The sequence below is a fragment of the Chelonia mydas genome, chromosome 23, assembly GCF_015237465.2.
Source record: "Chelonia mydas isolate rCheMyd1 chromosome 23, rCheMyd1.pri.v2, whole genome shotgun sequence".
NCBI lineage: Eukaryota > Metazoa > Chordata > Testudines > Cheloniidae > Chelonia > Chelonia mydas.
In genome coordinates this window covers 5033622-5103197 of record NC_051263.2, presented here as the reverse complement: position 1 = coordinate 5103197, position 69576 = coordinate 5033622, and the positions used below count along the sequence as shown (strand labels likewise).

General features: G+C 58.5%; 2 protein-coding genes across 2 annotated transcripts; both read right to left on the bottom strand.

Annotated features, from left to right (window-relative positions):
• Window positions 1-25604: 25604 nt before the first annotated feature.
• On the bottom strand, window positions 25605-30896 carry GNG8 (G protein subunit gamma 8). The gene is made up of 3 exons (XM_007069053.4): window positions 30822-30896; window positions 26660-26766; window positions 25605-25966 (listed from the first exon to the last, which is right to left on the bottom strand). The coding sequence occupies exons 2-3, from the start codon at window positions 26741-26743 to the stop codon at window positions 25838-25840; spliced, it is 213 nt and encodes a 70-aa protein (XP_007069115.1). The 5' UTR covers window positions 26744-26766; window positions 30822-30896; the 3' UTR covers window positions 25605-25837.
• An 8992-nt stretch (window positions 30897-39888) lies between these two features.
• DACT3 (dishevelled binding antagonist of beta catenin 3) lies at window positions 39889-67263 on the bottom strand. Its single transcript, XM_037884664.2, has 4 exons — window positions 66863-67263; window positions 45403-45514; window positions 44839-44994; window positions 39889-44333 (listed from the first exon to the last, which is right to left on the bottom strand). The coding sequence occupies exons 1-4, from the start codon at window positions 67082-67084 to the stop codon at window positions 42655-42657; spliced, it is 2169 nt and encodes a 722-aa protein (XP_037740592.1). The 5' UTR covers window positions 67085-67263; the 3' UTR covers window positions 39889-42654.
• Window positions 67264-69576: the final 2313 nt, after the last annotated feature.

Here is a 69576-nt window from a genome sequence, read left to right as displayed (position 1 = left end):
AGCTGGCGTAGATCAATCCGGCTCCCTTGGAACCCGCGGGGCCAGATCTCCAGCTGGTGCCAAGGGGTGGCACCCCCGTTGCAATCAACGAGCCAGATCCCCAGCCCCTCTGCAGTCCCTTGAATAGACTAACCCTATTTACACCAGCTGAGGATTTGGCCCAGGACCCCCTTCTGCGCTCGCGTCCTGCCAATATTCCAGAGCCTGGTTTTTATCAGCAGATTACAGAAACATCAAATGCGCCAGATCCAATTCTCCACCCTTTCCCCACAACCGACAGAGCCAGCCGGTTCTCTCCTCACAGCCCTCGCCCCACCACCCAGGGGCTGGATCAGAGCCAGCACCCTCTAGAGGGCCCATTCTCCAGAGCCCGCCCCGGGCAACTTTCCATCATGCCCTACGAAGTCACAGAGCAGGCACCCAGCACCCCGCTCTTTGATGGGGGGGTGGGGGGAGGAAGGTGCTTGGACATCCAGACCAAGCACTCTTTGTGCCAGGCTCAGCTGTGTCTAATCACAGGTAGGGGGGGTTCTGTGGGACCCAGGGACCCAGAGAGCATCTCCCCGCTCAGCCACGGGGGAGGAGGGTGAGTCAGCAAACACCTGCCCTGGTCTGGAGACAGATTCCCAGTCTCAGCAGCACCAGCAGCTGTGGGGCAGAGCTTCCATGCGCTCTGGACAATGTTTAGAGTCAGATTGTTTGGGCCATCTGACATATCCAGCAACGTAGACAGATCCAGAGATACGAGTCTTATTTATTAAGTGGATTACGGTAACATCAAAAGCCCCCACCTAAGATTGGGGCACCATCCTGCTGGGTGCTGCCCAGACACACAGTGACCGAGATCGGGGGCCCGTCACGCCAGGCGCTGCCCAGACACACAGTGACCGAGACCGGGGGCCCGTCACGCCGGGTGCTGCCCAGACACACAGTGACCGAGATCGGGGCCCCGTCGGGCCGGGCGCTGCCCAGACACACAGTGACCGAGATCGGGGCCCTGTCAGGCCGGGCGCTGCCCAGACACACAGTGACCGAGATCGGGGGCCCATCGGGCCGGGCGCTGCCCAGACACACAGTGACTGAGATCGTGGCCCCGTCGTGCCGGGCGCTGCCCAGACACACAGTGACTGAGATCAGGGTCCCATCGCGCCGGGCGCTGCCCAGACACACCGTGACCGAGATCGGGGTCCCATCGCGCCGGGCGCTGCCCAGACACACCATGACCGAGATCAGGGCCCCATCGCGCCGGGCGCTGCCCAGACACACAGTGACCGAGATCGGGGACCCGTCACGCCAGGCGCTGCCCAGACACACAGTGACCGAGATCGTGGGCCCGTCACGCCGGGCGCTGCCCAGACACACAGTGACCGAGATCGGGGACCCATCACGCCGGGCGCTGCCCAGACACACACAGTGACCGAGATTGGGGGCCCGTCACGCCGGGCGCTGCCCAGACACACAGTGACCGAGATCGGGGCCCCATCAGGCCGGGCGCTGCCCAGACACACAATGACCAAGATTGGGGCCCCGTTGTGCTGGGCGCTGCACACACGGGTGTGTACACACACGCGTACACACTCTCAGATCTGGGGCCCTACTTCTCCAGGTGCTGCACACACATAGTGAGACAGCTCCAAAGATCTCACAATCAACATCGCCAAAGGGTGGGAGTGTAAACAGGCCCGGAGTCAGGGCAGACTTGCCAAGGTCAGTGTCAGAGCCAGCCAGCGGGGAAAACCGAGGCACTAACTTTGGTTGGATGAATGAAAAATTTCAAGAAACGTTAATGAGTTTCCTCTTAGTAAATTACAGTCAAAGGGAGAATAGTCTTAGACATAGCCTGCTCTGTGGGAGGGGACATCCCCCAGGAGCACTGGCCCAGAAAAAGCCCCAGTGCGGGGAGTGGGCGGCCGTTTGGACGCGATACAGTGACAGAAAACGTTGATGCCGTTTTGGGAGCTGCCTAGAGCCCTCCCAGGCTGGAGCAGAGAGCAGCGTCCCTCCTGCCCTATCTGGCGTTGAGCAGACCCTCCCGTTGGGGTCTGGTGCCCAGCTCTGAGCCCCTTCGATCCCAGAGTCCCTCACTCTACAGCGCTGACGGCTGTCATGTACTCTGGGGCATTTTGTGACCAGAAGGGAGCGAGCCGATGGGCAGTCAAAGTGCTCCATGGGCTGGATTGACAGATGGGGAGACATGAAAAGAATTTGGGGTCTGATTCTCATTCAGTCTCAGGCCTCCTGGGCTGCATGATGAGGCCTTAAATTGAGCATAATTTACAACCCCTTTACAGGGCCAGAGCCTGGTCTACACACCACTTTTGTCCTGGTCTGGAGACTTCGGGCGTGATCAGGTCCTAGATCCATCACTTTGCTATTCAGGGTGCACCCACACCTGGGATACTGTGTACCATTCGGGTCACCCCCATCTCAGCAAAGTACAGAGAAAAGTACAGAGATGGGCAACAAAAATGATTTAAGGCTCTGGAGCAACTTCCATGTGAGGAGAGATTAAAAAACAGGAACTGTTTAGCTTGGAAAAGCGACAATCGATGGGGGATATGAGCAAGGTCTGTAAAACTATGACTGGTGTGAGAAAATGAAGTGGGAAGAGTTATTTACCTTTTCATATTACACAAACAAGGGGTCACCCCCGCAAAATAATAGGCAGCAGATTTAAAACAAACAGAAGGAACTGCTTCTTCACCCAAAGCACTGTCAACCTGCGGAACTCCTTGCCAGGGGATGTTGTGAAGGAAGTATCACTGGGCTCAAAACAAGAATGAGCTAGGCTCCTGGAGGACAGGTCCATCAGCAGCTATTAGCCAAGAGGGTCAGGGACGCAACCCCATGCTCTGGGTGTCCCTAAACCTCTGACTGCCAGAAGCTGGGACTGGACAACAGGGGATGGATCACTCAATAATTGCCCTCTTCTGGTCATTCCCTCTGAAGCCCGGGGAAAGTTCTGGCTGAGCAGCAGAAAAAACATCCTGATGGCAAGAGGGGGGATCAGGGCCCGCAGGGATGGGGTGGAAATTACCAGCTCAGCAGAGCCAACCCCAGTAGTGAAGCAGAAGTGCGCTGACCCAGCTCAGCAGAAAGGGAGCGCCACATACAGGTTGTCCAGCTGATTTATGGGTCCAGTGCGTGCCTGCTTGCAGCGCTGGAATATAGCACCCCAGAGCCAGACCCTCAGCCAGTGTGAACCCTACACCAGCTGAAGACCTGCTCCCCACGAGTATGCCGAAGATTATCCATACACCTGGGGACACTGAGGCCCAAATCGGGGGGAATGACACACGAGAGGTCACTGGCAGAGTCAGGAAAAGAACCCAGGAGTCCTGACTCCCAGTCGGTGTGTTCTCACCGCTGCACCCCACTCTCCTCCCAGGGCTGGATATAGATCCCAGGACTCCTGACTCCCAGTTCCCCCACCCACTTGAATAGGGTGATCAGATGTCCCGATTTTATAGGGACAGTTCCGATTTTGGGGTCTTTTTCTTAGATAGGCTCATATTACCCCCCACCCTCTGTCCCGATTTTTCACACTTGCTGTCAGGTCACCCTACACTCAAACCACTAGACCCCACACCCCTCCCCGAGCTGGGGATAGATCCCAGAAAGCCTGCCTCCCAGCCCCTCCCTAAACTGATGGGGGACAAGCAGGCACTCACCACCTGATCGGTGCTGAGGTGCAGAGGGGGAAGCCCTGGATGCAGCAGACCGAGATGGGGCTCTACTGTGGTGGGGGGGCAGAAACTCCCTCTGCCTGTAGCGGGTGGGGGCCATCAGCACACCACTCTTCCCCTCCCGCTCCCCGCAAAAGCCCGGATAAAAACCAAAGCCTCCTTCTGCCCATGGCGTGGGCGGCTGAGCCCGGCACACGAGCCCCCAGGGCCTATCTCCTGGAGCCAGTCGCTGCCGGAAGAACCGCCGAGCTGGACTGCAGCCACCCAGCCACTCTCGCTGCCAGCGAGGGAGCCAAATCCCACCCTGGCGCAAACCCACCCAGCTCCACGGGGCAGCACGATTTACACCCCCGGGAGCTGGGCGGGGGGGAGGTGGAATCTGGCCCCACGTCATGTGGCTTGAAGCGAGATGTTTATGGGCACTAAATAATTAAGCAGCAAGTTCCTCCCCCCCCTCCCCCCGGAGATATAACAATAATTTCATTTACAGTGGGAGAAACAGGCTAGCCCATGATCTCACGGCAGAGCCGAGGTGCGAACCTGGGAGTCCTGGCTTTCAGCTCTAACCACTAGACCCCACTCCTCTCCCAGCGTGGGGGAAGAGAATCCAGGAGTCCTGGCTCCCAGCCCCCCTGCTCTAACCACTAGACTCACCTCCCAGAGCAGGGAGCACAACCCAGGAGTCCTGGATCTCAGTCGCCCGCTCATACTCAGTGTGTCCAAAGGAAGGACGCCCTTTCACACCAGCCGGGGATCCGACCCCTTTGGCCCCAATGGAGCAATGGCCGATTTAATCCAGCTGGGGATCTGGCCCCAATGCAGCCCCACAGAGCTTCACTCACTACTGAGCTACAGCTCCTCTGGGGTGGAGCCCAGCAGCTGTTTAACGGCAATAGCCCAATTGCTGGGGGAGGGGGGAAACTCACCCCAGTGTGAACCAGGAGTAGCTTCATGGAAACTCAAACCCAGTGTCAACGAGGAGTCACTTCATGGAAACTCAGCCCCAGTGTAAACCGGGCATGACTTCATGGCAACTCCACCTATCTTTAACAATGAGAGCTTTTCTCCCGATGGCTCTTTGAGCATTTGAGTGAAATCAGCATTAACAAAAAGGAACCAATTTGAACAGTGGGGAGGAAAATCCCCTGCTGCTCTGATTTCACTTCTCTGGTATTTCCTACCTGGTCTTTATCTGCCCAGAGCAACAGCCGAGGCCTGAATCTGTAATGTTTTAAAAAACAAAGAGCAAAAAAAGCCCCTTTCTTTTCCCCTCCTGGCTTCCCACATGCAACACCCTGGAGCTGTCACGGCAGCTGACAATCCCCCAGGGTGCAGAGCTGCACCCTCCATCCCTCCCCCATCCCCCCACATTAGCTGGCGGGCACAGGATCCTTCCAGTGGTTGAATCTGCCTGCTGCAGGCTGGCACAATGTACCAGAATAGGGCCGTTCAGGGCCATGTAAACAGCCCCCTTACCTCTCCTGACTTCTTTCCCACCGCACCCTCCCAGCGATGAGATCCCGACACCTCCCCCTTCTGCACCCTCCCTCCTCCCGCCCTGTCTCCTGCCCCCACTGGCCTTAACGTCTCTTTATTTGCCTAAAAATGATCACCTCCGTTGCACTGTAGCCCAACCCCGTGGCAGCACTCCTTTCGGGCTACAGCCCGGGGCGAGCCAGCCTTCAGCCAACACGCATGGCCCCAGCACATCACTGCCCTCTACCACCTGGGATCAGATACACTCATCCTTGGGTCAGAGACCCTATACTGCCATCAGCTAATGGGGATTCTTCTCAAGCTCCGGGTCTTTGAATCAGGTGGCGGTTTATCTTAGCCCCTGAGTGTGCATGGCATAGCGGCATTGCAGGAAGCCCTAGGTCCCTGTGGATCGCTTAGAAGTGCTGAATTGGGCAGACAACGAGGCTCCCGGAGGACAGGGGAGGGCGCTGCCGGGTTTAGAGCAGCCAGAGCGTGAGGGGCAGAGCTGGGATTCTGTGGGGAGGGCTCTCAATAGTGGGGTGGGAGGTGGGGCAGAGAGCCAAATGGCAATTAGAGATAACGAGTGGGAATCTAGGGGGGAGGGAGAACTATGCGGGGAGGGGGGGCATCTGGAGCAGAGAAAGTGGCCTGGGAAGGCTTGGGGCTGGGGTGGGATCTGGAGCAGAGAGGCCCAAGCCTGGAGAACAAAGCGGTCCTGGATCAGAGGCCTTGGGGGTGGGGGGACACCCTGTTTCCAGTTGCTGATGACCCAGGCCAGCTCCCGGCTGCAAGCTGCTGATCCAGCAAAGCCGTTAGCTTCTCCAGAGCGGTAGCCAGGGCTCTGACCCAGGGTGCTGGGGCCGGGTGAGTCCATATGGAATAACAAGGCAAATAGGCCTGAGACAGGGAGCGAATAAACCCGGAGCTGCCCTGCCCCAGTTAACAGAGGGGCTGGATTCCACCCGTTCCGGAGTTCTGCGGATCCACCCGGCCCTGGCCATCCGCGCTCCGGGTCCCGCCATCGGACGCATCCCCCAGTGGGGCTGGGTTCTCCCCCCACACACTGGGCACCTCAGCCAGAGGATGCCAGGGCTGAGCTCTAGATCTGAGCCCCCCAGGCCCTGCCGTCACTGCTAGATGCCTCCACTGCCCGCTCTGAGCCCCCACCTCCCACAGTCAATGGGGAGCCTGTCCCTTGTATTCCTTAGCTAGTGACTGTCACCACTTCCCTGACGGCCCAGTCGTGTTCAGCCCTCCATGCACAGACACACGCACAGACACACACGCACACACTGACAGAAACGCACAGACACACAGACGCACACACAGACACGCACACACTTACAGATACATGCACACACGCAGACACGCACACAGACACGCACACACACAGACGCACGCACAGACACACAGATGCACGCACACACACAGACGCACACAGACACAGACACACCCACTTACAGATACATGCACACACACAGACACACGCACAGACACACAGACACACACGCACACACTTACAGATACGTGCACAGACATACACACAGGCACAGACACACCCACTTACAGATACATGCACACACACAGACACACACTCACAGACACACATGCACACACTTACAGATACATGCACAGACACACACACAGACACGCACACACACACTTACAGATGCACGCACAGACAGACATGCATACCCACAGATACGCACATGCACAGACACACCCACACATGCACACGTCCAGACACACACATGCACACGTACACACACAGACATGCGCACACACAGACGTACGTGCACAAGCACCCGCTCCACACACCATTGTACTTTCACTCCCAGCTCTGCCGCCTCACCATCCTGCCCTGCCCTGCAGGGAGCCTCTCCCTCCCCTCCCCCCCGCCCTCCCCGGCCCCAGCCAGCAGTGGAGTCATTTCCGAGGCCTCAGGACGTGAGCTAAACAGCAGTGTACTTGGCACCGCTTGCCCTTTAAAGGTATTAGCTCCCGCCGCCCACAGGAGTGTCTCAGCACAGCTGGGAAATGGGCACGTGTTATTAAGCAGCTGCCCTGGCTCGATCTGGGGGGGCCTTCCCAGAGAGCTGGGCTGAGCATCCAGCCGCTAGCCCCGTGTCATCTGCCCTTCAGTGGGACGATCCCCGTACGCCCCCCTCTATCTATTCTCATACGTACCCTGTTACCCATCCCTCCATCAATCGCCCAACCCTATACACCCCCCGATCTATCTATCTATCTATCTATCTATTCCCACACACCCCCTCTATCTATCTATCTATTCCCATACACTCCCCACCCCTCTATCTATCTATCTATCTGTCTGTCTGTCTGTCTGTCTATCTATCTATCCCCATACACCCCCTCTGGCTATCTATACGGGCCTACCAAATTCATGGCCATGAAAAGCATATCACGGACCATGAAATCTGGTCTCCCCCCATGAAATCTGTTTTTGGGTGTGTTTTCACCCAATACTATACAGATGTCATGGGTGTTTCTCAAATTGAGGGTCCTGACCCAAAAGGGAGTTGCAGGGGGGGTCACAAGGTTACTTTAGGGAGGGGGTCATGGTATTGCCACCCTGCCTTCTGCGCTGCCTTCAGAGCTGAGTGGCCGGAGAGCGGCGGCTGTTGGCCAGAGGCCCAGCTCTGAAGGCAGCGCCCCACCAGCGGAAGCCCAGAGGGAAGGGTGGCAATACCAGACCAGGCCACCCTTATCTCTGCACGGCTGCTGGCGATGGCTCTGCCTTCAGAGCTGGGCGCTCCCAGCCAGCAGCCGCCGCTCTCCAGGTGCCCAGCTCTGAAGGCGGGGAGCCACCAGCCGCAGCGCAGAAGTAAGGGGAGCAGCACCGCACCCCCCCTCACAACTCCTTTGTGGGTCAGGGCCCCCACAGTTCCAGCACCCTGACATTTCAGATTGAAACAGCTGAAATAATGAAATTTACGACTTTAAAACTCCTGTGGCCGTGAAATTGACCCAAATGGACGTGAATTTAGTAGGTCCCTACTTATTAGGAAACGGCTGCCCGGGGCGGCTGACGGGCATCTCGTTCCCTGCTCTGGAGGTGACGGCTGGGCCCCTGCACTTCCTCCACGTTACAATGCTTAGACAGGTCTCCATGGAGCCCACTCCAAACACACATGGCCTGGCATTCCGATGGCAAGGTCTGGGGAAGGCAGGCACCCGGACGGAGACAGATGGCTTCAGGCTATGGGGGTGGGAGGGGAGACCATCCTTTGCTAGCCCTTGTGCTGGGCCACCATTGTCCCTGCTGCGCTGGTGCTGGTGAGCATCCTGGATGCTCTCCCAAGAGGCTGGCGGGGTCTCACCGGCACCATTGCCTGCAACAAGAGAGCCAGGAGGGCTCTCACTGGAGCTGGAAGACAGAACATGCAAAACTGGCATGTGGGCAATCTGTGGAACTCCCTGCTGCAGGAAGGCTAGAGATTCAAATGCTGCCTTGTATCGAAGCAGCAGGTATTGGCTTGGCTGAATGGGTGGATGCTCCAGTCCAAGACACTGCATGCTAAGGGCTTATATTAGTGCGCATACATGTGTTTACACGTGCTACGTATGCATGTAACTATGTGTGTGAATGCGCACGTTCTCCAAACACATACATCCATGCATAGGATGGCATACGTTTACACAGAGCTGCCTATATGCCTGCCTGCATTTTGGTAGGCATTTTGCATGTTTGCATGTCATGTACACAGGCTGGCACACGGGCGTGCTTGTATCACGGATACGCCCATGCTGGTACGTTTGTTTGCGTGCTCGCCTTGCATTAAGGCATGTTTGTATTGCATGCATGCATGGCTGTGTATGTGTGTGCACGGTTGTGGGAATGCTTGCACTATACGTGTCCGCACTGCATGTGCGTGTGTCTGTGCACACGTGTTGATGGATGTGCGCATGTTTGTATTGCATCCATGTCCGCATTGCAGGCACGCGTGGCTGTGTACCTCTATGCCTGGTTGTATGCCTGCCTGCATCACGTGTATGCATATCTGTAGTGCATGACGCATGGCTGTGTGCCTGCACACATGCCCGTGTATCCCATGCGTGCACGCTCGTATGGCGTGTGTGCTTGTATTGCACACTCCTGTGTGTGTGCAAATAACTCTGAATAGGTTTCTGCATCGGCAGTACAGAACCAGCAGGGCCCTGCACCACGGACAGGAACGTGATCCCCTTCTATGACAGCCAGGCAAGTGACTGCACTGGTATCTGGGAGGAGGCGGGGGGGGGTCCAAACACCCCAGGGGCAGAACAGAGGGGCTGAACCCCCCAAAATAAGAAACTGAGTCTACTGATTGTCCACAGCATTATTACACTACCAAAGCATGTGCAGTCCAGTCCTTTCTGAAAGCCGGTGGCACTGATGAATATCCTGGTGAAACGTCTGTATTAACACAACACGAGGAATGACGGGTACTCGTGGCTACTGTGTTTTAAATCAGGGGTGAGCAAACTTTCTGGCCTGAAGGCCCCATCGGGGAATAGAAATTGTATGGCGGGCCATGAGTGCTCACAAAATTGGGGTTGGGGTACGGGAGGGGGTGAGGGCTCTGGTTGGGGGTGCAGGCTCCAGGGTGGAGCTGGGGATGCGGAGTTTGGGGTGGAGGAGGGTGCTCCAGGCTGGGATCGAGGAGGTTTGGAGAGAGGGAGGGGGTTCAGGGCTGGGGCAGGGGTGCAGGAAGGGGTGCAGGTTTGAGCTGGGGGTGCAGGCTCTGGGGTGGGGCTGGGGATGAGAGGTTTGGGATGCAGGAGGGTGCTCCAGGCTGGGATCGAGGGGTTTGGAGAGCAGATGGGGGATCAGGGCTGGGGCAGGGGATTAGGGCATGGGGAGAGGCTCAGGGATGCAAGCTCCAAGCAGCACTTACCTCAAGCGGCCCCCAGAAGCAGTGGCATGTCCCTTCTCTGGCTCCTATACGGAGGCGTGGCCAGGTGGCTCTGCACGTTGCACCAACCACAGGCACTGCCCCTGCAACTCCCATTGGAGTACCAGAGGGGGTCATTGGAGTGCGTAGGAGCTGGAGCGGGGCCATGCTGTGGCTTCCCGGAGCTGCATGGTGCAGCCCGCAACCCTGTGCCCCAGCTGGAGCGGGGCTGAGCTGCGTGGTGCAGCTCCCGACCCAGCGCCCGGGGTGGAGAGACGGAGCGGGGAAGCCCCAGACCCTGCTCCCCAGCGGGAGCTCGTGGGCCTGCTTAAAATGGCTTACAGACCGAATCCGGCCTGCGGGCCGTAGTTTGCCCACCCCTGCTTTAAAGTCTGTGACCAAAGAAAGGGAGAACCAGGTTGTCTCCCAGAAGGGGGAAGGCAGCTACCTGCCTCTCGCCCATGAAATTACGCATGATGGAACCGAACCAAGAGAAGCCCCATTTACACAGGCATCAGCAGGGAGCTGGGAAATTGTCTTCCTGAAAAACAAGGAGTTTGGGGAAACACAAGCAGAAGCAAAAGGCCATTTTGGCACCCTCAGAGCCTGAGAAAGGCGGATCCCCTTGCATGGAGATGCTACAATGCAATGGAAGTAAAAAACTGCTCCGGCAAAGGCTGTAACTTGCTAAAATGAAGTTTTTGTCGCTAGAAAGCAGGTTGGGTTTGATTTGGTTTTGCTCATAGCCAGATCCTGCCTATTGCTCAGCGTCACGTAAATCTCTGTTCTTTGTGAACCAAGGTATTCCAGCTTTACCACAAGCCATCTCAGGGCTGTGTGGCGAGGCCGGACCCAGAAGCTCGCCGGAGCTCGCAAGCCATTGTCTGCACTGGCTTTGTGGAGGCAGCCAGCTTTGGGTTACCCCTGGGAGTGTCCAGCAAGAGGGATTGGTTTTGGGGAGACTGGAAGGGTTATTGGGGTCACCTGCATGACGTCACTGGGCTGGTGGAAGGCAGGATACGACCCTTACGCCATGAGCAGGCTGCTGGTGTCCAGGCTCTGAGCCTGAGCTGCCCAGCACAGAAGCAGCTGAGGTTACAGGGCAGGGGGGTGACAGAACCCCTCACGGTCTGGGTGAACCCCCAAAGCGCCCCAGTGGGCACAGGTCTGGGTGAACCCCCAAAGCGTCCCAGCTTGGCTGACTGCTCCCCTGTATGCTAAGCAATGGCAAAGCTCCCCTGCACCCTCACCCGCTTCAGCCTTGGCATCATCCCAGCCCCTGGCAGGATCCATCAACACTGAGCAATGCTGCCTAGAGCAATGCCCCCGACCCAGCCTGGCTGCAGCAGCTGTGGGGTGGAAAACAAGCTTTGCCTCCCCGCCCCAACTCTGGCCTCACATTCCCTGCCCCCCAGGGGGCAGCAGCTGTGGGGTGCCTGGGTTCAATGCCTCTAGGGTCAGGAGCATTTTACCTTCTAGCGACCCCTTCTGGCCAAAGGGAGGACTGCACCCCTCCCCACCTGGCCCATCCCAGCAGTGAGGGTGTGGGTCACCCCCTGCAGGTCACCTGTCTCAGTGTCGCCCCTGGGGCAGACAATTCAGCACTCTTCCCCACCCCCGGTCCACCTGCAAGTTCCCAGGAGAGTTGTGGGAAGTGTGGGGGGTGGAGCTGTGAAGTTGGAGGGAGCTGAAAATGCAGGATTCCTGCCCCCCCCCCCGGCGAACTGCCTCCATGCCAGGCACCAGGGGGAACCCAGGCAAAGGGGTTAATGGGACTTTGGGTGTGGAAGGGTTAATAGCCCACAAAGCCAGCCCCAGAGGCCCGTGGGCTGAGCCAGCCTGGCTTTAGATGGGACCTTGAGACGCTATTATCCCAAGCCTGGGTGGGTCCTCCCTTCAGGTGCCCCCACCACCGCCTGGTGATGGAGAGCCCTCCAAAGGTACCCCAGAAGGCTGGACCAGAGCTGCCCCAGAACTGCAGGGGGCTGGAGTCACCCATGCAGTGTCACTGCAGAGCCCGTAGGTGGTCCCTGTCAGCCCCTCCTCATCTGCCCCCCGGCAGCTGAGGTGATCTAGGCCAGAGGATGCTTCGCTGCTGTCTAGCCCCTTCCATCAATGAACCCGCTCAGCTTCCCTGAGTCATGTTCGTTATGCCCATTGTACAGCTGGAGAAACTGAGGCACAGGGCAGGCAAGCAGCTCGCACAGCAAGTCTTCAGGAGAGCCAGGAACTGAATCCAGGCGTCCTGATTTACACTCCTTTACCCACTCCTCCCCGGCTGTCCTCCTGGAGCTGGGACTAGAACCCCAGAGTCCTGGCTTCCTCTCCAAGCCAGATCACCAAAGGGTCTCCTTTCCAGCCCACTGAGAGCTCACAAGACATCTGCCCCCATTGCTCACTCACAATTTCTGGAGATCCACCCCATGCCCCCAAGAGGTATCCCAAGAGATCCGTCCCCATTCCTTATGCAAGATCACTAGGAAGTCCCCAGAACCTAGGCTAAATCAGCTGGCACCCCAGCCCCCTCCTCCAGCTCAGACTCCAGTTCTTGAGCCCAGCCCCAACCCCCAGTTGAAGGCAAACACACACAAACATGAACCCTGCCCCATGGACCAGCCGGGGCTCTGCTAGGCTGGGCAGCTACTTCCCAGACCCAGCCTCCCTAACAGTGGCAGGGAAGGGGTTAGCCTGGAGGCCTGCTGTATGCTCCAAAAGCAGGTTCACTTGCAATTCATTTAGCCAATGTGCTCAATTAATTAGGGAGGAAATGAGGGGAAGGAACCAGAGCCAGAGGCTGCATGTGGCTGGGCGTGATCGGCGCCAGTGTGGCCAGGGTACTGGCTGGTGCACAAGTGCCCCTGACAGGGACCTGCTCCCCTCAGCCTGTGTAGCCACCGGCCCATCTGGCTGCATAGTGAATTTGCAGCTTTTGAGGGGGTCAGGCGCACCCACTGGGTGGAATGGGGTTGGGGGGCACCGGTGAACTCACCCACCAAACTGGGCTACTCTGCACTGTCACTAATAAACTGTCATGGGAAAGCACCAGGAGGAGATTAGCCCTGATAACCTGACACAGGACAGCAGCGTGAGGGGATTAGCCCTGATAACCTGACACAGGACAGCAGCGTGAGGGGATTAGCCCTGATAAACTGGCACAGGACAGCAGCGTGAGGGGATTAGCCCTGATAAACTGGCACGGGACAGCAGCGTGAGCGGATTAGCCCTGATAACCTGACACAGGACAGCAGCGTGAGGGGATTAGCCCTGATAAACTGGCCTGGGACAGCAGCGTGAGGGGATTAGCCCTAATAACCTGACACAGGACAGCAGCGTGAGGGGATTAGCCCTGATAAACTGGCACAGGACAGCAGTGTGGGGGGATTAGCCCTGATAAACTGGCACGGGACAGCAGCATGAGGGGATTAGCCCTAATAACCTGATGCAGGACAGCAGCGTGAGGGGATTAGCCCTGATAACCTGACACAGGACAGCAGCGTGAGGGGATTAGCCCTGATAAACTGGCACGGGACAGCAGCGTGAGGGGATTAGCCCTGATAACCTGACACAGGACAGCAGCGTGAGGGGATTAGCCCTGATAACCTGACACAGGACAGCAGCGTGAGGGGATTAGCCCTGTTAAACTGGCCTGGGACAGCAGCGTGAGGGGATTAGCCTTGATAAACTGGCACAGGACAGCAGTGTGGGGGGATTAGCCCTCATAAACTGGCACAGGACAGCAGTGTGAGGGGATTATACCCTCAGTCTCAGATCATCTGGAGCCAGGACAACACGGCTGGAGGGGGATTAACCCTCTCTCTTGGATAATCTGGCACTGGCCAGCGGTGTGAAGGCAATTAGCCCTCAATCAGCAACAGCGGATTTAGGGAGCAGGCAGGTCTAATCTCAAGGACACAGGACCTCAGACCTACACGGACTAAGGATGAGGCCTGGGAAGGGTGAACCTTCCAATGACTGACACACACCCCCATCCATCCCCGTGCCCCCAGCCATGTCCTGCCCCGCCTTGCCTGGTCACACAGACCCCCTGACCATGGCCTTACAGAGAGCCACTCCTGGGGCTGAAATTAACAATGACATAGGTTTTGCTTTCCAGCTCTGGTCACAGGAGGGCCATTTTCCTCCCCCCTGAGCCAAAGGCCCAGCCACTTTCAATCACTGATTTTATAACCTGGCGTGATGTGGGCTGGGGCGCAGGGGCCCTCCCTGCCAAGCCACACATGTAACACGCATGTCAGGGCCACACATAGAGAGTAATGTCTCCCCTGGGAAGTGCATGCGTGGGGAGTTGAGGCTACAGATCCCAGCCCAGAATCACTGGCAGGGCCAAGCAGAGATAGATCCAGATCCCAGCCCTGGGGGGAGGGGGTGGGGAGGAAGGTAGTAAATTTGGGTACAGAGAAAGCAGAGTGCCCCCTCCTGACTCACCCACACCACTTCCCGCTGAGTTGGGGACTTGGAGGGTCTCCCATCCAACTGTGAACTAAGCCTGGCCCTGCTTAACGTAAGATGCCAGCGTGAGCTGGCATGCCAGCCGTGTGTCCTAGGCCATACAGTGCTAAGATCAAAGGGAGATTCTCCTTTAGATCAAATGCGGGGAGGCCTGGGCTTCAGAAGCAGGAAGGTTGGAGCTGTATCCTCACCGGAGCTGGGAAGGGCCAAGTGGCCTGTGTGTGTCGCTGGGAAAACAGCAAAACCCTAACTGGCGTTGGATTGGTTATAATGGGATACGCCCTTTTCCTGAGCTGATCATCGTGGATAGATAGATAGATAGATAGATAGAGGGGGGGTGTGAGGATAGATAGATAGATAGAGGGGGTGTGTGAGGATAGATAGACAGATAGATAGATAGATTGGGTGTATGGGGGAGAAAGAGAGAGAGAGTGAGAGAGAGAGAGAAGGGGGGTGTACAGGGTTGGGGATTGATGGGGAGATGGGTAAAGGGATACTTATGAGAATAGACGGGGGCGTGTATAAGGTTGGGTGGACGGTAAAAGGGTCTGTATATGGCTAGGTAGACAGAGGAGTGTGTATAGGGAGGGAGGGATAGGCACAGGGTAAATCGATGAAAGAGGATGTATGGGGATGGAGGGGCATGGCCAGGGGCTGGCTGGATAAATAGAGGGGTGTGCCTGGGGACAGAGAGAAGGGGGAAGGGGTGAGTCTGAGGCAGGATAAATAAGGGGGATGGATGGATGGAGAGAGACCCCTCCCAATCAGATGGCTATGAGCTGTGAACAGCGGTCAGTGGATTTTCCAAGCTGTCTGTTAGCAAAGCCCTGGGGCATCCCATTATTAGGGGGTGGGGGGGGGGGGTGAAGGAATGCCCCCATCTGTAAGAGCTTCCATGTGTCTCCATGACTCATGTGCACATTTCCTTCCACGCGATCCCCCCAGGGCTCGTCGCTCACTGGCTCCCACCGCATGGAGGGGGTGGGCGTTGTGCTCGACTCAGGGAGAGGGCCCCTTGGAGAGGGGGTGCTGGGCAGCCTTCCAGGGCGACAGAGCTGTGGGGCTGGAGTCGGGCGGGGTGACGTGCTTGTGACCAGGGGACCCATCCGTGCACTGGGACCTCGTCGCCTCATGGGGATCTTCGGGGAGTGTCGCACACTTGGATGGTCTCTGCTGGAAGCAGCCGTCCAAGCGTGGGGCAGCAGGGTGGGCTAGTCAAAGCAGGGGGCCACTGGCCCTAGAAGGGGGCGTTGGCTAGTGGTTTGAATGGGGGTGGGTGGGACTGGAAGTCAGCACTCCTGGGTTGTGTCCTCAGCTCTGGGTGGGGAGCGGGGTCTCGGGATTGGGGCAAAGGGACTGGAGGTCAGGACTCCTGGGTTCTATTTCTGGTCCTGGGTCGGGGGGCGGAGGGGGTTGATGTAGTGATTAGAGCAAGGGATTGAGGAGCCCATGTTCCTGGCTTTGCCTCTAACTCCCCCAGGGCTGCCCTGGGGTTATGTCAGGCCTTAGGCATTTCCTGTCAGTGGGAAGCATTGTTGCTGGCCAAGGATGGAGCCCCCAAGCTGAGCTCCCCCATCCCATCTCCCTCCCGCAGCCCAGCCCCTTAGCCATCAGCTTTGGTCTGAGCTGGAAGAAGCGAGATTTCAGCTGGTGCTGATTCCTTGGCTGAACAAACTGAAGGTAGGAGGGAGGCCCAGCAAGAGGATCTCGGGGTCCTGGCTCACCCCGTTAGCTGGGGCCCCAGCCCCTCCCATGTCACTCCAGTTGCAGAGGCTTAGGTGGAGGCCTCCTGAGCTCAGGTACAATTGTCCCCCTTTCCCACTGCCCTTGCCAGCCATGCCTGGCCAGGCTCAGGGCCCCGCTGGAAGCAAAGGCTGATCTCAGGGCTCAGGGATTGGCCAGGGATCCTCGCAATTTGGGTCAGTTCTTGGCTTTGCTGCAGATTCCCTGTGTGACCCCATGGCATAACCACCCTTCTGCTGTCTGTCTTGTCCACGTAGACAAGTAGCTCTTTGGGGGCAGGGACTGTCTCACTCTGTGCAGCGCCCGGCGTGACAGGGCCCTGATCTCGATCACAGTGTGTCTGGGCAGCGCCCGGTGCGATGGGGCCCTGATCCCGTCACTGTGTGTCTGGGCAGCGCCCAGTGTGATGGGGCCCTGATCCCGTCACTGTGTGTCTGGGCAGCGCCCAGTGTGATGGGGCCCTGATCTCGGTCACAGTGTGTCTGGGCAGCGCCTGGCGTGATGGGGCCCTGATCTCGGTCACAGTGTGTCTGGGCAGCGCCCAGCGCGATGGGGCCCTGATCCCGTCACTGTGTGTCTGGGCAGCGCCCGGTGCGATGGGGCCCTGATCCCGTCACTGTGTGTCTGGGCGGCGCCCGGCGCGACAGGGTCCTGATCTCGGTCACAGTGTGTGTCTGGGCAGCGCCCGGTGCGATGGGGCCCTGATCCCGTCACTGTGTGTCTGGGCAGCGCCCGGTATGATGGGGCCCTGATCTTCGGTGGGCACTACCATAATGCAAATAAATAATAAGAACTGACTTCTTCATTAGTGGTTTGCTTTATGCCAAACCAGCAAATCCCAGTGGTTGAGCTAGTCCGGTCTCTGGTCGTCAGAACAGGTGGCTCAGATGCTAATAATTCACTCTTACGTAGCCATTTTCATGGCTAGAGCTACATTTGTATCATCACCCCCATTATATAGATAGGAAAAACTGAGGCACCGGGAAATCGCTCATTCTCTTCACAAAGCTAGGACTTGAACCCGGGCATCCTGAGGCTTAGGCAGGTGCCTTCACCACCAGGCTGACCCTCCCCTGACGTTGCAGGCCCCTGTGACTGCTTTTTATGAATGGATTCCCGCTGCACAGGTTCCTGCCTCTCGCCTTATCACGCACACAAGACACGCATCACCCGGCACGTCTTGACAGCCAGTTCCCAGTACTAGATTCCTGCTGATTTGACTGTACCAAGATTACCCTGCTGACTCACCATATCCCACGGGATTTAAATTGGCTTTGGGTAGCCCTGGGGTCATTATGAGCATCTATTTACCCAGCAGCCGCACTCAGAACATACAGGGCCTTGGGCGCTACAAAAGCCCAGAGGAAGATTCATCGAGTTTAAGGCCGAGAAGGGACCACCAAGCTACCTGGGCTGACCTCCACAGGCCACAGAACTTCCTCCGGCTCCCCCTGTCCTGAGCCCCATGACTTGCGTTTGGCTAGCACATCTCCAGACAGGCCTGCACTTGGAGATGGAAAATGAGCCACCCCTTTCCTTGGCAGCTGATTCCAGAGCTCAGTCATCTTTGCTGTTAAAAATCAGGCCACAGTTCTCACTTAGATGTGTCTGTCTTTAACTCCCAGCCACTGGCTCGTGTTCTGCACGAAATGGAAGAGCCCTTTAGTACCCGGGAATTTCTTATATGCTGTAAGCAACTCACCACTCAGTCTCCTTTTCAACAAACTGAACAGCCTGAGCTCAGTACAAGGCATTGCCGCCAGTCCTCGACGCATTTCCCTGGATCTTCTCTGCACCCTTGATACTTTTTCCTTGCCCTGACGAGCTCACGAGGAAAGCCTTCCAAACAGAGCCGGCCCGGAGCTCTCTGCCTGAGTCTGCACAGAGACTGAAATGACAGCTCGAGGGCAGCCCTCCAATCATCTCAAGGCGGCGTTGGCTCTGAAATCTGCTGACCGTCCATGTCGATGTTGTTAGCACTGGCCACTGCTCATCTCAGCTGAGGCACTCCAGGGTTGCCGGAGTGCAGGGGTGGGGGTGGGGGGTGGGAAGGGGCTGTATCTCTTTAACCGCGAGCTGGTGCATCCCAGGCAGGGCTGGAGGCATGATGCAAGTTTCAGAGCTGGAGGCCTAGATGCAGAGAGGGAGACGGAGGGAAGTGAGATGCAATTATAGCCCTGATGAGCAGGAAGGATTGTAAATCAATAGTGGCTAATAGGGCTGTAACTAATTGAGCACTGCTGAGATTGGACCTTAATCGAGGGAGCGGTAAGCAATTTAGATATCATGTTCCAAACACACAAGGGAAGTCATGGAGGCCCTGGGAGGCCCTGATTGCTCCAAGCAACATAATAATTCCTGGGGCTTGCCGGCAGAGGGGAGGGCTGCAGGCCATTCTGGGGGTCTGAAATGCAGCTACGTCTGGGGTGGAGCAGAGTCCAAAGGTTAGCAGTTGGGAGAAAGACAGAACAAGAACCAGTGGCTGGACGTTCAAGCCAGACCAATTCCGATTGGAAATAAGGCACAAATGTTGAACATTGCAGGCGATTGGCTAATTCATTAGCTAATTCCCTTGACGGCCCAGTGCATTTCCTCAGACCCGGAGAGACAAGTGGCAGTCGCTACGTGGCTGACTCCACTGGGAGGAGGCAGATTGCAGGAGAGGGCACACACTGGGAAAGGGGGTGCACTGGGCAAGCAAAGGGGGTGCAACAGTCTGCATTAGCAGGATGCAGAGAATCAGGGGGCTGAGAGGGAAGCCTGGACCATCAGCTGGGAGTGTCTCTTGGGCTGCGTCAGAATGGGCCATGCCTTGCTCTGGATCTGGGATGCTTTGGGCTCAGCTGGGTCTCTCTGGTCTCTTCCCATGCCCATGAATGTACATGGCCAGGGGTAGCCGGGCTGCGAGGGAGCAGTAGGGAGGGCAGTCACAGGAGGGACCTGTTTACTCTTCCTCTTAGGGGAAAGGTATTCGCGCTGAGGCTGGCTAGTAAAGCAGTCACGGTGCTTTATGGGCTGGCTCTGTGCAGGGACTCTGCGAAGAACAAGAAACAGGGACAGGGGAACGGAGCCAGGAACCTGGGGTGGGGGGGGAGCCTAGCAAAAGTCATGGTGGGAGCTCCGGCACTTGGGGGGGCAGGAGCAGGCATGGGGAGGAAGCTCAGACTCACTGGGGGGAACCCAGCCTCGGGAGTCACTTGGGGGGGCCAGCCCAGAGTCAGTTTGGCCCCTTTTCCTGCCACTGAGTGACGGGGCAGCTGCCCTGGCCTTTTCCCTCACGGAGGGAGCAGAGCTGGTCTCCAAGGGGGGCCAGGGGGTTGGTTTCGGGGGTGGGACAGACATTCCCCATGCTTTCAGCGCTGGGATTTCCTCGTGCCGTAACTCTCCCAGCAGAGAGAGTGCCCCAATCCGGGTGTCGCAGTGTCCAGTCCCTGCCTCCACCTCGCAAAGGAACACAATAAACCACCAGGCCCCAGCTCCTGCCTGCCCTGACCCGCCTCCCCCACCCACACACCCTACTGAGCACAGCCCCCAACCCAGGGCAACAGAGGTGCTATTATGGGCATTACGATAGCACCCGGAGGCCCCTCCACACCAGGCACTCACAGGCACAGAGTGAGAGACAGCCCCTGCCAGAGCACAGTCGAGATATGCAATGGGTGGGAGGGAAACTGAGGCAGGGAGTGGGCAGTGACTTGCCCGTAGAGGCTGATAAACCTGGGACCAGAAGCTGGGTCTGCTGAGCCTTAACCGCGGGGTGATGCTTCCCCTCCAGCTGGGGGGTGGCGGGGGGCAGAGATTCACTTCCATTCCTGGGGCAGCTTCCGGCTTTCTCTGGGTGGCTCCCAGCCAAGCTCTCGCCAGGGCCAACGGGGCTTAGCTGGCAATGACCAGCGGGAGCAGGCAGCAGTGCATTGGGGGCAATGGGTGCTGTGTGGTCCCGCTCCCCCAGCCAGGCCAGCCATCACCCGGCCCCCCACCGCCAGTTGCACTGAAGAGCACTCGCCCGGATGACCACTAGGTGGTGGGCTGGCACCGGGAATCCCAGCAAGGGACTCGTGCCTCCAGAGGCGTCTGCTGGGGAAGGGGCTTCGACCCTCCTGCTGGGAAAGCGGGTGGGGGCTGTGTCTGGCCAGGCTGTCCCGGACTCACAGGTCATGCCCACTCTTGGCCCTGTACGGTCCCTCGGGGGAACCCCCTTCAGTGCGACACCCCTTCTCGGGGGTCCACTCTCTCTCGGGGGTTAAGCCCCTCCTGGAAGCGCACCTCTCTGAGCCTCAGCACGCCGGTCTCTCGCCATGGGCCCCCTCAGGGAGTCCACTCGCTCTGGACCCCCGGGGCCTCCACGCCCAGAGGGATTAATGCCCCCCCGATCTCTAGCCCACAGCGACTCTCAGCCAGCGTAACACAGGAGGGTTTATTGGGCGTCTGAACCCAGCACAGGAAACTCTCAGGGATCCTCAGGCCTGGCCTCGCTCAGCACCTCACATCCTAGTCTCCCCTGCATCCAGGTGGGCTCTGCCTGCTCTCTCCCTCCAGCCTCGAACCCCTGACTTCCGGCCCCGCCTTTCCAACTGGGCATCCGATATCACCTCCCGCAAGCCACGCCTCTGTCCATTGTCTTCTGTCCAGGTAAACAGGGTCACCTGGGCCTCCTCCCCTCTCAGCCGTCCTTTGTTCCCCACTGGCTGGAACCGACTGGTCACAGCCCCCGGGGTCCTCTCTCCGCAGCCCATTGTCCTCCCGCTGGCCAGAACCGGCTGAACTGAGCGGGGTCACTTGGCCAGTGACATGGGGAAGTTCAGGGCCCCGGCCCCGTGATAAAGCATCGGCTATAACACTGGCACTTCCCCTCACGGGGACCACCTCCATGTCACAACCCTGGAGGAGCGGGCCCCACCGCAGGAGCTTGGCATTAGCCCCTTCCGTTTGGTCAGCCACGTCAGGGGCGAATGCTCAGCGTACACAGGGAAGTGCCGCCCAAATAGATACGGCTGCAGCTTTTTAAGGGCCCACACCATGGCGAGGCGTTCCTTCTCCATGGCGGCATAGTGCCGGGGCAGCAGCTTCTTGCTCAGGTAAGCAATGGGGTGTCTCTCCCCTTTAGTATCAGTTTGCATCAGCACCGCACCCAGCCCCATGTCTGAGGCGTCGGTTAACACCAGGAAGGGTTTGTTAAAATCCGGGTTTACCAGCACTGGGCTTTGGATAAGTGTCCCCTTCAGCGCACAGAGAGCCCTCTGGCACTGCTCGGTCCAGACCACCTTGTCCTGCTTTCCCTTCCTACAAAGCTCCTTGAGGGGAGCTGCCAGGGAGCTAAAGTGGGGCACAAACCTCCGGAAGTACCCTGCCATCCCAGTGAAAGCCTGGACCTGCTTCTTAGTCTGGGGAGCGGGCCAGTCCTTGATTGCCTCCACTTTGGTCAGCTCCGGCTTCAGGTGGCCGTTCCCCACCTTGTGGCCCAGGTAGGACACCTCTGCCATCCCCACCTTGCACTTTCCAGCTTTTATAGTCAGTCCTGTATCCTGCAGGTGACCCAGCCCCCTCTTCACCTGGGACACATGGTCCTCCCAGATCTCACTAAAGACATAGATATCACCAATGTACGCCAGAGCACAGGCCTCCATCCCCCTTAGTAACTGGTCCACCAGGCGCTGGAAGGTGGCAGGTGCCCCCTTGAGGCCAAAAGGCAGGACCAGGAACTCGAAGATCCCTATTGGGGTGGTGAAGGCAGACTTCGCCCTGGCCTCCAGGTCCAAAGGCACCTGCCAGTAGCCTTTGGTGAGATCCATGGTAGTGAGGTACCAGGCGCCCCCCAACTTATCTAGGATCTCATCAGTCCTAGGCATGGGGTAGGCATTGGACACAAAGATAGCATTGAGCTTCCGATATTCCACACAGAACCGGATCGACCCATCCTTCTTGGGGACTAGCACCACGGGAGAGGCCCAGGGGCTGGAGGACGGCTGGATCATCCCTAAAGCCAGCATGTCTCCAACCTCTCCCGTCAAGTTATGGGCTGTTTTCCCAGTGACCCTGAATGGGGAACAGCTGATGGGAGGGTTGGCTCCCATCTCCACCCGGTGAACAGCCAGGTTAGTGAGCCCAGGCCGGTCGGAGAACAGTTGCCGGTATGAACGCAGCACCTCTCTGATCTCAGCCTGCTGGGCAGGGGTTAGCTGGTCTGAGAGGGGAATTGATTCCAGCGAGGGGTCAGCCCCAGCCTCAGGGCGGAGTCCCATCCCCTCCCTTCTCCTCCCACTGCCCACACACAGCCAGCACCAAGTCCTCCCTGTCCCAGTCGACATGGCGCACCACTGGCTGTGTGCCCAGTTGGGCAGTTCCACGACATAGTTCACCTCGTTTACCTGTCTGATGACCTTGACCGTCCCAGGCAGCTTGCAGCTTGTTCCTCCTCACGGGGATGGGAAGCATCACCTGGTCCCCAGTAGCACACGTGCCGAGCAGTTGTGCCAGACCTTCTGCTTCCTTTGTGCCCTGGCTAGGTTTCCCCTGGCCAAGCCCATGAGCTCTGCGAGCTTCTCCCGGAAGGTCAGGACATACTCCACCACTGATTCTCCATCGGGAGAGGCCTTCTCCTCCCACTCTTCCCTCATCAAGTCCAGGGGTCCCCTCACTCTCCTCCCACACAGCAACTTGAAAGGGGAAAACCCTGTGGATTCCTGGGGCACGTCTCTGTATGCAAACAGCAGGTGGATAAATAGTTGTCCCAGTCCTGCGGTTACTGGTCCATAAATGTTTTCAGCATCATCTTTAGGGTCCCATTGAACCTGTCCACCAGCCCGTTGGACTGAGGGTGATACACCGAGGCCTAGGTGTGCCGGACCCCACACTTCTCCCACAAGCACTGGAGCAGGGCCAACATGTAGATGGACCCCTGGTCTGTAAGGACCTCCTTGGGGAACCCCACTCTGCTGAAAATGGTCAGCACCGCGTCTGCCACAGTGTCTGCCTCGACCAAGGACAAGGCCACCGCCTCGGGGTAGCATGTAGCAAAATCCACCACCACCAGGATGTATTTCTTCCCCGACCGGGTTGCCCTGCTGAGGGGCCCCACTATGTCCACAGCCACCTTCTTGAAAGGCTCCTCTATGATGGGCAAAGGTCTCAGGGGTGCTTTACACTTATCCTGGGCCTTCCCCCGCCCCCCCAGCCCCCGCTTCTGGCAGGAGTCACAGGACCTGCAATGCTGCTGGACGGCGTCAAAGACCCTGGGCCAGGAAAAGATCTGCAGCAGCCTTTGCCTGGTGCCGGGTGCCCTGATGCCCTGAAAGGGGGATATCGTGGGCCAAATACAACTGTCTGTGGCGGTACCTCTGGGGAACCACCAACTTTCTCCTGGCCTTCCAAGGTTCGGTTTGCCCCGAATCAGCCCATCCCCAGTACAGGAATCCCTTCTCCCACAGGAATCTCTCCTGGCGGTCCTCCCCCTGGGATCCGGCACCGCTGTGGCCAGGAAGGGCCCTCAGCTTCTCCAAGGAGGGATCCTCCTGCAGCTCCGTCTGGAATTCAGCTGCTGGGTTTGAGGATACAGCCCTGGATGGCAGTGCCTCAGTTTCCCCACCTTGGGACGGAGGCTCCGTCCCAGCCCTGTCAAGCCCTACCCTCGGTGCTTCGGTTGCCCCACTTCGGGAGGTCCCACGTCCCCCGCTGGCTCTGGCTCTGGCTCCGGGTAAGGACCAGGGCGCTCTGAGTGCCATCCGGCCAGTCCTCCAAGTCATTACCCATCAGCACCTCAGTAGGCAGGTGATCGTGCACCCCGACCTCTTTGGGTCCCTCCTTAGCCCCCCATTTCAGGGGTATCTTCACTACAGGTGGGTGTGGCCCCAGCCTGGGCCCCCTTATCCCTGTCCCAGTTCCCCTCCCCCCTCAGAGACATGGCCCTGCTCCTGGCCCCAGCAGGGAGGGGGCCACGGAGAGAGGTAAGGGCGCTGGCTTTCAGCACCCCCACTATTAAAAGTGTTCCAACGCCACTGTGTGCATGTATCTGGAGGTACGAGCGTGCATCAAAGCATGTGTGTGTGTGCGTGTGTGTGCATCCATGTTCGTGTGTGTGCGCACGCGCGGGTGCATCCATGCATGCGTCTGTGTGTGTGTGTGTGCATCCATGTTCGTGTGTGTGCGCGCGCGTGGGTGCATCCATGCGTGCGTGCGTGTGCATCCATGTTCGTGTGTGTGCGCGCACAGGTGCATCCATGCATGTGTGTGTGTGTGTGTGTGCATCCATGTTCGTGTGTGTGCGCGCATGGGTGCATCAAAGCATGCGTGTGTGTGCGTGTGCGTGCATCCATGTTCGTGTGTGTGTGTGCGCACGCGGGTGCATCCATGCATGTGTGTGTGTGCGTGGACGTTGTGCAAGCGTGTGGACGTGTGTAACACCTCCCGGGGCAGCCGGCGGCTCCTGCCCCTGCTGTGTGGCAGGCACATTAACCCAGAGTCGCTCTGACTCGTGTCCTGCCCACGGGGCTGAGCCAGTGAACTCCAGTCTCTTCCCACAGCCCTGGATGTCACCCTGTTATAAGAGGGGAGGGGCAGCATGGGGGACTCTGGTCCCCCACTTCGCTGGGATAGGGGGGCATTTAGAGTTCAGGGAGATCCTATCCCTTCCCCCCCCAAGCAGCCAGCTCCCCCCCCCTCCCCTGTTCATAGACACATGGCACCCCTAGGCCTCACAGCCACAACACCCGCTTGCCCAGCGGGGACAGAGCACCTCCGTGGGGGCCTGGGCGATGGGCACACAGCCTCATCTCCCCCCATTGCGGGCCACGGTGCCACAGAGCCTGCTACACAGGAGGGGGCCAAGTCCCTGAATGTCTGTCAGCCACCCCTGGGCATCCCCTATCCCCCCGGGAGACGGGCCCTGGGGGCTTCGTGACTGGGTGGGGAACAGCAGGGGGGAGACTCGGTGGGGACAGGGTCTGGGGTCTCAGTATCTGGGTGGGGGTAGTGGGGAGGAGATGGAATCTGGGGCAGCGGAGGGGATGGGCTCAGTGACCAGACAGGAGCAGCAGGGCGAGGAAAGCTAGAACCAGGGGTCCCATTTGGGGAGGGGGACAAGGCCTGTGGGCTGAGTGACCAGGTGGTGGCTGTAGGGTGGGGACGGGACCTGGGGGCCCAGGGACCAGGCGGGGCAGTGGGAGGGACAGGACCTGGGGGCTCAGTGACCCGGTGGGAGCAGCACGGGGGGACAGGACCTGGGGATGTGGGGGGACAGGGGCTGGGGGACGCAATGACCAGGCAGGGGCAGAGGGAGAGTAACTTAGCAGTGTGTTTATTGATCTTGGAAACAGCAGCCAAGGGGTGAATCCACAGAGATAATGTTCACTGGTGGGGGGGGGGGAGAAAGGAGGACAGGTGAAGCAGACGCCCCAGGTCAGTCAGGGTGTGCAGCCCACACCCCATGCTCTGTCCCCCAGTGCCCACCCACCTCCCCGCCGGTCTCTGACCCACTCTCCGCTCCCCTATGCTAAAGCCAGCGGTGCCGCTCTGGAGCTGCAGCCCCCCGGGGGGGGAGACGGGGGGCTGAGTCGCTGGCTGCAGGGCTCAAAGCACGATGCAGAAGAGCCGCTTTTCGCGGAAGGGGTTCTCCGAGGAGGGCACCGGGGTCACCAGCGGGTCCTCTTTGGCGTGCGCCTCGCAATAGGCCAGCAAATCCGCCGCCGCCTTTGACACCTGCCTCGGGGAGGAAAGGGTTAAACACGCCCACCGGAGCCCAGGGAGAGCCCCGTCTGCTGGCCATAGAGCCACTGGGCGATCTCCCAGCCAGCGCTCCCCCCACAGCCAGCTCCTGCCCCGCTGCCCACAGCGCCCCCTGCTGGGAGAGGCTGGGCCTGGAATAGCCAGGAGCTCCCCCCACAGCCAGCTCCTGCCCCGCTGCCCACAGCGCCCCCTGCTGGGAGAGGCTGGGACTGGAATAGCCAGGAGCTCCCCCCACAGCCAGCTCCTGCCCGGCTCCCCACAGCGCCCCCTGCTGGGAGAGGCTGGGACTGGAATAGCCAGGAGCTCCCCCCACAGCCAGCTCCTGCCCCACTCCCCACAGCGCCCCCTGCTGGGAGAGGCTGGGACTGGAGTAACCGGGAACTCCCCCCAGAGCCAGCGCCCCTGCCCTGCTCCCCACAGCGCCCCCTTCTGGGAGAGGCTGGGACTGGAGTAATCGGGAGCTCCCCACGCATCCAGCTCCTGCCCCGCTCCCCACAGCGCCCCCTGCTGGGAGTGGCCAGGACTGGAGTAACCGGGAGCTCCCCCCACAGCCAGCATGCAGCGAGGATGGCATTAGGGGTGGGGCTTCCACAGCAGTGGAGACAGTGGCACGGGGGCGGGGCTTGCACGCCCATGTGAGGAGGCGGCGGTGGAGGAGAGTCACACCTTCATGCGGTCAATGTTCACCTCCAGCTTGAGCTGCTCCACCGTCTTGCGGGCCTCGGCGATCTTGGCCATGTTGTTGGACATGGTTCCCCAGCCAGGCGCTTGCCCTGCAGGGAGCAGGCGGAGAGGGGCGAGCGGAGCCGGGGGAGTAAGGGGAAGGTGGGGGGGGTAGAGAGAGCTGATGTAACTCGTCACGGGCTGCTGTCCCCATTGGGACACAACTCCCCGAGCCCCAGACCCACGCCCGCCCCTCGCACGCTCCCTGCTCCCTTGTCTATAGGGGGCGCCAGCTCTGCTCCAGCCCCAGGGCAGTGGGGACTGGCTGGCTCAGGGGGGCGGGCAATGGGATATGGGGCCCTTCCCCTCCAGGTGCTGGCTCCAGTACAGCTCCTGGTCAGCAGTGACAAAATCATCCCCGCTGAGTGGCTCATATGTGAGGCGTTGACGGGGGTCTCAGTCGGAATGGGTGGCAGAGGAAGAGATGCCGGGCCGAGGGCCCGTCCCTCTAGGGCAGGGCCACATTGGCAAGGGAGGAGCATATGCAGGGGAAGGGACGGCTCAGTGGTTTGAGCATTGGCCTGCTAAACGCAGGGTTGTGAGTTCAATCCTTGAGGGGGTCATTTAGGGTTCTGGGGCAAAATTTGGGGAATTGGTCCTGCTTTGCACAGATGATCTCCTGAGGTTCCTTCCAACCCTGAGATTCTATGATATGTGTGTGGCGTGCATAGTATGTATATGTTTGCGGGCATGTATAGGGGTGTGTGTGTGTGTATATATACGTAGAGGCAGTCCTATCTGTTATTGGCCCGACGTCTGTTGGTGGAAGATTCACGCTTTTGAGCTGCATGAGAGTTCCTCTTCCCGTCTGGGGAAGGAAGCAGAGTACACGTATGTGCATGCGTGTATGTTTGCGTGTGCCTATGAGCTCACCCTGCCCCCCCCCCCCGCAACCCTGAGCTCTCTGCTCCATCCATGCCTCCCCCCAGCACAGAGCTAAACTTTAAAGGCAGCTCAGTGGAGCTGCTGGGCCGGGGGGGGCTGCAGATGAAGGGGACTGGAGGCTGGCTGTGCTGGGGACCACGGGGAACCCACCGCCTCAGACTTGATCCAAGAAAGGGAAATTAGCCACACTCCAGGAAGAGGGGGAGGCGTATCGGAGGGAGGGCTGGCTAATTAGGGCCTTGCAGCAGCTTCCCCCCCTACTCCAGCCCTGCCTGCAGGCGGTCCCTGATCAGCTATGCTCAAAGCAGCCGGCTAATTGCTCAGCCAGGTGCAGGGAAATGTCACCTGTTCCAGGGCTGGCACAGGGAAGGCCAGCGCTTAAGTGGCACAGCAGGGGGCACTGCATGGCTAGAAGCCCGGGGAAGGGCCTTTAAAGGGACAGTGCCTGCAGTCTTTACCCAACCCACCCTGAGCTGTGCGGGGGCCAGGGGTGGAGGGAGGCCTGAAATACTGCGAATCTTGGAGGCTCTATGTCGTGAGCCAGTCTGTAAAATCCCATGAAGGTGGCTCCGGCAGGGAAGGTCCCACTGATCAGGGTTAGGAATATTGGGGTGACAGAGTCTCTGTCAGGAACGGGGGCCCACCAGAACCCCTCGAGGCAGAGGCAGTTGTTAAAATATTGGGGAAAGGGGTGACTGGGAAGTTAATGAAATGCAGAGAAGTTTTTCTGGGGGGATCGGTTAGAGTTTGAGGGTGATGGTTCAAGTCAAATCCGCTTGCTTTGTGCTGTTCTAAAGACCACCCATTCCCCACCCCGAGCCAGTAACGCTGGGGGAGCTGGCTGGGCCTCTCATTTGCCCGGCTTCATGAGCCTGCAGGGTGGGTGCCGTTTGTAAGCTAGGAAGGCCACCTGCACATGAAACATCAGAGCTAAAGGTATATGTGTTGCTGGTGTGCACTGGCGTGCGGACGTGCATCCACATGCAAGTTCGTGCCAGGGCGTGTGTTAGTGCACGAATGCCTGCATGCTTATGTCTGAATGGGTGGGTGTGCCCGAGCGCAGGTTCTTACGGACATGTGTGCCTGTGGGGATGCAGGCATGGGAGTGCATGAGTGTGCACATGGGAGTGCAAGGACTTGCACACATATGTATGTGTGCAAGGGCATGTGAGGACAAGGGCTTATGGGCATGCACCTGCGTGGACAAGGCCATGGGGAGGGGATGTGTGTGCTAAAGTGTGCGCATGAGAGTGCAAAGACTTGCACGTGTGTGCACGAGTGTGCGTGTGCATGTGGGGGGGTTGCACACGGTGAGCGTGCATGGGTGGACACATACAGACACGTTCCCCCGCGGAGATGTCCCAAGTGCCAGGCTCTCCCCAGCTTTGCAGCTGCTGGTGGGGGAGATGCTGGTCCCTGATCTCTGCTCTCAGCAGGTAAATAACAGAGGGGCTGGGCCTTGGCTGCTCTGTTTTTCAATTCCAGATCTGTCCCCCCATGCAGGGACCTGGAATCTGACCCCTATCAGTCGCTGGAGGCACAAACACCTCCTTCCTTCCAGATCTGCACATCCAGCTGGACTCATACCCTCTCTGGCAGGGTCACCAGCCACAGAGCTCCTGCCCGGGAAGCCAAGCCAATACATGGCACAGCTGGCTCTGCACTGCCACCTGTAGGGACTCTGGCATGTATGTGGTGGGGGGCAGAGGTGGGGCAGGAAAGAGAGGGCTTGGGGGGGTTATTACAAAGCAAATCTCCTGCATGCCTTGGACCAGCGTGGTGAGTTGAGCTAGGTGGAATGCATGTCCCGCCCTGCCTCAGGAGAGTCCGGAGTTGGGTCTGGTTCTGGTGCTGACCCAAATGGATCGGAAGCTGCTGAGCCTGCAAAACCCATCTGGGAATCTCACTCCGTTTTAGGGTCTGCAGTATAGATCCGGACCTGCTTATAACTCACCTTCACCAGTGATTTGGTTTATTCAGCGGCAGCTCTTGGGAACAAAGGTGAGCTGGGGATAAAGAGTTTTCAGAACTTCTGGGGATAGACCTATTTATCTATCTATCTATCCATCTATCTATCTATCTATCCCCATTCACTCCCTCTATCTATCTATCCATCTATCTATCCCCATTCACCCCCTCTATCTATCCATCTATCTATCTATCCCCATTCAACCCCTCTATCTATCTATCTATCTATCTATCTAATCTATCCCCATATACCCCATCATCTATCTATCTATCTATCTATCCCCATTCACCCCCTCTGTCTGTCTATCTATCTATCTATCTATCTCCATTCACCCCCTCTATCTATCTATCCATCTATCTATCTAATCTATCCCCATACACCCCATCTATCTATCTATCTATCTATCTATCTATCTATCTATCTATCTATCTATCTATCTATCTATCTATCTATTCTTCTTACATCAGTGCTCATCTCTGTTACATCTGGGCAAGATTGCTCGGTTCCAAGAATGAGATGTGGGCATGGAGGTTCATACTTTCCCACCCCAGTCTGGCCCCTGTCACTGGAGGAGTGCAAGAGAATGAGTAGGTGTCACCAGAGGGAGGGGTGGTCTAGAGATTTGGTGAGGGACCTGGGCATCAGGACTCCTGGGTTCTAGCCCCAGCTCTGGGAGCAGAATGGAGTCTAGGGGCCAGAGCAGGGGGGCCTGGGAGCCAGAGCACCTGGTGTTAGTCCTGGCTTACTGGGGGACCCTGGGCAAACCCCTTTCTGCCCCTGAGCCCCCCTCTGTGAAACAGGGCTAGGGAGCCTGACCCCATGTTGGGAAGGAAGCAGTTAGTTTTGCTTGGCAAAGGCTCTGAGACCCTTGGAGCAGAGGACGGAGAAAGACCAGATGCCCCCTTAGCTGTGATTGCACCCCAGCCTGCCAGCTGCCCCCTGAGGGCAGGGAGACCGGCCCCCGCTGGCACTGCACGGAGCAGTCTGGGGCATGGGGGAGCTTTAGCTGCTCCCCGGCCGATGGGGATCATGGCTGTCGGATGCTCCGGGGCCAGCTGGGTCCCAGGAGTTCCTAGGGGACAGCGGGGTTCACTACAGCGAACAGGGAGCCTTCTAGCTCGGTGCTAGCTGCCCAGAGGGGAGATCAGCACTCCCCATGTCAGAACCCCAGCCCAGGGCAGTTTAGGAAGGGGTGGGTCACTTTCGAGGGGACGCGGGGTGGAAGGGGGTGGGGGCTGAGCCAGCTCCTACCTGTTGGCAAAGTGTCCGGGTCTCTCGCTCTCTCTGGATGGAGTGAGCAGCGTCAGCTCCCCACACAGCAGCCTCTGGTGTGAAGCATCTCTGAGTGTCACCTCCCCCTGCCCCCCGGGGGGCGCTGGCTCAGCAGGGTGGCTCGCAGCAGCTGGCAGAGGCGGGGGGGAGGCAGGGCCAGCACCAGAGCCCTGTGATCACACACAGAAGGACAGACAGACGCACAGACTTGAGCACGCTTGTGGCTGGACAGAGAGGGAGACACGGAGGGATGGACACACAGACACATGCCAAGGAGCAAACAGATGCGCAGGCACATGGGCACAGCCGCGTGGCCAGACAGATGCACAGACCCAAGGGCAAAAGCCCTCCCCCAACCCCTTGATAGAGAGAGACACGTGGGCACAGACAGACAGCCATGGGGTGCGCACACGGACAGACAGATGGACACGCGCACACGGAAGGGTGGATGGACACACACACACACAACACTCACAAGTCAGGTGCATGCAGGAACCCCCCTCCAGGGTCGGACTGACACGCACTGGTGCAACGGGACTGCCAGGCACAGAAGCCTTCGTGCGCACACACACACACACACACACACACCGTGTGCACAAACACACCCCAGCTCCGTGCTCACACATACTCAGTTCGCAGGGCCTGTTCTCTGCCGCTCGTGCCATCATGTGGCCCAGTGCCAAGGGACGCCACATTCGGGCATGGAAGTGGCCCAGAGCCACCATTTGGGCATGGAAGTGCCCTCCCACGCTGCCTTCCCCACTGACCCACAGAGAAGGAGGCCCCAGGATTCTGGGGGTGCCTTTCTCTCTGTCACTGGGGATTGGCCTGTGCCCAGCTCCCCACTGGGGCGTTCCCAGCCCCAGAGCAAGGGGTCCACACGTTCCCTGGAGGGAATGGCTGACGGGCTGCAGCCCAAGCTGGCTGTGTGTAAGTGGGTGGCTAATGGGCTGCCCGTATCCCCTTCGCCCTCAGCAGGCCACCAGGCTCCAAGCCTTACCCAGACTCCTCTCGAGACATGGACCCTGGAAGGCTCCAGCCCCCAGGCAAAAGGGCACCCCGAGATTGGGGGGGGGCTACCCTGCAACTGCACTTGGACAAGACGATGGGGGAGCAACCAGACCTTTCCAGTCGCATTCCCTGTTACCCAGAATCCCCCAGGGCCCTGCCCAGCCCCTGCGCCCCATTCCCAGTTACCCAGAACCCCCCAGGGTCCTGCCCAGCCCCTGCGCCCCATTCCCAGTTACCCAGAATCCCCCAGGGCCCTGCTCGTCCCCAGCGCCCCATTCCCAGTTACCCAGAATCCCCCAGGGCCCTGCCCAGCTCCTGCTCCCCGATTTTCTGTTATGTGCAATGACTTTGCTTTGTCTCTCCCCGTCCCTGGGACCCCGAGGCCGGTCCTTTGCACTCTGTGCCGTCCTCCCCCCATGCAGCACTGGCATTACCCACATGGGGGCACCGAAGGACAGGGGATCCGTACAGCGCTTGGGATCATGCCACCGACCCCAGAGCTGGCAGACAGTGGGGTGCATGGGGGAGGGTGCCAGGGTCTCTCCAGCTAAAGGTTTCCTCCTCCCGCCCTCCCGCCCCATGGAGCTCACACCTGGAGAGGGCATGGGGTCCACGCAGGGCAAGAGGGCCTTAGACATGGGTACAGGCCCTGCTGGGCTCGAGGACGGTGCTGCTCAGCCCCGGAAGCCCTGGGATCTTCAGCATGAGCCAGAAGCTGGCCGGGCTGCAGGGGCTGCCCTCGTGTCTCACGAGAGCGTGCCGCGTGGCGCAATGGAGTACGGGCTGCAGGAGGGCGGGGGCTCAGAGCGCGTGTACCCCCGCGCGTCGGGCGGTGAGCGTGGCACGCGCAATGCTGGTGAGGCGGGACAGGAGCGAATCTCCGGGGGAGGCGGGAGATCGCGGCACGGGCCGGGCATGGCCGTGCGGGGAAGCCGCGCCCCCGCAGAGGGCTCTGATCTGGCTGGGGCACATGCCCCTTTGCCCTGGTGTCACGGGGAGAGGCGGGCGCTCTCGGCTCTGAGCACCAGCCCCGCTGCAGCCGCCATGGCAGCCATAAGGGCCTCAAGGGGCTAAAATTAGCCCCAGCAAATCCCAGCGGGGCCTCACGGATTCCAGAGGGGCGGGGGGGATGATGGAGGGATAGAAAGAGAGGGGACGGGGAAAGGTGGGGGGGAGAGAGAAAAGGAGGGGGCAAGGGGAAAGGGAGGAGGGAGAAGAGGTAGAGAGGGTGGGGGAGGGGAAAAGAGCAAGCGAGCATGAGTGCTGGAATCGGCTGGCCCCACACTCGAGGTGGGGGAGACAAGGCCATTAAAGGAGCTGAACGGCAGGGAGGGGGTCGCTGGGGGGGGGCAACAGAGAGAGACGTCTAGAATGATGGCACATGAGCTCCACGGGACCAGCCCGGTCCGTGGACCAGCTCCCATGTCCACACACACACACACACCCCTGCCCCACATCCACGTCCTCCTGGGACGGGACGGGGGAGTGGATTGCCTCCATCTAGCTCCTTTCTGACCCGACACGTTGCAGCCACTCAGACCGGGACTCAGTATTTAATTATTTGTTCTTTTTACTGTTTTCGGCCCCCGCTTCCTGCCAACGAGGCTTTATGTGGCCTTTGGAGCCCCACCAACCCTGGCGTCTTGGCTGCATCTCAGCCTGGGTGACACTGCCCTCCCTCTCCCCCATAGCCCACCCTGGAGACGGGATTCTCCTGGGCTTTCTGTCCGAAACAGTGTTTGGTTTTGCCATTAAAACGGCTGTCGCATCCCACCCCAGAGGTGGCTGCATTTCAGTGCCGAGGGAGGCATTGCTGTATAAACAGCTGCTGTGTTCCACCCCAGAGGCGGCTGCATCTCAGTGCTGGGGGAAGGATTTCTGTATAAACAACTGCTGCGTCCCACCCCAGAGGTGGCTGCATCTCAGTACCCGGCAAGGGGTACACCTGTGTGCCCTATCCCAGTGGTGGCTGCAATTCAGGGCTGGGTGAGGTGTCCCTGTATAAACAGCTGCCGTGCCCCACCCCAGAAGCAGCTGCATGTCTACGCTGTGTGACGCAACTCCTCTCTGTTTTTGTTTAATAGCCGTCTTCTCCTAACACTTCCTAGCAGCAGCTGAGGTAAAACCCAAATCCTCCTCCTCCACCAGCCCAGATCACTCGAAGCCGAAGGAGAATCCACACCAGCAGTGATGGGCCTTGACACGTACGGTGGCACATAGGCCTCGTGCTGTCTACGCCGGGGGTTAGGTTGGCTGCATCTCTCGGGGATGTGGATTCCAGTGCAGATCAACCCTAAGGAAGGGGATTCCAGGCACCGGTTCCTTGGTAAAGTCACTTCAGCCCCTCCTGCACCCTGGGACTGCCCAGCCGAGGATGCCCTGCCCCCCCTCCGGCGTTTGAACCCGGGGCCATCAGAGCTGCGGCTCTGTCCCCGGAGCGACAGGCCCGGCTGGCTGAGCCGCCTCGGGAAGCCATGGAGCGGTCGCTAGAAGGTGGTGCCAATCCACGCTCTCCTGGCGTGGGTAGTGCCAACCCCCGCAGCTGGGAGCGGAGAGCGGTGGGTAATTGTCAGGTGCAGAGCAGCGCATTGTGGGACGGGACCCGCCGCAACCCATGCGGCTTCCTATCCCTGTATGCATGGCTTGGCCAAGACTGAACTAAAGGCCCCATCCCTGTGGCGTGGACCCAATCTTGCCACCCCGCAGACACATTGTTGCAACATCTACCGGCTGAGTGTAGACGGGCCCTGCAGGGAGGCGGCTTTGCTTTTCCCCCCTCGAGTCCTCGGCCAGCCCTGGGAGTCCTTCGCACGGAGGGCTGGCGGGGAAGGAGCCGGCGGAAGGGTTAACATAATCCGCTCGTCCCTTCGCCCACTTCTCCAGAGGCAGGCGCTTGCAATATGGTCGCCATGGCGACGGCACCAGCCCGTTCCGATACCGGAAGAAGCGAGGGGTGGGAAAGCCGGGGTGTGGAATCGGTTCATTAAGATCTGGGCGATAGTGGAGGAGGAGGAATCGGGCACATTCCAGAGGGAAACGAGACAGAGAAAGGGCTCCTGCAAATTATCTCGCACGTTTCGACAGTGCCTGTCGCTCATGTCCTTTTAGGGAAATATTCACCCAGAGCTGAGATGCAGCCACCTCTGGGGTGAGGTGCAGCAGCTGTTTATACAAGGATCCTCCATCCAGCACTGAAATGCAGCTGCCTCTGGGGTGGGGGGTGCAGCAGCTGTTTATACAAGGAACCTTCACCCAGTGCTTAAATGCAGTTTCCTCTGGCATGGAGTACAGGGACTCTTTCTACAGGGATTGTTCACCCAGCACTGAGATGCAGTCACCTCTGGGGAGGGGGTGTGGCAGCTGTTTATACAGGGATCCTTTTCTTGGCACTGAGATGCAGCTGCCTCTGGAGTGAGCGTGACAGCTGTTCATACAAGAATTCTCTGCCCACCACTGAAATGCAGCTGCCTCTGGGGTGGGATGCATGGGCTCTCTTTATACAGGGAGTTTTTACCCAGCACTGAGATGCAGCCACCTCTGGAGTGGGCCTCAGCAGCTGTTTAGACAAGGAGTTCCCCCACCCAACCCCCCACCCAGTCCCCCAGACTTTCTCAGCAATGCTGATTTCTCGTCTGTCAGCCTGGTCCTAGTCACTGCAGGGGGGAGCCAGAGTGGATTCAGCCAGGTGGGATCTAGAGAGACCCTCCCCCCTGCCTCCAGATTAGCATCCAGTTCAGGGCAGGCAGCCCACCCCAGTGTCCTGCCCTAGCCTTCCCCTCTCCCCCCACCCATGGGTGAGTCTGAACCAACCTGGAACTCACGGGATGCCCCCAGGGCACAGGCATGAGGAGCCAGCCAGCTCCCAGCACTTGCCAATGCATCCCGTCATTCCCACCTTGGCTACTCACGCCTGCCCTGAGCCCGGGCACTGGTGCATTGTGGGAAAATCCTGTCCGCTTGCGTCTCCTCTGCCCAGGCTCTGGAGTGGCTTTCCCAGGGTGCACGGTTCCTGGGGGCATGGGGGAAGGGACGGGACCGGCCAGCTCAGAGTCGCCAGGTTGGAGGGTCTGACGGAACCACAGGGGCCCAGCAGCCTCCATAGAGAACCCCCTTTAGATTCCAGTCAGCTCAGTCCTGGCTGCAAAAGGCAAGTGGGGCGGGCAAGGGAGTGGGGGTGGGATGTAGGGGGATGGTGCTAGGGCCCACCCCCCCACAAAAAAAATCTATGAATCACCTTCAGACCTCCCAATAGCCCCTGTGATGGCCAGGCACTGCGGAGGAGAATCTCACTGCCCTGGGGTCCCCGGTTGGGTGCTGGCAGGGCACTGCTGTGGGGAAGCTCACAACGCTGGAGCCCCCAGCTGGGTGCTGGCCAAGTGCGGGGCCCCTCTGCTGCAGAACTGGCCCACTGGCCCAGAATTCCTAGTCCCCTCGGCCCAAACGCAGCCCAGCCCTTTGTCCCCTTAGATTGGGTTGCTTTAGCTCATCTCCCCAGCCTGGCTCACGGCCCCCAGGCCGGGCCAGTCTCCTGTTCACAGTGCGCGGCTGCCATCTAATTACCCCCTGCAGCCCCAGACTCATTAATCAGCCCCATGATGCTGCCTTAATTAATTGTCTCCTCCCCACTGTAATGTTGGCCAGTTGTTCTGTTCCAGAAAAGTTAGCCCCGTGACACCAAACCGATCAATTACCCCCACCCCAGGGTGCCAGGGGAACGAGGCCGTTCATCGCCCCCCATAGGGCACCAAGTGCCCAGCGAGCCAGCTGCCTCCTGCCACCATCCCGGCTTGTTGACCCTCCATTAGCAGGACTGTAGCTGCTCAGACCCAGCCCAATGGGCACCTATAAGGGGCCAGGGTAGAACGACTGGCAGGGGACCCAGCTTGGCTCATTGCCTGGGGGACATGCCCGTCTGAGGGGAGGCACCCCACTGTGGGTAAGGTAGTTTGTTAACTCTATGGTGCCTGAAGGCAGGAGCACAGCCGGCTTCAGCCGGCACTGCCCTGGAGAAGCTCACAGCACGGCAGCGATCGGAGTAGAAGCCAGTTCTCAGCAGTGGGCGATCCAGGCAGAGGGACGGGTGGGCACCTTGTGAGGGGCGTGGGGGGGGGGAGGGTTGAGCTCCATTCTCAGGCCCCTCTGTCCTGGAAACAGCCCCTTCAGACTCTCCCCCGCCCCACACACAGGGGGCCTCTCTGCTCAGTGTAGAGCTGACTCCCAACCCCTGGCGTAGGGAGCAGATCGGGGGTGTGGCCGGAGCACATTGCGCTGTGGCTATTCTCTGCCCCCCCCCCAAGACATAGGGGATGCACCCCTGACCGGGAACTGGGGAGAGCCCTGAATGTGAGGAACACAAAGAGAGTTAACCCTTCCCTTCCCCCAAAGCGTAGGGAGTTGGGACTCAGGCCAGCTGCCCACCATCAGCTCCATGTGCCAGGAGGGGTAGGAGCGAAGCAGGTGTGGGTGGACATGCCAGGGCCCCTTCCTGGGCCAGAGTAACCCCTTTCCCGGGGGAGCAGAGCTCAGCCCCGGTCCTGCAGTGATCCGGAGCTCGGGAGGGGGCAGGAGAAATGCGGGAGTCTGGCAACGCTCCGTCCCTGCCACCGCCTGCGAGGTATTTTTAGCGGCTCCGTGGGAAGGTGCTGTCTGACTCAGGCTTCATGTTCCCTGCAGTTTAGCAGCTCCCCAGTTGGGCCTGGCTCCTGCTGTAAGGAACCTCGCAGCACCATGTTCCCCAGCTGGCACCGCCCGGAGGAAGCTCGCAGCACCACGCTCCGCAGCTGGCACCTCGTGGAGGAAGCTCGCAGCTCCATGCTCCCCAATCGGCACTGCCCGGAGGAAGCTCGCAGCACTGCAGCCTCGCCGAGTGCCAATGCCCCTTGGGAGGCAAGTGGCGCTTTGCCAGCTCCAAGCTGTACTGTCCAGCCCCACTGCCCTGATGTCCCCCCACCCCCCGCCGGGACTCCCACCCCTGCTGCTGGGAGAACCCTGGATTGGCACAACAGACCCCCAGGGACCCGCACACCCAGATCTGGGCCTCTGCCGGGACAAAGGTCTGGTGTGGCTGCAGAAGGGGTGGGTCCTCTCCTCCCCGCCCCGAAAAGGATCTGCTCTGGGGATTATTTCGTGCAGTTCTTTTGCCCCACAGGGGGGGTCAGATGAGCCGGTCGCAATGGACCCTTCCGGTCTTGGGATCAAGGCACCTGGTGCCAAGGAATGGGGCACCAGCTGCCCGCACACCCAGATCTGGTACAGCCCCCCCCCCCCCCGTCCCGGGGCTGGCGAAGTGGCCCCATACCCGCTGGGAGTTGGGGGAGGCGATTGTGGGTCCCACAGGCCTGTCTCACCTCCGCCCGCCCCAGCCTGAAATGCGCACAGTCCCAGCGCCTGGTGGGTTTGGCTCGGGGCAGGCCATGAAAGGGGGCCACTGTCTCACATCTGGCAGGCATTAGACCCCAGCCACTTCAGTCAGCCAGAGCCGCCAGCCCCCTCCCCACGTCCCCCTCCGGCACAGCCTGGCCCCTCCCCAGGTCCCAGCGCACCCCCCACAACGTCCCCCACTGCCCAGCAGAGCCCAGCCCCGCACCAGAGCCCAACCCACCCTTCCCCATGGTCCAGGCTCCCCACCCTGCCAGATCCCAGCTCTACCCCCCCACCCACCCACCCAGCAAAGCCGAGCCCGCCCCCCCAACATCCCCCTCCTACACACCAGCCCCCTCCCACAGCCCAGCCCCCCACCCCGGCCAGAGCCAACCACTGCAAACCCCCCCCCCCCCCCGGCTCTTGGGGGAGCCCAACATATTCACATCCTGCCCCACAATAGCCCATTCCCCACCCCACAACCTCCAACCCTCCCCTCCATAACAGCCCTCCTCCCCCCACCCACTCCCCCTCTGCTTGGGTTTTAGTGTGATTTGCAGATGGTACAAATTAAAGGGTGTGGTCCCATCCCCCCCTCATTCCCTGGACCAATCCCCCCCGTTTCTACCCCAGGCTCCCCTAATGGGAGGCAGCCAGATGCTCCCTGCTTTTCTCCCCTCCCCGATGCAAGGAGATGGAGCACGCAGGGAGGGGGCAGGCAGAACCTGGCCTGCAGCACTGGTGTGAATGGGGGGAGGGAAAACCTTCTGCCCCATCGAGTGGGGGTGTCCCATTCCCACCCAGAGAGAGAGGCACGGGGAGGTGAACCCCTCATTTGTATCATGCACAAGGCAGGGTGGGAAAGGGAAGACACTTGGTAGCTCAGGTTTGGGGGTGCAGGGGCAGAGGGGTTTGGAGGCTCAAGTTTCGGGGTGCAGGGGCAGAGAGGCTCAGTGGCTCAGGTTTGGGGGTACAGAGCACAGCAACTTAGGCTTGGGATATGGGGGAGAGGGGTGCAGAGCACTGCCACTCAGGTTTGGGGGGGCAAGGGGGCATGGGACTTAGCAGGCCAGATTTGGAGGTGCAGAGAGCACAACAGCACAGGTGTCGGGGTGCAGGAGCAGGAGAAAAAGCACAACACCGCAGTGGGGGTGCAGAGAGCGCGGAAGCTCAGATTTTGGAGCGAGGAGACAGCAGCCTAGGCTGGGGGAGCAGAGACAATCTGCATAGGCGAGGTGGAGGGGGGCAGGGAGCAGAACTGGCTCCACACTTTGGCTTCCAAGCAGGGCTCGAGGAGGAGAATGTGCATGTTGTCCACAGCTCGTAATAATTCAGCTGAGCAAGGGCCGGGGGGAGGGGAGGGGGCCAAGCGCCGGCGTTCCTGGGGCTGAGGGAAAGAATTTGGAAGGCAGGAACGTTTTCCTGGCTGCTTCACACATCTGGTTTTCATAAGGGTCTCTGGGCGAAGCGTTTTTAACAGGGACTGCCTGGAGCTCAAAGCAGCCCATGGACATGGCTGCAGCCTGGAATCTCCCTCCAAATTCTCTATTGGTGTAAGCGGTGGGATGATGCCAGCATGCTGCCATGAAGGGATTGACCCACGCCAGGCACGGGGAGGTAGATGAAATGCCAGGGGCATGGGTGTGGGGATGCTAAAGCCGCCCAAGCCTGAGGTTTGTGGCCTGCTTTCCCCAGCCACACCAGGGTATCTAGCTACTTGTTTGCATACTCACGGACATACACTGTATGCAATGGGGGGCCCCGATCTCGGTCACTGCGTGTCTGGGCAGCGCCCAGCCCGACGGGGACCCTGATCTCGGTCACTGCGTGTCTGGGCAGCGCCCAGCCCGACTGGGCCCGATCTCAATTGGGGTTTTCTGTGTGTTACCATAATAACAAATACGGCTCAGCAACCCGCCCCCTTAACTTTGTGGGTGCTTCAATCCCTGCCCCGCCCCACCCCGCCAGTAAAGCGGCACTTCCACAAATAACAGATTTTTATTTACAAAAACGGGGTGACAGGGAGGGGGAAATTATATATAGAAATACAAGACTGGCAGGGGGGTTTGCCACAGACTCCAGGGAGGTACCTATGTACAGCGCGGACTCCAGAGGAGTTACGATAGAAAATCAGAATAATAAATACGTTCATTTAAACAGCATGCGACACAGTGAACGTCGCGCCCTGGAAGTGCTGGCCCAGCCGGGGGGCAGGGGTCTGCAGCAGGGGACTAACACAAGCTGGGCTCCTGTTGGCAAGTTAATTATCTGTGTAGCGGGCACGGTGTCTATTTCAGGGTAGCGCTCAGGAACAGGCTGGATCTCCTTAGTAACCGGCCCTGGCAGAGAGATGAAACCCACATAACCGGGGAGGGGGATTTTAACTGCTGCTGCGATGGGGCCGGATGGCGACCCTTGGAGAGGGATCCTTCCCGGTCTAGCCCCAGAGTGGGCACAACCCCGGGCAGGGGGAACTCACCCCTGCACCCCAAATGCTACCCTGAGCCAGTCTCAGCCCTGCCCAGGAGGGACCCCTGTCACGGGGGGTGGGGGAGGCGGTGAGCACCGCCCAGGCTCATGGTGTCTCCCACTGTGAGCAGAGACCCAACAAATTGATTGCAGACGGGGAGAGGGGGCAGCGTTACCCAGCTGGGCTGGACTGGAACTGGGGAGCTGGAGGGGAAAGGCCCCTGTATCTCATGCCCCTGGGACCACAATGCTGTCCCGCCCCCACCACGCTCATCAGGGGCTCCTAGAGTATCTGATGAGCTGCAGCGGTGGGAGCATGTGTGTGTGGGGGCGGGAGGTAGCCAGACTCCGTGCCCCCAGGCAGAGACTCCCAAAGGGAGAGGATGGGAGTGCCACCACCCTGAGATCTCTGCACCCTTAATCCGTCACACCGAAGCCCTGGGGCACGATCCACGGGTGCAAGGAAAGACACAGGCCCATCCTAACCCAGAAGCTGCCGTTAGCCTGGTGGGGCCCAGATCCCAGCAGTCCACAAAATCTGCAAGGCGATGAACCGGCTCGGTGCCAGCCGCCAGGGTGTTGGCACACGCTCACTAGTGCCCACAGCGTCACCATTAACAGACCCGAAGAGCTCATCCAATCAGACACGATCGCATCAGCATCACAACCACCTCACCAGCACCCCAAATGCAGCTCACCCCCCCCCATGCAGGGGGCATCACCCCCAGGGCCCACGATTGCACTAGTGCCCCAGTTTCACCGTTAGTGTCTCCGAGGCCGCTCGGCATCAGGATTTTACCACTAGCGTCCCGGCACCAGGGTTTCCCCAGTGCCAAGCGAGGGTCTCGCACGCGGCTCACGTCATGCACCAGGAAGCGAGCGCTCACGCACAATGGTGAAGGGAAGCCAGGGCAGACTGCAGCTCCCCCACCCAATTCCCTCCCCAATTAATTTTAGCACCTGCTCCCCAGCCGCAATGTAACCCACTGACACCCAGCAGCCAGCGCCCCCTGCCCCGTCATGGCATCCCCCTGGCCTTGCAGACTAGTGGGGGGCAGGGGGGCATCTTGCACCTCTGCTAAAAATTAAACCTGGGGGCTTGAACCTACCAGCTTCTGGCCTGAGGTTTGCAACACGGGGCCGGGCAGGGAAGGGTTTGGGGAGGAGGACCTGGTAGCAGGGCAAAGGGGGAAGAGACAGGGTTGCCACCCCCCCAGGATTGTCCTGGACTCTCCAGGAATTAAAGACGAATTTTTAATTAAAGATGATGTCATGTGATTAAACCTCCAGGAATAGGTCTAACCAAAACTGGCAACCCTGGGAGGAGAACTGGACCAGTGGGAAAGGAGATCAGAGGGACCCCAAAGCTGGGAGGGATGACATGCCCCTCCCAAGGTAAGTAGGAGTGGGGGGTGTGAGGTGAGGGAGCTCAGGGGCCCGCCAGACTGGGGGTGCATGGACCCAGGGTGGGTCAGGGGCCCGCCAGGCTGGGGGTGCATGGATCCAGGGTGGGTCAGGGGGCCGAGGGGAATCCCCAGGCTAAGGCAGGTCAGGGTGTAGATCAGGCTGGGGTTTAGGTCAAGCGACATTCCCAGGCTGGGGGTGGGCGTGGGCTGGATTACCCTGGAGGGCTTGGATCAGGTTGGGAAAGGGTCACTCCCAGATTGGGAAGGTAGATGGCGGGGGTGAGAGTCAAGCCCCCCACCAAAGGCCAGGGCGTAGTGGTCAGGGAATACTCCCAAGCTGAGGGAGTAGATGGGGGGGTGTCAGTGCCCCCCAAGCAAGGGGAGTATGGGGCAGGGTTTGTTGGGGGCCACCACCAGGCAGGGGGCATAGACCGGGAATGGGTTAGGCTACCCCAGGCTAGGGCAGTATGGGGCAGAGTTGGTTGGTGGGGTGGAGGAGGCTGGAGAGGGTATGGGTCGGGGGTGGTGACGAAGGGGGATTAGACCCCCCACCCAAGCCCAGGATCTCACACCGTCGTCATCACTTTCAGGGAACCCGAGCGGAAGCGCATAATTTTCTTCTTGAGGGCGTGGGAGGCCTTGATCTTGACGAAAACCTTGGGCCGGCCGCCGGCCTGGCCGGGCCCCGCGCTGGCGACCAGCTGCGGCGAAAGCTGCTGGGGCCAGACCAGCCCGCTGCTCTCGTCCGTGTCACTGGAGCCGGTGCTGAAGGCGGGCGAGCCGCCCTCGCTCAGGCTGGACTCGCTGTCGCCGTAGGCCAGCCCCTCCTCCAGCCGGCACACGGGCGCCCGCCGCGCCCCGCCGCCCCGCCCGCCCGAGCACTCCGAGTCGCTCCCGGCGTAACCGTACAGCACGTTGCGGGGGGGCGAGGGGGCGCCCGGCCCGCTCCGCCCCGCCCGCCGGCTCCGCCGCGGCTCCCCGGCGCCCGCCTCCTCCTGGCAGATCTCTGCCGTCGAGCGCCACTTCCGGTAGCCGGCGGCGCCGGGGTGGGGGCGGCGCTGCCGGGACGGCTTGAGCACCACCTCGTCCCGCTCCACCGTGTGGTACTTGGTGCCCGAGGTGCCCGGCTTGTTCAGGAGGCTGTTCTCCGACTGAGAGCGCGCCGCCTTCTTGCCCCGGGGGGAGCCTTTCCTGGCGCTAGCCCGGCGCCCCCCTGGTGCTTCCCCCCCTTCCTCGGTGAAGCGGCACTTCTTGGGCATCGCCGCTGCCCGAGGCCTCTCCCTGGGCGTCACCGGGGCCCGCTCTGGTGACAGCTCCACCGAGCGCCCCTTGGTGAGGGGAGGGGGCTTCTTTTTGGCGCCTCGGTGGGCCTGCTGGGCGCGGGGCGGCTGCTGGGCCGGGATGTACTGGGCCTTCACCATCTGGCAGCCCCCGTCCTCGGTGCAGGCCAGCGGGGGGCGGCCCCCCCTCTCCTCATAGGGAGCGGGTTCCTGGCCGTTCCTGGCGTGGGCACCGTCCTCGCCCGGCCCCTCCTCGTAGTGATCCACCGACAGGGCAGGCCGGAGGTGGGCCAGTGCCTGCAGCTTGGGGGGCTTCTTGAGGCTGGAGTGCGGCGGGGCGTAGCCTTCGGGGGCCCCCTTGCCGGCCAGCGTCCTCTCGGCCGCGGCGTCCCAAGAGGACCAGATCCGGGGGGCCACGCCGGCCCCGCCCTCGTAGCCGCAGGGCGAGGGGGTGCTGCTGCCCCGCTCCATGGCTGGGGGGTGCTTGCGCTCCGCCTGGGGGGCCAGCAGCTCTGAGGGCCTCTTGCAGAGGCTGTTCTGGCGGGCCACTGCCTTGGGGGGCGGCTCGGCGTTGAGGCTAGTCCGGGGCTTGCCGCCCCGCGCCAGCTGGCTGCGCCGGCGGATCAGCCGCGAGATGTAGCTCTCCACCTTGTGGCAGTGAGCGGCCTCGGGATAACAGGGCAGCTCCTGCCCCCCGAACTCCTCCAGCCCCCCGGCCTGCTCCGCCCCATAGGCCATGCCCGGTGAGAAGGGGGTGGCGTCATAGAGGCGGCCGCGGAGCAGCGGGTTCTGCATGGCCACAGCGTGAAGGGGACTGGGGTACAGGAAGGGGTCCAGGCTGTCCCGGGGCGGGAGGCGCGGGGGCGGCTCGGAGGGGTAGTCCTGAGAGCTGGAGTAGGGGGCCGAGTAGGAGCGGGGAACCATGCCCCGCCCGGCCCCGTCTTTGACACTGCTGCCCATCTCGCCTGCGGGACAGAGAGATACGGACTGAGAGACAGACCCACAAAGGGAGGCTCCAGCTGGAGGGGGGCAGTGCTCAGGCCCCCTTCGCTCCCATGGGGACGAAGGAAACCCCAGAGACAGGCCTGCCCCTTTCACCACCCCCCAACTCTCTTCAGCCATGGCCAGATGGTCCCTGACAGCCCATCCGGCCCGGTATGCCCCAGGACCCGACCACCAGCCCCATCCGGCCCGGTATCCCCCAGGACCCGACCCACGGCTCCGTCCGGCCCGGTATCCCCCAGGACCCGACCCACGGCTCCGTCCGGCCCGGTATCCCCCAGGACCCGACCACCGGCCCCATCTGGCCCGGTATCCCCCAGGACCCGACCACCGGCTCCGTCCGGCCCGGTATCCCCCAGGACCCGACCCACGGCTCCGTCCAGCCCGGTATCCCCCCCTCTGCCCACCAGATCAGCCAGGCGACCCCCAGCCCCGCGCTGGTCTCTCGGGAGCCAGGCAGCCGCTCACCCACGGACTTGGGGCGCTCGCTGGCGTAGCTGCCACGTGACTCGGCCTGGCCGATGCGGGAGCAGGAGCCGGAGATGGAGGGGAAGCCGGAAGAGTCCCCGAAGCAGGAGGCCGGCGAGTCTGAGGCCACCGCGGAAGAGGCACCCTCGTAGAAACCTGCAAGAGATGGCAGCTGTGAGCTGGGGGGCAGCCAGGATGGATTTGTGGGACAGCCACCAATTGAGGGGGGGGCAGGGATGGGGGATAGGAAGAGGCAGCCCTGAGCTGGGGGGCAGAGATGGACATGGGGGGGGCAGCCATCAGTTGAGGGGAGGGGAAGAGGCAACCATCAGCTGGGGGGCAGGGAAGGGGGAGGCAGGTGACAGAGACGGCTTGGGGGGATGGGAGCAGCCCACGGGGCACCAGCCAGCCCGTTCCCTGGGCAGGTCTCAGCTTGGAATCTGGGGTGTGAGAAGCAGTTTTGGGGTCCCACTTCCCTGCAGGGATAACCCGGGGTGAGGATCAGCTGCATCTCTCCCCCAGTCTGAGACACACACCCCCATATCACACCACCGGGGTCCCTACCCGAGCTGGGCCAGCTGTCCATCTCGGCCGCCTCCCCGCAGGCCTTTTCGGGGTGCAGCCGCAGCCCCCCCACTTGCTGCTCCAGTTCCCACATCAGCCCGGGCAGCGCATCCTGGAAAGGAAACCGAGAGGGGCAGGATGTTAGTGAGGGATTGATGCTCCAGCAACAGGGGTCTTCCAAGCCTCCCTATTTGGGGGGGTTGAACTACCCCCCTCCAACAGTGCCCTCCACTCAGAAGCCACTGCTGCACATCACCCCCTCAGCCCCCTCCCAAAAATCAAGGCTCAAACCCCATCAGTGGTAGATAGTTGGGGGGGGTCAGCTAGCCCGTAAGTGCACCCCTCATGTTTACATTCAGTTGAACTTTGCACCCCGAGGGGGGTATCATGGTGGGAGGGGGATGTGCTGCTGACAGCCCACATGGGGGGTGGGGTAGGGTCTGCTGGGTGACCTCTGACCTCCAGACAGATGGGTGGGGGGAGACAATGAGACCCATTTGGGGCTGTCGCTCAAACTCTGCTGGAGACAAAAGGGTGGGGGGAACGTCCTCACCCCAGAGAAGGGGGGAAGCTGACAGCTCCAGGGCTGGAGGGGGAGGGGAAACAGCCACCACCTGGCCCACTGTATTGGGATACCCCAACCCCCACCCCCACATCTGGGGTGCGCAGCCGCCCAGGGAAACAAGGCCCAAGGAGCCAGGAGATGGGCCCCAGGCTCTTTGGAAACTGTGCTGGCCTCTACCCTGCCCCTATAAGGTCAGGAAAGCAGGAGGCAGCCAGATCCCAAAGCTCCCAGGCCCAATGGAGGTGGGGGGAAGCTTCCTGAACTCCAAGGAGCCGGGGTGGGCATGAGGGTGGGGGGTGTTCTGACGGTGCCAGAGCCAGTCAGGATGCGGGGGCAAAACAAGAGAAGGAGAGGAAGAGAAAAGAGGAAAAGGAGGAGAGAAAAGAGGGAAAATGAGAGGAGAAAAAGGAGGAGAGAGAACAAGGGAAGGAGAAAAAGAAGAGAAAAGAGTGAGGAAAAACAAGGAGAGAGAAGGAGAAGAGGGAACAAAGGAGAGAAGAGAACAAAAGCGGGGAAAGAATGAGAGGAGAAAAGGAGAGACGATGTCATGAAAAACACCTTTATTCACATCAAATTTCATTAAAACTTTTTAAAAATGTTCTAAAATACCGAGACAGGGATAAAACAAAGCACAACACACCCAGCAGACATTAAACTTGGATCCCTAAAGCATCAGCACCCCCAAGTTCACACAAACTCTTAACACCCCACGTCAACCGAACAGCGTCCTGGCTACAAGTCAGTTCGTAAAAGGTGTAATCAGCCCGCTGCCCGGGCCACCGTCGGCCCTGGCGCGTCCCACGGCGCTACCCCGGCCCGTCGGTTCCGGTGAGATTTCTAACCGGCTCCCCTGCGCCAGGAGAGAAGAGTGAGAGAGAAGGAAAAGACAGGGGAGGAAAAAAAGAACAGGACGGACGAAATCGAACAAGAGGGAGGGAGAGGGAAAAGGACAGGTGTGTTGGGACGGACGGACAGATGGGGTTACGTGGGGACGGACAGACAGAAAACACAACAGGAAGAAAAAAGGAGAGAAGGGAACGAGAGGGGAGAAGCAGAGAAAGGAAAAATCTCCTCCACCCCTCCAACATAGACCCCGTTTCCTTGCCATCCCAATGGGGGGGGGGAGAGCTCCCCAGCCCTGGGGACACGTGCACACACAGGCCTCCCCCCCCCCACTATCTCTGCTTCACACCTGGATGCCTTCCCCTCTGCCTGGCTCAGAGATTGGGGCCGGGGGGGGGTTGGGTTCATTTATCACGGCTCCTGGGGAAAGGGGGGGGCGACACCCGGTCAGCGCCGGAGGAAATAAATTATTCCTACTACAACGGCAACATCGATGAATTCATTACAGTGCAGGGGGCCGCAGACAAAGGGGCCGTGGGGGGGAGTATTCCCAGCCCAGATCCACCCCCCCTACTCCATAAATTCAGCCCTCCCCCACTTCACAAGTGACATTCTAAATCAGGGATTTATCCTGCTGCTCTAGGGACATCTGATAAATGCCCCCCCCCATTCCTGACCCTCAACTCTGTATTGTCCACCCAGCACCTAACCGGCCCCCTCTGTTTCCACCGTCTGTCTCCCAGAGGCCCTGGGCGTCAGGCTCATGGGTGAAGTCCAGCCATTTTGTGAAGAGGCTGGATGTAAAAATGGTAAATTTCCTAACTAAGCTCCCCCTCTCCCCCCCCCCCCCACCCAAAACAACAACACTGTAAAACTCTGGGGGGACCCGAGGGTTTGTTTTCTTCAGGTCTTTTGGCTTCAGCCTAGCAGCAGAGAAAGAGAAAGGCTGGTGAAGGAGGGGGAAAGGATAGCCTAGCGGCCAGGGCCTCTAGCCTCCGACTGAGGAGAGGGGGGTTCACTTCCTTGATCCACCCCAGCCTCCCTGAGTGACCTTGGACACAAGGCTCTCTGTGCCTCAGTTTCCCCATTTGTACAATGGGCATAGCTGCCTTGCCTCACAGGGATGCTGTGAAGATCCTTCCGTTAAAGTTTGTGGGGTGCTCAGATGCTATATTAACGGGGCAAAAGCAGGACCTGAAGTGAGGTGGTTGTTACATGGACTATCCAGAAGGGGGCAGCACCCACAAGCCAGGCCAGAATTTCCACTTAGAGACCTCAGCGAATTGGGTGCTGAGGTCCCAGGTGTGGATGCTGGGCTTTGGAAAACCTAGCCCTCAATGGCCTTGGCCCCTGGACTTTCTGCCCCATCAAATCCTCCAATGGCGCTAGTCAGGTTTTCATCCTACTATCCCACGCCCATCCCCACAGTGTCTGGGCACCTTATTATAAGGGTGCGTGTGGGCACCCCATTAAGTACACATGGAACGGTTGTGCCGGATCAGGACTGAAACGACCTGCATGCATCACCCATGCGTTAGCTGCACTTTCCCCTTGTTCAGACAATCCAGCCATGCAGGTCCCACAGCCGAACCGGCAGCCATCAGGGTTTTAACTGCTGTGTCAGCTAGACCTGCTCTGAGCTAGGCCGTACGGGGGAAGGTTGGCAATTTGACAGTCTAACCACTAAATCATGCTCCTCTCCCAGAGTGAGGAATGGAACCCAGGAGTCCTGGATCCCAGCCACCCCCCTCCTACCCACTCCAATCCACTAAACCCCACTCCCCTCCCATAGCTGGGAACCCAGGAGCCCTGGGAGTTAAAATGCCAGCCATAAACGTCTGACAGCGTGGAAAAAAAATTTTTCAAGGGGGCCTTTTAAAATAAAAACCAAATTATTGTCTTTGAGTTACGAAGGTCAGCTAAGGGTCTAGGCCCCCAACTGGTGTAAATGGGTGTCACACTATTGGAGTCAATGGGCCAGATCCCCAGTTGGCACAGCAACACTGGGATGAACAGAACCAGATCCTTAGCTGGTTCAAGTCAGCATCACTCCACTGGCACAAACAGCGCTGAACGAATTTGCACCAGCTGAGCTCCTGGTCCAAAGATTTTTAATCCTGAAAAAGACTTTAAAATCACCCCCTAGGAAGTGTCAGATCCCAGCAATGCCCCATATTACCCAGCACCCTGCCTCCCCGTGGCTAGTTCCAGATATTTTGGGGGCAGGTGCGAGGCACTGCGGATAGGACCGTGACCAACTAACCCACCTACGAGGGAAGTTATCCCAACCTCCATCCGTTTGCAGTGGGCTTATACCCCAAGGCAGGCAGATTTATATCCCATGTAAATTTTCATCCCGGCACATGTAGCCGCAACCGTTCTTATTATGCCTATAAATGGCTAATCCTTTTTGGAATCCTGCTAAGCTCTGTAATATCTGGTGCTGGCGCATTTCAAATATCTAAATCCACACACACACACAAATGGGTTTGAAAAAATCAATCCCGAATCCAACTGCCAGGAGCCACGATCAGCCTCTGGTAAAGGATGGAGCTGAAAGATACATCCTGGGACACAACGGCAAGGAGCACTGGATCTGTGATTTGAATGGGTGTGTTATCGGCAGCCCAAATAGCGATGTCAATTATTAAGGTTGTCTGACAGTTTCCATTATAAGAGCCTGTTTTCGGTTACTTATAACTTTAGCTATTCAGGTTGAAATTTTCCCTGCTGGGTGTCAGCCTCCGGCTGAATTTTTCTGGAAAGTTTCAGGTAAAACAGGTCAGCTGTTTTTGAGAACAAAGTTAGGGGGAAATATAGCGCTTTGCCCATGCTTCCAAAAAAAATATTTTTTTTTTCTTCCAACCATTTGGTTGAGAAGCTCTAGCGCCTCCATGCTTTGGGGCAGGGACTTGAAATCTGGCAGAGGGGCCAGGGATGTGCCTTCTGCTGTCTCCCTGAGAATCTGTCCTGTGTCCCAACCAGACTGCCCATGCACCATCCCAACAGAGCAATTGAACATGCTCCAGCTCAGGGCTGCAGGGGCTGAGTAGGACTCCTGGAAATTGCTCCTTGGGGATGGGGGAAAGGGGCAGGGCAATGCAGCACAAAGAACAAGGAGATTCTCTCCGGCACTCTGAGCGCTCCCCCTGTTGGCACCATGCAGCATGCAAGAGGAGACAGCTGCCAGGCTGGAATGCAGAAGGGTGAGGAGTCAGGAGGCTGGATGGGGGAACAGAAGAGATGCAGGTAGGGAGAGGGAGAGAGAAGCGGCGTGGCATAGGAGGAGGACCAGTCATGAGGGATTTTGGTGTCAGCAAATAGCTGTGAAACCCACAGTCAACACGTGTCTCTCATCCCCCTCTAGTGTCAGATCCACATAGAAGATAACAGCTTACTACTGCTATCAGGACTGCACTTTGAATCAAATGACCCCAACCCTGATGACACCCCGCATGTGTGAAAGGGTCAATATGGCTCCACAGGATGAAATCCTCGCCCCTCCCAATTTTTAAAATCATAGGAAATTACATTTTTTAAAAACCCCTGCATTAAGAGACCTGCTGTATATTTAAATCTAGCCTACTTTCCTACTGGCTTCGCGGTTAAGATTAGTTGCAGCGCAATATCAGGCAACCTGCCTCCGGGAAATGAATCTGATCTGGTTAGAGATTGCAGAGATCCTATTAATGCGGTGGGTTTCCTGTCTGCATTTCACCTCGCTCAGGAACCCTGAAACATAGCTGGGTTGTTTTCACTCTGATTCTAATCGGTTCCACTTCTTGCCTCTCGCCAGCACAAGGCAGCAAATATAATCATTCATGTATGCGGCACTTGCTACCTCCAGAATACTGTATAAATATTAACCCTTTCTGCTTCCCAGCTCTGCACTTTCCTTGGTTTACAAATTGGGGAAACTGAGGCATATTGACTTTCCCTACAACCAGAGTGTCAATGGAAGAGCTAGGAATAGAACCCAGAAGTCCTGGCTCCCACTCCCCGCCTGCTCTCATCCACTAGACCCCACTCCCCTGCAAGATCTGGGAATAGAACCCAGGAATCCTGATTCTCTTGTCCCTGCTCCTCCAGCAATTAAATCCCATCCCTTCCCCTTTAAAACTAAACATAGCTTGTTCAGGTCTCCCAAAGAGAGCTCAAATGAGAACCAGGTGTGGGGCTCATCCACATTCATTCTGCACAGCACCACTGCTCTGAGCTATCCCCCGCCAAATTAAAGATCGGACCGGGGAGAGCGTATGGGATAAATTACCGAATGGAGCCACATACAGACATTGTAGGGGGGGATACATTTAAACAGGACACCCTGGAGCCACAGTCAGAAAGGCAGAGGAATTGTGACAGTCTCAGCCATACTCGGGGCTCTGTGAAGAAAGGGGAGGGAGGAGATCTGGGGTGGGATTGGTAGAAGCTCTGCAGGGAGTGACTACGGGGCGGGTGCTCTACTGTGGTGATTCAGAGATTTTCAGCCCAGAAGGAACCATCATTCTGATCAGCCTGTCTGACCTGTATTACCTAGGCCAGAGAATCCCACTTCCAGCCCATATCTTGTGGTTGAGCTAGAACGGGAAAGAAATGTCCGATTTCAGCATAAAGCCTCCAAGCGGTGGAGAATCCACCACTGCCCCTCAGTCAGTTGTTCCAATGCTTAGTTCCTTTTCCTGTTAAAAACTTGAGTCTTGTTTACAGTCTGAATTTCTCTAGCTTCAGCTTCCAGTCACTGCCTCTTGTAATGGCTTGTCTGGTAGGTTACCAAGCCCTTTACACCAGAGATCTCCCCCACGGATGCTTATCCACCCAGACCAAGCTGCCTCTTAGGTGTCCTTTCAATAAGCTAAATAGACTGAGCTCCTTCCCTCTCTTGCTGGGAGGTGGCTTTTCCGGACATCAACTTGCTCACCTTTGAACCCTCTGTGAGCTTCCCCCGCTCGTGTCTGGAGTGTGGACACACTATCCCAGTAGCTGTATACAGAGGTAAGGCTAGGGGCTGGCCAGAAAGCACAAATCCCCCTCCACAGAAAATGTCAAGGTTTCAAGTTTTGTTTTTATTTCACGCTGGAACGAACCGAGACCTTTTGAAATTACTCACAAAAACACCACAGGGGAGAGAGAGAGAGAGAGCCCCCCACCCTGGAACAGCCAACAGCCCAGAGTTAGGACGCGTTCCTGGGATATGGGACACCCAGGTTCAAGTCCTCTGGGAATAGGACTGGTATGAAGAAAGGGACTAGGGAAGCGCTATTTGCCTTCACATCACACAAGAACCAGGAGGTCGCCCAATGACATTAATAGGCAGCAGGTTTAAAACAAATGAAAGGAAATATTTCTTCATCCAGCACACAGTCAACCTGTGGAACTCCCTGCCAGAGGATGTTGTGAAGGCCAAAAGTATAACCGGGTTCAAAAAAGAACTAGATAACTTCCTGGAGGACAGGTCCATCAATGGCTATTAGCCAAGATGGACACAGGAACAACTCTGGGTGTCCCTAAACCTCTAACTGCCAGAAGCTGGGACTGGACAACAGGGGATGGATCACCTGATAATTGCCCTGGTGTGTTCATTCCCTCTGAAGCACCTGGCATTGGCCACTGTCAGAAGACAGGCTACTGGGCTAAGAGGACCCTTGGTCTGACCCAATATGGCCATTCTAATGAATAGAACCCAGGAGTCCAGATTCCCAGCCCCACCTGCTCAGCAGTATCCCTGTTTTACAAATGGGGAAACTGAGGCATAACTGACTTGCCTAAGATCAGAGAGGGAATGGCAGAGCACAGAATGGGACCCAGGAGTCCTAACTCCCAGCCGCCCTTGTTCTAACCCCCTGCACCCCACACCCCTCCTAGAGCAGGAATAGAACCAGGCGTCCTGACCCCCAGCCCCCTGCTCTGACCCACTAAACCCCACCAGAGCTAGGAACAGAACCCAAGGGTCCTGAGACTCCCTGCCCCATCTTGCTCTAACCATTACTCTCCACTCCGTCCCTTTAAAACTAAACATGGATTGTTTAGTTCTTCAGCTGAGAACTAGAATGAGAACCAGGCATGGGCCAGCCCAGGGAATTGAACCGGTGTCTCCCATTTCCCTGAGGAGCACCCCACCCACCAGGCTGGAGAATCAGCCTCAGTCTCACCCCTTTGTAGAAGTCATTAACTAGCCACTGGGCCAAAAAGAAAGAGATTGGGTAGCCCAGTGGTCAGGGCTGTCGCTGGGGATACAGCAAACCAGGTTGAAGGCCCTACTCCAATGCCAGCCAATCAGGGCCTTGCACTTGAAATGGATACTCAGACGGTTTGTCAGGTTGAGGATGGGATTGACAGGTGCGTCTACACTGCATTGCTAACCTGGGTCTGTGGAACCCAGCATGTGGACTCGGCCTTTCGAAGCCCGTGCTTGAGCGTCCACACCACTTACAAGTGCTGGGCTGGGGTCTCTCACCCATGCCAACACGTCCACACTGCACTACGTGGTCTGCAGCCCGACTCTGTGTCCACACTGCAAAATGACGGGGCTCAGGCCTGAGTCACACCAGGAGCGGGGCTCTGATGCACCCCACTAGCAGGGTCCTCAGTGAGTGCTTGCTGACCCAAGACAGAGTAATTTGTGTGTGGACACAAGGGGTGGGGGGGTAACTGGGCTCAAACTGGAGTCAGAGCCTGGACTTAGTGTGCAGTATAAACGTGCCTGGCAACAGCCACCGTGACCCCTCCGTCTGTTTCGGAACCAGTGCTTTCCAGACTATAGTCCCCCCTGTAGTTGCATTCTTTGCTCCTAGACACACGATCTTGCCTTTGGCTGCATTCAAACACATGTTTGGATGTTGGAGCAACAAGGAGACAAAGACACAAGCCAGACCTCGGCAGAGCCGTTATCGTCCAGCTAACAGCCATAAGCAGGGAGGTGGACGCAGCGGAGCTAAAGCAGAGATCGCGGCAACCAGAAATGGAAAAGTACCAACAGATCCCGTGACTTCTGAGCACCAGGGCTAGGCTGAATCCAGCCGGATCAAACTCTGCGCCTTTCACGGCTCAGGACAAGGTTAAAAAAGGGTTAAACCGTAGAATTCAGTTTTAAGTAAAGTCAGTGCAGCATCCTGCAGAGCCAAGGGCCAGGCTCTGGATGTGCGGCTAGCGCAGCAAATGGATGGTGGCCCCAATGCCGTGCGAGTCTCTAATCTGCTTGCCCCACAGGCACTAGGATCTGCTGGGCCGGATTGGACCAGCACCTCCTCTTGCACAGCATCGTGGGGCCCGATTCCCAGCTATCTACCCCCTGTGTTTGTGGCAGTGATGGTGGGAGGTGGTTTTAAGCCCCTTTGCGCAGTGCTCCCCACCGCCCCGGCATATTCTAGGCCTCCCCCAGCCCCCGGTGTTAGCTAGTGCAGCCTCAGGGCTGCTCTAATTCACACTCTGTTGCCTCTGGAGGACAGAGAATAGCCACAGAGCAGTGTGCTCTGACAGTGCCCCCGATCCACCCTATGTCTGGGGGCTGGGATCCAGGTCCTCTTACCCCAGCTCCACACTGGCTGGGGAGACCCCCTTGTGGAAGAGGGATTCTCAAGGGGCTGTTTCCACCCATTTTAAGTCTAGCTGGGCCTGAGCATTGGAACTGTGTCTGTGACAGCAGCAGCTGCTTCAGAGGAAGGTGCAAGAACCGCCCTTCCTCCCCGCTTCCCCCACCCCCGGTGGGCAATGATATACCCAGCCAAGAGCAGAAGTTCCTGACAGACCCCTAGGTTAGCGGGTTTGCGCATGCCCTGAAGCATGAAGGCTTATATCCCTTTTACCAACAAACTTCCTATTCTTGTTTCATATAGAAAACTTCTAACCCTTCCTTTAAAATCCTGCTATGCTCTTGGCCTTAATAATATCATGTGGCAGGGAGTTCCACAGGATACCACGGTAGGGGTTTCTCTCTCTCTCTCACTCTCTCTCTCTTCCTGCCAGGTTTCAATGTTCCACCCTTCACCGAGCCAGCGGCCAGAGGTGACTTCAGATTCATTACACCTACTAGCAGAGGCTGACCCAGAAGAGCAGAGACAGGGGAAGCGTCTCAGCCCCCATTCTCATCTCCCTCAGTGGGAGGACAGAGGCATGGGCTGGTCTCGCTAGGTCTTTACACCCCCCTCCCCCATATTTCAGATCAGCACCTGGCTTGCAGGTTTAGCCCTCTGGCTAGTAAATCTCCTAGCCTGGCCATATTGGCTAGCATATCCAACATTGGACTAGTCTAGGAGGTAGAAAGGTTGGACCAGCTAGAGGCGGCATGGCTCAGTGTATAGGGCACCAGACTGGGAGCTGGGTGCCCTGGTTCTATTTCGTGCTCTGCCCAGACTGTGAGGCATTAGCAAATCACTTCTCTCTGCTTCTCCTCCTGCCTAGACTGTGAGCTCTTTGGTGCAGGGACTTTGTGGCCATGCAGCACCTGGCACAATGGCCCCTGATCTCCACTAGGTGGTACTGTGATATACAGTGACAAATAATAATCCAACGTTGGCGATTCTTGCACTTCAAGACCCAGCTCCCGGAGTCATGGGAGAACATCTGCTTCCGTTTTTTTTCCTTAATGAAGTAAGGGCTTGTTTAGATGAACTGTTAGCACATGGCAAGCTGGAGCATGAATCTACCTGGCCACAGCCTGCCATGCACTAACTGTCGCAGACTGCGCTTTGACCTACCCCAGATCTATGTCTGTAGGGCTTGTGGTAGGGGAGACAGAGCTAGAAAATGGGACCCCCTAAAGGCTCCAGAAGGCAAATGGAGAGAACCCCCCCCAACCCATTATTTGGGAAAGTCTGCTGATAGCATGGGGCCATCTCATGATTCTGGGGGGGAAGCTGACACATGAGTTTTGGGGCTGGCACCACCCCACAGCTGAATGGGGAGCAGGGGGGAAGCCTCGCTCGTCACCATGAAATCTCAAAGGGCTTTACAGAGGAGGGCAGGATCACAACCCCCATTTTACAGCTAGGGAAACTGAGGCACCGCCAGCCAGCCACCCAGTGGCTGAGCCAGGAAGAGAACCCAGCTCTCCTGGGTCACAGGCCAGTGTTTTAGCCACTAGGCCACACGGCCTCCGGCACAGGGGAGGTAGCAGGGCAGGCCAAAGCACAAACTGCACCAGCCCGGCGCTCCAGCATCACTAAGCTGCTGTACTAAGCAGCTAGTTACTGCCGGTCCCTGGGGTGCAGTTCAGAGCAGATTGCTCTCCTCCCCGTTGCAGAGGGCTCCTTCAGCACACCGGATCCTGATAGCCAGCAGCCGCCAAGGGGATTGCAGGCTATAATAAGCTTGAGCTTTGTATCGGTTCTCTCTGTCTCGCTCTGGCATTCCCTTAAAGAAGCCGCTGCTCAGCATTCTCCTCCTCCTCCCTCCCCCCACTGGCAAGAGGAGAGAGAGGACAGACCATAAAAGTCTATTGGATGGAAGCATAGCTCCCATTTCTCCGCAGGAAAATTCCTCTTGGACAGTCAGGGCTGCTTTCCCGACCGGAGAAACGGGGAGGCTGTATTCAAAAAAAAAAAAAAAGGAACAAAGGTTGGAGACGTACGTTGCACACACACGTGTGTAAAAAACACCCAGCAGAGAGAAAACACATGACCCATAGGGACAACATTTCGCACCAGCATTCAGGATTCCTGGGTTTTATTCCCATTTGCGTGAGAGAGTGGTTAGAGCCAGGACAATTGGAAACCAGGACCCCTGGGTTCTATTCCCAGCTCTGAGAGGAGAGTGGGGCCTAGTGATTAGAGCAGAGGAGGCTGGGCGTCGGGACCCCTGGGTTCTATCCCTGCTATGGGACTAGTGGTTAAAGCAGCAGGGCTGGGAGTCAGGACCCCTAGGTTCTCTCCCCAGCTCTGCCACTGATGCCTTGAAGGAGTTGCTTTCCTCTCTCCGTGCCTCAGTTTCCCTTCTGTAAACCAGGGGGTGGGGCCATAATACTAACCCACTTTGCACCAGGTGGCTGAAAAGCACCATACAAGTGGCAAGCATTAAATGATTTTAAAACAGAAAAGAACTTAAATAAACTTCCTGTTGCTTATAAGTGCTTCATCCCCACACCCACCGTGGGCACAGAGGGCCAGGCTTACAAAGGGAAATAGATGCCTCAAGATGCAGAGGGGCACCGAGCAGGATTTTACAAAAGGGCCTGACCAGGTGAGGTACCTAAATCCCCTGGGCCAGTGGCTTTAGATTCTTGGGCACCAACTCTGCCCTGGTGTAGGGGAGTGGACAATGAAGCATCCCACACTATGTATAGGACTGAAATTTCCTAAGGGAGTTAGGCATGTGAATTCCAAAAGCATCTAATTCCCCTAGATTATTTCCCAACCCTAATTTCTGGAACGAGGTTTAAATCGTTAGAACAAGAGCTTGTTAAAAAAAACCCAGGTGCTCCCATAGCAACATTTAATTCCTGCAAAGCTTTCGCTTCACCAACAAGGAAAAGAATTACAATTTTGTTTGGGGGGTTAAAATTAAACCACCGATTTTGACGTAGGACAAAATTTCTCATCTTCTATGCTTCCAAAACCAAGTTGCAAATGACCATTAATTCGGGGCTGGTACTGATTCCTATCTCGATGAGGGCGGAAACACAACATCCTTTCCCAGAACAAAAATCCAGGCTGGCTTAATTTGATGGAGTCTTGAATGAGCATTTCTAGGATCCAGAAGGGACCATTGTGATCCTGTGGTTGTGACCTCCTGGATAACCCCAAATTAATTCCTGTTTGAACTCGAGCAGGTCTTTTAGAAAATCATCCATTCTTGAAGAGACGCGTCACTTTGGAGGTGTGGAAGGGATCTTGGTAGAAACAGGCTCGGTTTCTTATTGGCAGTTCCACGACTGAATTTCTTTAATTAGCTAGATATGGGGAAATATATATATATGGAGAGGGGGAAATTTCTCTTATCAGGTGAGCATTAGGGGTTGCATACTTTTCTTCAATACCAAATGCCGTTGTGTGCCCTATTCTCTAAGTAGTCCTGGTCCAGGGCACGTGATAAAATCTGAATACATGTATATTTCTCTCCATAGAGGTGTGTGTGGTTTATATGCCAAGAAATGATTTTCCCCTGTTAGGCTATGGAAGACCTTAGAGGGATTTGCACTTGAAGCCGGGCTCTAAACGACTTTTGGAAACCTTACTGAGCTGTTACACCATTGATTCTCACAGGAGTTATGCCATGGATGATTTAGCCACTGCTATACTTAGCAACATCCCTGGCTGTGCATTCAGCATCTTCTCTGCGGCTTTCCGCCCCCTCGGTAGTTTTTTTTTTTTCCCCCCTCGCCTTCTTAATTACAAGGGATATTTGCATAAAAGCAGATTCTTTTGTTCCTGCGGCATTTAACAGCTGCTAATGCCTCCACCTGAACTGAAACCACAATCAGCTGCGCAGCACGGCGTGGTAATCTTTCCAGCAAGCCACTGACACGCTCAAGAATGACAATTTGGAGAAAGGTCTGTGGTAGCTCGGAACTTCCCACCACCAACAGGGATAGAACCCAGCGCCTCCTGCCACAAAAGCCCACCTGGGCTGAAGGAGAATCTCCCGCGAGGTAGGTGTTAGCAGTACAGGGCTTATGACACTCATCAGAGCTGTCCCAAGTGTATCCAGAAGACGGCAATGCTTGGATATTGTTACACTGTTTCCCTAGCGGATCTCAAATCTTTTCACAAGCTGTGCACGCACACCCAGCAGCAGCAATCGAATGCAGCCACCTCGGGGGGGGGCAGGGGGGAAGAGTGCACAGCACAGGGGTGGGGTAGATTTTTGGCCAATGGCACCAGAGCAGACCCCTGCCCTTAGACAAAGATTTTTTTTAAGCATCTACTCAGAATTCACAAGCTCTCCTCCTTCCATCTGGGCCTGCTACACACCCTCCCGTCTCAAGACAACAATGTTTCCGGTAACAAGGTTGGCCTCATGGTTAAGACAGCAAGAGACAAAGGTTCAAGTCCCGGCTCTGTCACAGACGCTCCCTGTGTGACCCTGGGGACACTGAGGTGCAGCACTTGCCCATCTGTAAAATGGGGTGCTGTGAAGGTCAGGTGCTCAGTTACCATGGTGATGGTTTTGCACAGTTGCCGCGGTGATGGGGACCATACAAGGACCTAGCTAGACAGAAGTTCCGTGTGTGATCGCGACGCAGAGGGTACGAGACGGGGACGGACTGCGCTGGAGAGGACCAGACTGGGGGGCAGCCCTTGCATATGCTTCCCCAGCTGAGAAGGGCGGCCAAGGTCATTGTGACTGGTCCAAGAAGACATAAGAAGCTCTCCTGGCTGGGTGACCCAACTTATGCCTCTACTTTGGGGTTTCCATGTTGGCTGCATTTTTCTTCTTCTTTCTTGTGTTTCCTTGTCTGAGATCAGGGCCCCGTCGGGCCGGGCGCTGCCCAGACACGCAGTGAGCGAGATCGGGGCCCCGTCGGGCCGGGCGCTGCCCAGACACGCAGTGAGCGAGATCGGGGCCCCGTCGGGCCGGGCGCTGCCCAGACACGCAGTGAGCGAGATCGGGGCCCCGTCGGGCCGGGCGCTGCCCAGACACGCAGTGAGCGAGATTGGGGCCCCGTCGGGCCGGGCGCTGCCCAGACACGCAGTGAGCGAGATCGGGGCCCCGTCGGGCCGGGCGCTGCCCAGACACGCAGTGAGCGAGATCGGGGCCCCGTCGGGCCGGGCGCTGCCCAGACACGCAGTGACCGAGATCGGGGCCCCGTCGGGCCGGGCGCTGCCCAGACACGCAGTGAGCGAGATCGGGGCCCCGTCGGGCCGGGCGCTGCCCAGACACGCAGTGACCGAGATCGGGGCCCCGTCGGGCCGGGCGCTGCCCAGACACGCAGTGAGCGAGATCGGGGCCCCGTCGGGCCGGGCGCTGCCCAGACACGCAGTGAGCGAGATCGGGGCCCCGTCGGGCCGGGCGCTGCCCAGACACGCAGTGACCGAGATCGGGGCCCCGTCGGGCCGGGCGCTGCCCAGACACGCAGTGACCGAGATCGGGGCCCCGTCGGGCCGGGCGCTGCCCAGACACGCAGTGACCGAGATCGGGGCCCCGTCGTGCCGGGCGCTGCCCAGACACGCAGTGACTGAGGCGGGGAGGGGGTAATGGGGTCTGCTTTGGGGTCAGATAGGGCAGGGGCTCCCAGGAGGAGAGGGTGTGTTGGGGGTCTGTGCAAAGGTCAGTTGGGAGGGGGCTTACTGAGGGTGGACAACAGGGTCTGTCTCGAGGGCTCCCTGGGTCTGGGGGAATAATGGGGTCTCCGCTGGGGTGAGATGCAGAGGAGGATCCCTGACGTAACGGGGCCCGCCCTGGCACCAGCAGCTTCCCTGCCCCATCCATCCCGCTAGCTACAGCTCGCTCCCTCCCTCCCCCGACAGTCCAGGCCGGAGTTTCGCTCCTTTCGGCACAGCCCCCCCAGCCCAGCGGTTATGGCCCATAAGTAATAAAGCAGAGATAAGGTGCAGGAGGGACCAGTGGGGGAAGGGAGGCTGCTCACCAGGCAGGAGCCTGCCCCCTTGCATCCCTTCAGCACCCCTCAGCGGCCAGGAATGGGGCTGGGGGGTGGGGAGGGCAGGCAGAGTGAAACAGCTCCAGCCAGCCCAGCCAAGGGGCCCAGTCTGCCCCCAGCAGCCACCGCCAGGCCCCCTGACCATGCAGCTGTCGGCTGCCACCAGCCCTGCATCATGCAGACAACTCTCAGCCCTCCCCCCTCCCACTGATTTAAAGTCCAAGCTCAGCTCCCCCTCTGTAGCCAGGGGCTCACCCCCGCCCCTTCCGGGATCTTACAGCTACTCCCTTTGCAGCCGCTTTTGCTTCGATTCTGCAGCCTCCCCACCCAAGATCGCGCCCCCCCCACCCACCCCCGCCCCACTGCACGGTCCTGCACCATCTGGGCAGGATCATTACCCCTGTTTTACTGACGGGGTGAGCGAGGCCCAGGGAGAGGTAGCATTTTGCAGAAGGATCCCACCGCCCCCCCACCCCCGCCTCCCGGCCCCCAGCCTCAATTGTGAGCTGCCAACGGCTTTTGCCTTTGAAGAAGTGAGGAGCAGAGAGGAGAAATCAGACTCCTAGCGGAAAGGCAGGCCCAGCCGGAGCCAGTGGGGCGGTGTGTGTGGGGTGGGGGGATGGACGCTGCAACCGGGGACGCGTGGCTGGGCTTTGCTTTGTCTGAGCATCTCTCCCAAGGAAACCCTAAACCGGGGCCGCTCCGGACGCCAAGCCGCAGCCTCGCGCACCGTCATGTCTCAGGCATGAGCCGACCTCAGAGCGCCGGCCGCCGGCCCATTCCAGACGACTCACGTGTTTCCCCACCACCACCGACAAGACTCCCACATGCCCCAGCTCCAGCTGGAAGGCAGGGGACCGACGAGGCCTGCCAGAGCGCATGCCGGACGGCCTGTCACTGAGACCCAAGCCAGCCCGGAATGGCCAGGCCAGGGCTAAAGACACTGACAGCGCTAGCCACCGGCACTCCCCTGAGGAAGTTCACCACACCCGGGGAAAGGGGGGTGTCCTAACTTCCATCAGCCAGGGCACCTCCCTGAGGAAGCTCACCACACCAATCTGTGATGGTGTCAGAAGCCCCCCTCCCCTACACACACACACACACGGGGGGTGGGGGGGGAGGGCCAGCACAGCTGCACAGATTGTCCATCCCCTAAGAATTGTATATTTTTCCTGTCCCGAATTGGGAAGAAAAGTCAAAAGCCTGAAAATTTTCACCAACCAGCAATCCAAAAAGAAGAAGTGGAAGAAGAAGACGACGACTGGGTCCAACCGAAAGATTTTGTGTTGATTGAAACCTTTTTTATTTTTATCTGCCTTGTTTACATTCCCCCCCCTACAAATTAAACTTCAAATTTCCCTTTCGGCCCCCCGCCCCTCCCCCCCAAAAACCCTGGAGCTTTCTCATTTTGGAAAACGTGACGACAGGGAGGTAGTGACAATTCCTAACCCCTTCCTCCCCACGCAAAAAAATAAATAAATAAATCAGGAAATTTGTCAAAACAAAACAAAAACTTTCCCACCAAAATATTTGGGTTTCGACATACTGACGTTTCCCAGTGGGGGGGGGGGGGGGGACATTTAATTGAAAAAACTCCCAACCTTCTCTGAGGGAGGAAGGAGCCTCCCCATCTCAGGAAGGGACCCCAGCCCAGCCAGAAGATAAAGACCAAAGAAATAGGATGGTTGAATGCGGGATCCCTGCCCAACACAAGAGGGGGCGGAGTCATGGCACAGGGGCAGGGCCAAGGAAGTGCCCCATGTGAGGTTGGGCCAGCACTCTGGACCCCTGGCCTTGGGGTCTAGCTGGCACTGCTCGGAGGCAGCTCACCACGCCACTGACACACAGTCAAGATGGGAGGGGCAGAGAGGTGTAAGGAGGACACAGAAGTCCAGGCAGCCTGTTCTCTGGCTGACTCATTCCCCCCCCACCACCATCACCGGAGCCCAGACACTCTTGGGGTGACAGCAGGACTCGTCGGCCCATTATCCCACCGCTGGAGCGGCGTTATCAGCACCAAGGCATGCAGCTTGTGTCAACGGTGGGAAGAATTCACCCAGCGCTCAGCATCCTGATCTGACTGCAGCCTCGTCCCCGGGGCCGCACCCACCCACCCCCCACCGCCTTTCCTCAACGCAAGGTCCAAGGAACAGCTTCCAGACCAGCTCACCCCCGCCCCACCAGAGAATCTCATCACTATGCAAAGCAGGCGCCTCTCATTGGCTGCTGGCTGCTCGCCCCATTAATCCCCTGCTGGAAGACGCTACCAGGCTTTTTGACAGCGGATCCGCAAACGTGAAGTCGATTTAATTAAAGGGGAGGGGGGAGAGAAAGAGCAAAATCTTTTTATTTAATCAGTAAATAGCTGGCAAAGCTGGAGCTGAAAGGGGGGGGCGGGACGGGCGGATGCGATGTACCAGGCCAGGCAGGAACCCCATAGCCCTGGCAGCAGCAGAAGGGACCAGTAATGCCAGCCTCCAGAACAAGACTTTTAGGGGTCCAAGCGATACCTGGTCAGAGATGGCTGCACAGGCCAAGCAGTGAAATCAGCAAGATAGCACATCCAGGGCACTGAAAATACAAAGCACCTTGCAAGAGGGTGGGGAAAATCAGGACTCCTGGGTTCTACCCCAGCTCTGGGAGGGGAGTGGGATCTAGTGGTTAGAACAGGGGGGCTGGGAGTCAGGACTCCTGAGTTCTACCCCCAGATCTGAGAAGGGAGTGGGGTCTGGTGGTTAGAGTAGCAGGGCCTGAGAGCCAGGACTCCTGGGTTCTACCCCCAGCTCTGAGAAGGGAGTGGGGTTTAGTGGTTACAGCAGAAGCATTTGGTGCCTCGAGTCCTGAGTTCTCTTCCTGGCTCTGACACAGATTTGCTGGGTGATCTGTCTGTGCTGTGCCTCTATTTCCCCTATATGTAGAATCCACCCAGGTCACTACTAGGAGGAAGCTCACCAAGCCACTCAAGTCCTGTAGCTGCCCCTGCTGCAGCAGTGCTAAGCAACATTAGAGCATGGGGCTGGAGACGAAGATATTTGCTACATCACATCAGCCCAGCACCCTGCCACCAGCACCAGTCAACATCCAACGCTTCAGAATCAACCATCCTCCTGGCTGAATGCACTGCAGGGGCAGGTGAGGAATCCCCTTCCTGACCCTGCTCCAGGGACCAGCTCTTGCCCTGGAGCATGACCTTGACTACTCTAACTCCCCCGGCATGGGCAGCAGTCTGGAGCACAGGACAGCAATGTTGTCCATCTGTCCGTCCTGCTGAGACAGGGAGGGGCAGAGATGCACCCAGGGAAGGACTCCAGTGAGAATAGCCTTAGCAGCCACTTTCCAAGAGATAAGCTGGTTCCACGTGCCCAACAGACACCTTTGCCCAGGGCTTGTGAGCAGCTTATTACACAAAGTGACAGGACCCACACAACATCCCCCGACCCCACTCCAGATGTCGCTGAGGATAGTTTGGTTTGGTACTGCAGGGTCTTAGGTTAGAGCCAGCTAAGAGGTGGGACAGACCCCACCTGAAAGGGGGTTCCAAAGAGGATGGATCTAGACTGTTCTCAGTGGTAGCTGATGACAGAATGAGGAGTAATGGTCTCAAGTTGCAGAGGGGGAGGTTTAAGTTGGATATTAGGAAAAACTTTTTCACTAGGAGGGTGGTGAAGCACTGGAATGGGTTACCTAGGGAGGTGGTGGAATCTCCTTCCTTAGAGGTTTTTAAGGTCAGGCTTGACAAAGCCCTGGCTGGGATGATTTAATTGGGGATCAGTCCTGCTTTGAGCAGGGGGTTGGACTAGATGACCTCCTGAGGTCCCTTCCAACCCCGATATTGTATGATTCTATGACACCTGACCCATACACCAGGGAAAGGCAGCCTGCCCCATTCCTCTCCCCCAGATATGGTCTCCTCAGACCAGAGAGAGACCTGCCCCACCCAGCACTCACAGCTACAAGCTGAGCTCTGAGAGGCAGGACACCACCGTGAGGATGCTCACCACACCGCTGAACCCTTCCCAGCTAGGACACCGCACTGAGGAAGCTCACCACAACCCCAGCCCCTCCCTGGCTAAGACCCCACTGCAAGGGATCTCGCCACACAACCAAAGTCCTAGCTGACTCCGGCACAGCGACATTGGGGTGATGGAGGAATCTGCCACTTCCAACGATGACCGGACAATCGCGTGTTTTGTGAATGACACCCCCTCCATCCTTTTGACTCCCACCCCACCTGCTTTCCCCTCTGAGCGGGCTGAGGACGAGATGGGGGAGGATTGCACCAGAGGAGCTGACAAGCTCTGACTGACAGACAGACAGACACCCCGCGCCCCAGAGGACTTTCCATAGTACTACAATGAAGTCAGTGAGCAAAGCTTGATGTACGCCAGCTGGGGATCTGGCCCCACTGACTCCAATGGAGTTACACCCAATTTACCCCAGCTTGGGATCTGGCCCTGCACTGTAAGGTCTTTGGGGCAGGGACTCCCTATGGCTTGTCCGCATAGTGCTCAGCACAATGGGACCCCCCGATCCCCAGTTGGCGCCCCAGCTATGGCAGGACTAAAGACCAGTCAGACCTCAGAGGGACACCTCACCTGCCATCTCCGGCCTCCCCCTAGCTGCCTTGTGCCAGCATATCCCCACGGCCCACAGGATCTTTCCGTTCACCCGCACATGGAGGAGAAGACAATAGTTGCTTAGTCTAATTTGGTCAATGGCAAGACAGCCCTTCCCCCACATTAGCATTGGGGCTGAGCGCAGACTGAATTCTGTTTCTGAAGATGCCAAAGCAGAAATGATCAATGGTCTGTTGAGTGCACTGTCCCCACTACCCCCTTCCTTGCTGCACCAGAGCAGACCAATGGGCCAGTCTAGAGCCACATTCTCTCCTGGATGGCCTGGAGGATGCACTTAACTGTGCACTCGGATTGGGTGCCTTCCTGACCATCAGCCAGTGATCAGCTCTGAAGCATGAGGGTGAGTTTTTGTATTAAAAAACAATCTTAACTTTTTTCCAACTCCTACCCAAGCACTGTGCATTGGTAACATCCTGTGGCAGGGAATTCCACAAGTTAATTTTGTGCTGCTCAGGAGAACATAGGTGTTGGAACTAGAGGTGCTGGGGGTCCTGCCACACTCCCTGACTTGAAGTGGTTTTCATCATATATAGGGTTTACAGTTGAGTTCAATAGCTCTCGGCACCCCCACTATAAAAATTGCTCCAGCACCACTGCGGGAGAGAATTAATGTTCTTCTACTTTCAGTTTATCGCTTCGCAATTTCACATGCCCCCCCTTTTTCCCCTGGAGTCTATCCAGAGGTATCAGGAATATCCTCCTTTCTCTAGCTCTCAGGAAAACCCCGACACTAAAAGCCCAGTTTCTATTATACATAGTGGAAGATCTACCAACTAACGCCTCACGGTCACACAATAATTCACTACTTTGTTGCTTACCGGATTCATGTTCCAAAAGCAGTTCTTAAACTGCAAGCCCATCCAAATCAGGAAGAAAGGCTGGCCCTGGGTTGCTCCTGTTGGGAACAGAGCCCTTGAGGCCTGACTCCCAGTCTCCTGCTCTAACCACTGACCCCACTTCCCTCCCAAAGCTAGGGATAGAGCCCAGGAGTCCTGGCTCCCAGGCCCCCTGCTCTAACCACACTGCCATAGAGAAAACACTCTCAAATCAACAGAGTCCAACCACAGGGCAGAGGACAACGTAACCTCGGACATGGTGGTGCCATCAGCTTGAGTCAGGCAACAGGCCGGGCCCAGGGGCTCCCAGAGGCCCGGGGTCTGAGATGTTTCAATGAAAGTTAAATACAAAAGGAAGGGGGAAGGGGGAAGCCTCCTGCTCACCTGCCCCAGGAAACAGGGGCCCCCCTGCCCCCAGAAAACACTAAAACTGCAGAGCTAGGGGCCCCATCACCCCCAGAGACCTCCACAATCCACAGCTAGGGGCTCCCCCCACAGCCACTCAGAACAGCCCCATAGACCCCCCCCCATGCCCCCATAACAGCCCTGTACACCCCCCACTGAACAGCTGGGGGTCCCCCCACACCCTCATAACAGCCCTATACACCTCCCCCCCACTGCACAGCTTGGTGTGCACCCACACCTCTTTAACAGCCCCATACACCCCCATAGAGCCCCATATTGCACAGCTGGGGGCTCCCCCACACCCCACAACAGCCCCATACACCCCACACAGCGGGGGGCTGCCCCCACACCAGCCCCATTTACCCCCCACACCGCACAGCAAGGGGCTGGCCACACAACCCGTAACAGCCCCGAACACAGACACCCCCACGGCCCACCGGGGGGCTCCCCGCCCCCCCGCAAAACAGCCCCCCCCCCTCGCACAGGTGGGGCTCCCCAGAGCAGCCCCATACACCGAAGCAGCTATGGGGAGGCCGGGCACAGCCCCCCGGAATCAGCCCCACGGTGCCCAACGAGTCCCGGCCCCGCCGCCCCCGCTCTCCGGACCCGTCCCCAGGCGCTCGGGGCCCCGGCCGGGACTCACCAGCTGCTCCTCGGGGGCCGGCTCCGCAGCGCTGCCCGGCTCGGTCTCCCCGGCCGCCGCCTGCTCGGCGGGCTCGGTCCCGAGGCGCAGCGCCTGCCGCACCCGGCGCTCCTGCCGCTCCCGCAGCAGGTGGAGCTCGCAGAGCCCGGCCAGGCTCCCCTCCAACCAGCCCCGGAGCCGGCCCCGCTCCGGGCTCACGGGGAAGGAGAACGCCCGGATCATCCCCCCGGCTGGGCTCCCGCTGCTGCCCCTACGGCCCCGGCCAGCGCAGCCGACCCGCTCCGCCGGCGGCAGCTCCGCGCTGTCACCGCCTCATCTGCATAACCACCACCCCCAGCACAGCCATTGGCTCGCCTGCCCGGCCTCATCTGCATAGACACCCCCCAGCACAGCCATTGGCTCGCCTGCCCGGCCTCATCTGCATAGACACCCCCCAGCACAGCCATTGGCTCGCCTGCCCGGCCTCATCTGCTTAGACACCCCCCCACACACGCAAGCCATCGGCTTCTCCGCCCTGCCTCCTCTGCATAGCCACGCCCTTGTCCCGATCAATTGGTTCCCCCGCACTGTTTTATCTGCATAGCTACGCCTTCAGATCAACCCATTGGTTGTCCGACCCTGCTAAATTTGCATCGCCCCCCCACCTCATTGTAGCCAAGTGAGTCTCTCGTCCTGCCTTATCTGCATAGTCACGCCCTCAGCCAACCCATTGGCTCGCCTGCTATCTCCCCGGCCCTGTTTTATTTATATAGCCACGCCCCTAAATTTAATCCTTGGCTCCACCCACCTTGTTTTAATTGCATGGCCACCTCCCCTTCCCAGCCAGTGGTTCATTTACACATGCTTATTTGCACAGTCACGCCCATGGACGCTGCCATTTGCTCATACGCTGAGTTTAATCTGCATGACCACACCTCCCGCACCTAGCCATTGGTTCATCCATTTCGTCCATGGGGAGGGCCAGTGACAGCTCCACCCACCCCAAGGTGGGTGTGGCTCTCACTCATCCTGCCTACCAGGGGACAGTTGAAGCAGCTGATTGGCTGGCTCCTGGCTGAGCCTGGGTTGCCCACCATAAATAGACCCAGGAGAGGGGAGCTGTTGGTTCTGGTAAAGTCCCCAATGGTCCTTCAACCCCCCTGCTGAACCTAGTACACCCTTCCCCTAATAACACCCCCGCCCCAGTGCACCTCCTCCCCAGTGCATGCCCTGCAGCCCCCCTCCCCTCCCCTCCCCAATAGTCCTTAACTCCCTGTTGTGACCCCAGGGCATCCCCACTAACCTCACCTCCAGTGCAACCCCATCCCCTCCACCAATAACCCCTCAATGCACCCTGTGCAACCCCCATCCCCTCCCCAATGGTCCTGCAACTCCTTCATGTGAACCCAATTGACCCCACTAGCCCATTCCCCAATTCACCCTCTCCCCCAATAAACTCCCCAGTGCACCCCCACTAGCCTCACCTCCAATGCAACCCCATCCCCTCCCCCAAAAAGCCCCCCGCCAATTCACCCTGTTCAATGCCATCCCCTCCCCAAATGGTCACTCAACACCCCCCCTCACAACTGAACCCAGTGCTCCCCCATGAACCCTCTCCCCCAATGCACCCTCGCCTCAATGCACCCCATCGACTCCTGCCAATGAGCACCCTGTGCAACTCCCCCTCCCCAATGCACCCCCACTAACCTGCTCCCCCAATGCCCCTCCTCCCCAGTGCTCTCTGCCTACCCCACCGTTTACCCCTCCCCAGTTTACCCTGTGCAAACCCCAGCCCCTGCCCCAATGCACCCTCCACCCTGCTAATCAATCCCCGCCCCAGTGCTCTCTGACCACTCCCACGCACCCCTCCCCATGCACTCTGTGCAACCCCCCCATCCCGTCCACCAATGCACCCCCCCATTAATCCCCTCCCCAGTCCTCACTGCCCACTCCCATTTGCACCTCCCCCAATGTCCCACCCCGCCGCACTCCTCCAGCCCCCTGGCCATGTCCTTCATCCAGCCCCAGTGCACCCTGCACACTCCTCTACCCCCTCCCCAAGGCACCCCATTCAACCCCTCCCCAATGCATCCTGTGCACCTGCCATTTAGCCCCTCCCCAATGCACGCTGCGCCCCATTTATGGCTTCCTCCCCCAAGGCAGTCTCCTCAATCCCTCTGCTCCATAATGCTCGCCCTCCTCCCCCACCCCTACCGATCTCTGCCATGCTCCCATTGCAGCCCCCCACCATTCACCCCTCCTCCCAATACTTCCTATCCCCTGCTATCCCTGATACCCCCAAATACCTGCAGCGCCCCTCCAGGTCTCCCCATGTCCCTGCAAATCCCCCAGGGCCCACTATTCCTGCTGCTGCCAACAAGAACCCCTAACAAGCCCACAACATGCCAGCATCCCCCACACGCACACTTATGCAGCACGCCCTCCCACATCTCACCCCCCCCAGAACCCCCGTGGAGGCACACGCTTTATCCCGGAACAGCGTCTATCATCCTCGTTCGAACTGTGAAATCCAGCACATGGGTCACAACCAGCTTTGGTCGTGGAGTGAAACGTGTCTGTGCAGAGGAGGAGTCTGCTTTGCCCGCCGGGCCAGGCTGGACTCCATGCAACCGGGATGGGGAGGATGGCGGACGTGGTAAGTGCCCATCACAGGAACAGCGATTCACGGCGTAGAGCCAGAAGAGACCCCCCGCTGATCATAGTCACGGCTTCAT

Bases quoted from the DNA above. Each gene is read 5' to 3' on its own strand.
- GNG8 (XM_007069053.4), bottom strand. From the start codon at position 26,743: ATGTCCAACAACATGGCCAAGATCGCCGAGGCCCGCAAGACGGTGGAG. The intron at 25,967-26,659 runs GTGTGACTCTCC...TCCCCGAGGCAG, and splicing joins TGAACATTGACCGCATGAAG to GTGTCAAAGGCGGCGGCGGA.
- DACT3 (XM_037884664.2), bottom strand. From the start codon at position 67,084: ATGATCCGGGCGTTCTCCTTCCCCGTGAGCCCGGAGCGGGGCCGGCTC. The intron at 45,515-66,862 runs GTGAGTCCCGGC...TTTCCTTTCCAG, and splicing joins CGGCCCCCGAGGAGCAGCTG to GATGCGCTGCCCGGGCTGAT. The intron at 44,334-44,838 runs GTGAGCGGCTGC...TCTGTCCCGCAG, and splicing joins CGAGCGCCCCAAGTCCGTGG to GCGAGATGGGCAGCAGTGTC.